The 72,089-nt window shown below is 41.1% G+C and overlaps 1 protein-coding gene and 1 long non-coding RNA gene across 2 annotated transcripts; both read left to right on the top strand.

The window, feature by feature from the left end:
• Positions 1-49,314: 49,314 nt before the first annotated feature.
• On the top strand, positions 49,315-65,800 carry LOC129633063 (uncharacterized). Its single transcript, XR_008704846.1, has 2 exons — positions 49,315-49,424; positions 64,910-65,800. It is a non-coding gene; the product is annotated as an uncharacterized LOC129633063 (long non-coding RNA).
• Positions 52,621-56,875, top strand: LOC129633062 (transcription initiation factor TFIID subunit 11-like). The gene is made up of 3 exons (XM_055554841.1): positions 52,621-53,787; positions 54,252-54,319; positions 55,964-56,875. Exon 1 carries the CDS (start codon positions 52,734-52,736, stop codon positions 53,358-53,360), a length of 627 nt encoding a protein of 208 aa, XP_055410816.1. The 5' UTR covers positions 52,621-52,733; the 3' UTR covers positions 53,361-53,787; positions 54,252-54,319; positions 55,964-56,875.
• Positions 65,801-72,089: the final 6,289 nt, after the last annotated feature.

Genomic DNA, 72,089 nt, shown 5'->3' with positions numbered 1-72,089 from the left:
TCCCCACCAAATCTCTCCAGTATCTAATTTCCTCTTCAGGTCTGTGTCTTGGAGATCTTGATATCCATGAAAAAAAGGATCTGATAAATAAATAAGACCCAAGAAGGGAGGAAGGGGATGGTCTGTCTATTTCAGACTCCAGTCACCAGGTGTTCTCTTTGACTGAGGACCTGATGGAGTTATTAGAACTGTCAGGTGAGAGATGACTCAGACTGGCCTGCCTTCTTGGGCAGTGGGCAGGAAAGACAGATGACCCACCCTGTGCACCCAACCAAGGATTTTGGCTCCATGTTGGAATATTAGCTAATGTGGGGTGAAAAGGAATAGACTGAGAGTCACACAACCTCCAGCCTCCCCTAGTTTCTCAACTGACAGCAAGGTGAGAAGCCAGCTTAGTGGATAGAGTTTGTGTGCCCAGTTCTACCCTGAGGGTCCTTCCCCCTGCCCAGTGGATTCTAGGAGTCCTTCTGAGACCTCTCCTTTCCCTCGAAACTGCTTTGAATGTTCATTGGCCAGAATCCCCTAGATAGAAATGCTAGGAGATTTTCCAGGTGTCACACCTCTCACATACACAGACTAGAGCTTCAAATATCTCCCTTGGTTGTAGCTGAAAGAGTCTCAGTTTGAAGAGCAGAGATGGGAGGGGGCAGAGGGGTCATGGGCATTGCCCCAGGGGAAGTCACAGTGATGTTCTCAGGCTTATAGCTGTCACCTGGAAATCTCAGAAACTAATGGTTAAATCATACTGACTTTTCTGCCTGAGGGACTATGGAGGCAGGCTCTAGCGGGAATCTTACTTTGCCCCCAGGTCAGCCCATTCTTCTCTCAATGAAAGAGCTGGCTGAGTAGGTGACTCAGAGTTAGTTTACACAGACATACACTTACGAGTGACCTTTCCTTGGAAATGGGGAAATGCTTTCATAATTCAGAAAGGCACGCTGAGTTAGGAGGCAGAAGCTCTGGTTATTACACAAGCCCTCTGGGTAGCTCTCTCCAGCGTCTGTCTCCCTGCGTCCTCTGCTGTCAGATGAGCGGATCTGTGACACAGTGTGCGTTTTACCTCAGCCATTGTCAGGAGGCCACATGGTCCAAATTAAAAAAAAAAAAGAAACAAAAAAGGGCACCCAAAATATAGTGGGAAGAAAGCATACTTAAAAGTGGGCTGTCCTCATTTATCTGGTTAGCTGTTTTTACTGGTTCTTTCAAAAGGAAGCTATTTTCACAAATATTTCCTTTGAAAATCCTTGCTTATCTTGAAGACTTAAGAGAGCATCTTTTGTAGACATGGAAGCACCATATTCTCTGCTTAATTTTAAGTTTATTTACTAGGCATGTTCCTCTTTAAAAAAAATATTACTTAAGCTTTTCATAGAAGATAGAGGGTCTATAAAAGAAATAAATTATTGTAATATGCCTCATTATTGTTCCAGGCTTAGGGTAAACATATTCTTTTTTGTTTTACTCCCCCAAAACATTAGTTAACAAACAAAATGCTAGATTACAATTTTTAAATTGAAATATAGTTGATTTTCAATGTTGTGTTAATTTCTGCTATCCTGCAAAGTGATTCAGTTTTGCATATGTATACATTCTTTTTTGCTTTTTGTATTCTTTTCCGCTACAATTTATCATAGGATAGTGAATATAGTTCTCTAAGCTATACAGTAGGACCTTGTGGGTTTATCTGTTCCATATTTTAGATAGCTATTTTTTAATTGAAAAATTATTTCAATTAAAAAAAATAACACACATCTCAAATCTCGAATAGCTCATATTCACTTCTTTCCTGAACTCTGAACACTAAACTTTTTTAAAAGCAACACAGGGCAGATGAAGGACAAGCATAGGAAGGACAGCTACTTGTAAATGCGTCGTAAATATGGCAGGCTCACTGTTCAAGTTAAATGTGTGTAATTGTCTGATATCTATTTGTAGTTCTCATAAAATACCTTTTTTTTTTTTTCTGTGTATTCATTGCTGCGAGGATTGAAAAGGGAGGTCTAATATTTTCTCCTTTTCATCTCTTTGCCAACTATCAGTAACTGGTTGGAAAGAAAAAAAAAAAGAAGAAAGGCAAAGAATCACGCAGATTTGGCCTTCATGTTACCCTATTACCCCGTCTGCAAATTGCCTGGAGATCAGACAGATGGAAGGCCAGCTGCAGCCGCACAGGACTGGGGGCCCGAGGGACCGCACACAAAGCAGCCTGCACTGCTAGGACCCTAAGCCAGCTTCTTCTGCCTCTGATCACCTCCCCACCCCCGCTACGTGGCTCTGTCTGGGCCAGCATCACTCACATCCACCAGCAGGGACCTGAATGGTTTGTCTCAAAGCAGGAATGTTAATAGAAGCTGATTGTCTGCAGCCAGCTAAGAACCTTTTTGCCATTGTTTGCTTCTAACGTGTGCTCTGTTCGCAGCCTCTCTGCGACAGGCCACCTCAGCAATAGGAGACGGGGAGGGTGCCGCCATAGACGCCTTCCTACACTCAAGGGAGGTGATGTACACAAAGGACTTGGTAAATTGTAACATCCTTTCTGAAAGGATACCCTTTTAAGCGTATGGAGAGGCCTCTCTTTACAAATGGGTACCAACAATAATGTCCCTTTTTCTTCACACCTCAAAACAATTATTTCTGTTTTGCAAATTAATTGAATGCAGAACCATTTATTCCAGTAGTTCTCAAAGTGTGGTCCCTGGACCAGTGGCATCAGCATCACCTGGGAGCTTGTTAGAAATGTGGTTCTCTAAGGACTTTCCTGGTGGTCCAGTGGCCAAGATGATGAGTTTCCCAATGAAGGGGGCCTGGGTCCAATCCCTGGTCGGGGAACTAGATTCCACATGCAGCAACTCAATACCCTGCATGCCAAAATGAAGATCAAAGATCCCGAGACCCTCAACTAAAACTCAGCGCAGCCAAATAAATAAATATTAAAAAAAAAAAAGAAAAAGAAAAATGTGGTTCTTGGCTGTCCCCTAGGTCCACTGAATCAGAGGCTGAGGGTGGGGCAGAGAAATTGGCATTTTAGCCAGCCCTGCCAGATATTGATGCATGCTCAACTGTAAGGACTATTATTTATGCCTTTTGTTCATGTTTCTATAATAATATTGATATTTTCAAATTTATATTGCCAATATGTATATTTTTAATCTCATATCTGTAAAACGTCTCATCTTACAAGTGGCTTTGGGGCCCTGTGTTCTATTTGTTATGTTATGGGCTTTAAAACTTTAAGGTGTAGGTTTCTTTGGTCCTGGAACCCATATTTCTGGCTCCATGTGACATATACATTGCCTAATTCATTTTTTTTTTTTACAGAAATCTTCAGATTCCATCCAGTTTGGTCACTTGATAGATGTTTCCATCTCTTTGGGTCACAAGATCTGTAAGTATACTTCCACTTGGTTTCTTAAGGCCATTGTATTTGATGAAACCTCAAGATAGTAAGTATTTTCTATTAAATGATTTTTACAATCTTGATTTGAGTCTGCATTCTTTCACGGTATTAAAACCTTATGACTTGAGTAATTATTTTACATACTATCCAGTTGAATTTTGAATATTTCACTCAGCTTCCCCTAACTTGTCACAATTTATTAGCCGTTCCAGCATATGCTTACATAAGGATACTTTCATGTGAAGCTGAAAAATTTCAAGTTGCCATGTTTTAGGGGCCTACTTTCCATTTTGTCGTTTCCAAAAGTATGACTTTTAGTTGCAGTAGAAGGAGAAGGACTGAAAATTCTTTCCTTCCTTTGGGGATTTTCTTGGAGGAGTGAATCCCTATTAAGAACTGCAAGTAAGAAAAACATTCATAATGGGTTGCATTGTAACTGTTTCTAAATTGGGAAATGTTTGAAAATGTATAGTGCTTAAAGAGAAAATTCTAGCTTCCATAGTCAACTGATATTTTTTAAAAAAACTTTTGCTGAAGTATAGTTGGTTTACAATGTTGTGCTGGTTTCGAGTGTACCAAAAACCAACTGGTCTTTCATTCAATATTTATTAATCAAATATTTGACTTCCTACCATGGGTGAAGCATGGCTCCAGGTGATTTGAAATAGATGGGTGAACCAAATAAAGACATAGCATGAACAGTAAACTATATATTAATAATTTATATAATTTTCCAGAAGAGACTAAATGCAACAGAATAAAAAAACAGTAGAGTAGGATGATGGGGGCTTCCTAGGGATGCCAGTGGTAAAGGATCTATCTGCCAAAGCAGGAGATGCAATAGAGGCAGTTTTGATCCTTGGGTAAGGAAGATCCCTGGAATAGGAAAAGGCAACCCGGTCTAGTATTCTTGTCTGGAAAATTCCAGGGACAGAAGAGCCTGGCAGGTTACAGTCCATTGTGTCTCCAAAGAATCAGACAGGACTGGGGGACTGAGCACACCTGCACGCACACAAAGGATGATGAGAGAGTGAAGGGGACATGGTTACAATTTGCAATAGGATGATCTGGGGAGCCATACTGAAACTGAACAATTTGAGCAAAGACATGAAGAAGGTGAGGGAGTTAGCTGTGCAGATAACTGAAGGAGAAACTTTCAGAGAAGGGAGGAGCTAGAACAAAGGTGTGACTGAGGACACCTGCTATGCTGGATTAGAGTAATAGAGGGGAGCTCAAATTGGGATCAACTCAAGTAGGGCATGGTAGCCATTTATATGGGCTTTGGTTTTCCTTGGCAGGAACTAGGGAGTCATTGCATGGCATTGGACAGAGGAGTAACATGATCACTCCTGTTTTCAGAGGATCATGTATTTCGAATAGACATTAGAGGATTCTGTCAGATTCATTCAGCTCAGTTCAGTTCAGTTGCTCAGTTGTGTCTTACTCTTTGCAACCCCATGGACTGCAGCAGGCCAGGCTTCCCTGTCCATCACCAGCTCCCAGAGTTTACTCAAACTCATGTCCATTGAGTCAGTGATGCGATTCAACCATCTCACCCTCTGTTGTCCCTTTCTTTTCCTGCCTTCAATCTTTCCCAGTATCAGGGTCTTTTCCAATAAGCCAGTTCTTTGCATCAGGTGGCCAAAGTATTGGAACTTCAGCTTCAACATCAGTCCTTCCAATGAGTATTCAGGACTGATTTCCTTTAGGATTGACTGGTTGGATCTCCTTGCAGTCCAAGGGACTCTCAAGAGTCTTCTCCAACACCACAGTTCAAAAGTATCAGTTCTTCGGCACTCATCTTTCTTTATGGTCCAACTCTCACATCCATACATGACTACTGGAAAAACTATAGCTTTGACTGCTGCTGCTGCTAAGTTGCTTCAGTTGTGTCTGACTCTGTGCTACTCCATAGATGGCAGCTCACCAGGCTCCCCAGTCCCTGGGATTCTCCAGGCAAGAATACTTGAGTGGGTTGCCATTTCCTTCTCCAATACATGAAAGTGAAAAGTGAAAGTGAAGTCGCTCAGTTGTGTCTGTCTCGTAGCAACCCCATGGACTGCAGCCCACCAGGCTCTTCCGTCCATGGGATTTTCCAGGCAAGAGTACTGGAGTGGGGTGCCATTGCCTTTTCCATAGCTTTGACTAGACGGACCTTTGTTGTTGAAGTAATGTCTCTGCTTTTTAATATGCTGTCTAGGTTGGCTATGGCTTTTCTTCCAAGGATCCATTAAAAGCCTATAATCTAAGTGAGAGACATTGACTTGGGCTAATGTGGTAGTAATGGAAGTGATAAGTAGTAGTTAAGGTACTGGCTAGTCTTTGAAGGTAGACCCAAGAGCATTTTTGACAAATGAGATGTGGCACATTTATTAATTAAATAAATTTTATTTAGTGGAATTTTTCCAACTCACTTTCAAGAATTAACTTATAATTTTCAATTTTTCTAATGACAGGGCCAAAATGCAGTGTATATACATTAGTTAGCTGGTGTTGCCATAACAAATACCAGAAACTGAGGGGTTTAAACAACAGAAAGTGCCCGACAATCCCAATACTGGGCATATACCCTGCTGCTGCTGCTGCTGCTAAGTTGCTTCAGTCGTGTCTGACTCTGCGCGACCCCATAGACAGCAGCCCACCAGGCTCCCCCGTCCCTGGGATTCTCCAGGCAAGAACACTGGAGTGGGTTGCCATTTCCTTCTCCAAAGCATGAAAGTGAAAAGTGAAAGTGAAGTCGCTCAGTCGTGTCCGACTCTGTGCAACCCCATGGACTGCAGCCTATCAGGCTCTTCCGTCCATGGAATTTTCCAGGCAAGAGTACTGGAGTGGGGTGCCATATACCCTGAGAAGACCATAATTCAAAAGGACATATGGACCCCGATGCTCAATGCCAGGACATGGAAACAACCAAGATGTCCATCAACAGATGAATGGATAAAGAGGTGTGTTACATATATACAAAGGAATATTACTCAGCCACAGAAGGGAATGAATTTGAGTCAGTTGAACTGAGGTGGATGAACCTAGAGCCAGTTATACAGAGTTCAGTTCAGTTCAGTTGCTCAGTTGTATCCAACTCTTTTGCAACTCCATGGACTGCAGCACGCCAGGCTTCCCTGTCCATCACCAACTCCCAGAGCTTGCTCAGACTCATGTCCGTTGAGTCAGTGATGCCATCCAACCATCTCATCTTCTGTTGTCCCCTTCTCCTGCCTTCAATCTTTCCCAGCATCAGGATCTTTTCCAATGAGTCAGTTCTTCGCATCAGGTAGCCAAAGAATTGGAGTTTCAGCTTCAGCATCAGTTCTTCCAATGAATCTTCAGGACTGATTTCCTTTAAGATGGACTGGCTGAATCTCCTTGCAGTCCATATACTGCATATACTCCTTGCAGTTATGCAGAATAAAATAAGTCAAAAAGAGAAAAACAGATATTGTATATTAACATATATGAAATCTGGAAAAATAGTACTGATGCACCTATATGTAGAGCAGGAATGGAAATGCAGATGCAGATGCAGAGAACAGACACAGTGGGGGAAGGGGAGGGTGGAACAGATTGAGAGAGGAGCATTAACATATATACCTGACCATGTGTAAAATAGATAACTAGTGGGAAGTTGCTGTTTAACACAGGGAGCTCACCCAGTGCTCTGAGGGGGTGAGATGGGGTAGAGGGGTGGGAGGGAGGTGCAAGAGGGAGGGGGCATAAGGGTCCTAATGGCTGATTCATGTTGTTGTACAGCAGAAACCAATGCAATACTGTAGAGCAATTATCCTTCAATTAAAAATAAATTTTTAAAAATTAAAAAATAAACAACAGAAAGGGATTTTCTCACAGGTCTGAGGACCAGAAGTCCCAGGTCAAGTATCTGCAGGATTGTTTCTTCTGAGGCCTCTCTTCTTGGCTTGTGGATGGTTTTCTCTCTCTGTTTTCACATGTTTTTTCCTCCTTGTATGTCTGTGTCCTGATCTCCTCCTTGGATGAAGGACACAAATCAGATTGGATTAGGGCCCACCCATATCACCTCCTTTTACTGTAATTCTTTAAAAGCTCTATCTCCAAAACCGGCCACATTCTGAGGTGCTGGGGTTATGACTTCAACACATGACTTTTAGGAAACAGTGCAATTTCTAACAGCGTGCTACTCACACACTGTCATTGTACACATGGTTGTGAATGACACAGCGTTTGGGATATGCAGCCCGGAAACAGATCCCAAAGCCCTAACAGACAGTACTCAGAGTTTGTAAGGAGATGTTTCTTTAAAATGAACTCGAGTTCATTCTTAACAGTAGTTGGAAGAATCTCAGTCCTGATTTTCTGTGACTCAATTTAATCAGAGGAGAGATATTAATCATTTGTATGTGGTATTTAAAGTATAGCAATTACTAATATTTAAAATGAATAACCAACAAGATCTTACTGTACAGCACAGGGAACTCTGCTCAATGTTAAGTGGCAGCCTGGATGGGAAGGGAGTTTGGGAGAGAATGGATATAGATATATGTATGCCTGAGTCCCTTTGCTGACCTCTCGAAACCATCACAACATTTTTAATCAACCATATTCCAATATATGGATGGATGTGCGAGTTGGACTATAAAGAAAGCTGAGCGCCGAAGAACTGGTGCTTTTGAACTGTGGTATTGGAGAAGACTCTTGAGAGTTCCTTGGACTTCAAGGAGATCCAACCAGTCCATCTTAAAGGAAATCAGTCCTGAATATTCATTGGAAGGACTGATGTTGAAGCTGAAACTCCAATACATTGGCCACCTGATGCGAAGAGTGGACTCATTTGAAAAGACCCTGATGCTGGGAAAGATTGAAGGTGGGAGGAGAAGGGGATGACAGATGATGAGATGGTTGGATGGCATCACCGACTCAATGGATATGAGTTTGAGTGGGCTCTGGGAGTTGGTGATGGACAGGGAGGCCTGGAGTGCTGCAGTCCATGGGGTTGCAAAGAGCTGGACATGACTAAATGACTGAACTGAACTGAACTGAACTCCAATATAAAATAAAAAGTTTTTAGAAAATAAAGTATAACCATTTCTAGAAAAAGTGTTGAGTTAGGAGTCATTTTTAAACATCTAATATTTTTTTGTCTCTGATAAGAAGTATATCTGCTTATTATTTTAGAAGACTCACTTGTTTTAGAAATGAATGCTACAGAAAGAGAGAAGCTCCTGAATTCTTGCCTGAGAGTGTGTTGAAGGTACCTAGGTGCTGTAGGAAGGATGCAGCAGCTGAAATGTTTCTACCTACAGATATTTCAGTACATCCTTGAGGTTTAACCAAGGAGGTATTTTAGAGATTGCTCTCACCGCCCACAGGCTGTGATTAGTTTCGGTTTTGGCCATGATTTGTTGGCCCAAGTTGATGGATTTCTGAGTATCCAGTCTAAGCGCACCATCTCAAGCTCTATCAGGTAAGTGAGTAAAGCCACACAAGCCTCAGGAAAGTTCCATTCCATCTGGTGGGTCAGTTCAGGGAGACTTGATGTGCTTGCTGCTGGCTGTCCTCTGACCCACAGCCTGTCTGCTCCTGGATGGGGAGAATTCAATGCCCTTCAAAATATAGAGTATATTGATCTGTTTTTGAGGCCACAAATGCCAAAGCCCCGTCAGCTAATGGGCCTTCAGAAGGTTAAATATGGATTTGGAATGAATTGCCAGCTGCCCACCAGCATTTTCTAGGTGGTCTGACATGCAGAGACAGAGAAGGAAGATGCTCAGGGGTGGGTTTCTGTGCATACCGATGCATCTTTTTGGGCAAACATTACTTACTTTGTATTTGACCTGGCTCTGCAGTACCCTGTGTCTTCATTAGTCAATGTCATCCCTGGAAAATTAGTAAAAATGGGAGGAAAATAGAAAATGTCAAAGTTTGGAAAACAGTTCCCTTTACTTTTCTGAATTGTTGTTCAGTCACCAAATCGTGTCCGACTCTTTGCAAGCCCATAGACTGCAACATGCCAGGCTTCCCTGTCCCTCACCATCTCCTGTAGTTTGCCCAAATTCATGTCCACTTAGTCAGTGATGCCATCCAATCATCTCATCCTCTGTCTTCCTCTTCTCCTGCCTACAGTCTTTCCCAGCATCAGGGTCTTTTCCAGTGTGTCGGCTTTTGGCATCAGGTGACCAAAGTATTGGAGCTTCAGCTTCAGCATCCATCCTTCCAATGAATATTCAGAGTTGATTTCCTTTAGAACTGACTGGTTTGATAGCCTTGCTGTCCAGGGGACTCTCAAGAGGCTTCTTCAAGCATCACAATTCAAAAGCATCAATTCTGTGGTGCTCTGCCTTCTTTATGGTCCACCTCTCACATCCGAGCATGACTATTGTATGGACTAGAGGTCTGTATGGTCAAGGCTGTGGTCTTTCCAGTAGTCATGTATTTTTCTGAATTATACATGCATTAATTGGTGAGCCTGTCACTCTCAAGTTGTGCTGCAGAAGGTGGTTTAGAGTGGTGAGGGGAGGAGAGAGAAGAAATAAAGGAGAGAGAAGGGGAGACAGTATATGAATGGTTACGAACCCTTTGATAGCAGGACGCAGAGTTTAAACTTCCTGGGGTAAAAACACCAAGAATTAACAGTATGTTACTAAGTGACAGGTTTAGAAAATTCTTTGTCATTTGATCTTTCAGCTTTTCCCTTCTGTTTCCTTTTATACAGCAAGGCCAGTTAAAATAGCTCTGTTGGTTTTCATTTTGAGTTTGGTTTTCTCTTTTGTCTTTATGTGGTGGTAAGCTGTACTAGGCTTGAATTTATAGGAAATACCTCAGGGAAACACAATCTATCCTTGGAATATTTTCTTAATTTCTGTGTGATAAAATTTGCATAAATATGGACTGATGCATACTCAAGTGGATTTTTGCTGACCATGTCAGCCTCAGAAGACCTAGGTTTGAATCTTAACTGTATATCCTAGTCACATGATCAGAAATCATGCTATATCACCTCTCTCAGTTTGAAATTTTATGTGTGTAAAATGTTGGAGATCACATGGCCTGACCTTTCACAGCATTGCTCGGAGTGTAATAAGAATAATATATGAATTAACAAACTTAAAAAGCCCACCACATGTTGATTATTGATATTAAATATTTCTGTGTTTATTTGAATATTACCATTAAGAGAGTTTTTATTGACAAAAGGTTCTAAAACTGAATTTGGAACACTCGTTAGAAAAAATGGAAATAATGGGATTTTGTTTTGTTTTCGATTTAAACTGTTAGCCCCAGATACAAACTCAAAAGAAATTTTTCTAAACAGCTACTTATGTGCCTTTGATTGTTCAGGCCACTGTAACTGATTTACGCCCACTTTACTGCCTGTGTGAAGTTTGTGTGCAAATGTGATATTATCTGATAATTACAGTGTATAAAAACGTGAATGACATGGGTAATGAGAGGTTGTGAGACTGAAAGGTGATGCTGTCCTGGATGTGCAGTTTTGTAGGATCAGATTGCCACTAGGTGTGTTAGTTCTCAGAATTAAATAAGAGCATCCCACCCTTCACCAGTCCCACTCTTAAAGTTGTGTGCGGGCACTTGGTTTAAGGAGCTTTATTCAGCTGGCTTTCATTTTGGGGAAGAAAATTTTAAAATGACATGTATACATTATTTCCTGGTAACTCAGCTGGTTAAGAGTCTGCCTGCAATGCAGGAGACCCTGGTTTGATCTCTGGGTCGGGAAGATACCCTGGAGAAGGGAATGGCTACCCACTCCAGTATTTTGGCCTGGAAAATTACATGGACTGTATAGTCCATGGGGTCACAAACTGTCGGACATGACTGAGTGACTTTCACTAAAAACTATCATGTGTAAAACAGATAGCCAGCAGGAAGCTGCTATATAACACTGGGGGCTCAGCTCGGTGCCATGTGATGACCTAGAGAGGTGGGATGGGAGGTGGGTGGGAGACCCAAGAGGGAGGGGGTATATGTATAGATATGGGTTATTCATTTTGTTGTACAGCAGAAACTAGCAGAACATTGTAAGACAACTGTGTGTGCTTAGTCACTCAGTCATGTCTGACTCTTTGCAACCCCATGGACTGCAGCCCACCAGGCTCCTCTGTCCATTGGGATTCACCAGGCAAGAATACTGGAGTGGGTTGCCATGCCCTTCTCCAGGGGATCTTCCCAACCCAGGGATCGAACTCAGGTCTCTCAAATTGCAAGTGGATTCTTTACCATCTGAGCTACCAGGGAAGCCTTTACCACAACTTCAAAAAAAAAAAAAAAAAAAAAAAAGAAAGAATAAATTATGTCTAGGTATAAATAAGTCAGTCATTTCTCTGGAGTTTGGAAAAAAAAAAAAAATGAAACATGCCAGACTCCTCTGTCCTTCATTATTGCCTGGAGTTTGCTCAAATTCCTGTCCATCGAGTCAGTGATGCTATTTAACCATCTCATCCTCTTCCACCCTCTTCTTCTTTTGTCTTCAGTTTTTCCCAGCATCAGAGTCTTTTCCAATGAGTCAGCTCTTTGAATCAGGTGGCCAAAGTATTGGATCATCAGCTTCAGCACCAGTCCTTCCAGTGAATATTCCGTAAAGAATTCGTATACACGTTAGCACTTCCGAGTATACAGATTCCTGTGAGTGAGGAGCAAACATACTGTGTTTGCCTGAGCTTTCTCAGTACAGAGCAGTGGTCTCAGTGTCCTGGGGAATATGGTGTCTATGCAGGTACAAAAGGAGTGGAAAGAGAAGGAGGCAGTTGCCAGAGAACATGGGACTCAACTGGTCTTTAAAACAGCTCAACTTCTTTGCCAAGGTTTGTTTTAATGGTGAAGAAAACCACAGTGACTTCTGGATACTACCACGGAAACTTCTTGTTACAAAGAATTGTCCTTCTCTTTAGTTTGCAGTAATGTTATTATATAAGTACTTCATTCCCTAGTTGTCCTGGCAGCCTAGTCCTCATATGCTATTTCTTCAATTTCTACAGCTGCAAAACTGTATTGTCTTTTTGCTTTTCTTGGTCAAAGGGTGTTTATTTGGCCCTGGTGACTTCACCCTATTGGGATGAAGTCAGAATTTCTCCTACATTGGCCTCAAGTTTCAACCGGCATTTCAGCCTGTTATGGAACAGAAGACAAATTCTCCAGTTGTAATTTTTCTACTTTCTATGATTCTTAAAATGAATGGAGAAGACTTTCCTCGTGGTCCAGGGCTAAGGCTCTGAGCTCCCAATGCAGGGGGCCTGGGTTAAATCCCTGGTCAGGAAGCTAGACCGCGTATGCGGCAACTAAGATCTGGTGCAGCCAAATTAATAAATAAGAAAAAAAGTGGGAGTTGATCAAAATGTCAGAAAAAGCCAGTCATCTTTGTGATTTTCTCATCCATTGTGATGCAGCTTTTATAACTGGGACATGGTAGATAGCTACACCCCACCCCTTTCTTCAAGCCACCCCTAGATTGTGTCTGGCCCAGGGTAATATTTGTGTGTGTGTGTGTCACTTGTTTATATAATCAATTTTATTTTTTATAATCAATTTCATTTAAGGAGACTTTGCAAAATTCATGAACATATGAGGCATAGTGATTTATCACTAAAAATTTAGACTGATGGGTAGAAGAGAGATACTAATGTGTTTGCTTGTTGTCCAATTGGAGCACTTGATTCCCCATAGTGCCCAGGCATCATCTCAGTTTAGATCCAGGAATCATCTTTTCATATTCTTTATTGTCAAATGTGCTGTTACTGGGTAATTTCATATCTTCCACTGTGAGAAAAAGATAACAACACTGCTATTACGCAAGTCCTATAGCTCTAAGGACCTGTCTGAATTGAAACTTAAATATAGATCTGCTTGACTCTAAGTGTCTTATGCCGTTTGTTTCATGTTGGTTACGCCGTGATTCATGATGCTGCACCATCCATCCTGCTCCCGTGAATACTGGCTTCCGATGGCTCTTTCAAAGGTTGTTCCGGTGCTTCTTTGAAGATGACCACAAATGCACACAGTACTCAGGAAAATGTGAACAGTGATTTATTTTATGGTTGTGTTAAATTTGTCATTTGGAATTTTACAGCATGTATATATAGAATAATACCCTTTCCAACCATGTCTTCTCTGGAACTCTTGAGGCTGTAATCACAGCATTCCTAAAATGTGATCTCTTTCCATGTTGATTGCACCCTTGGTTTCTATTCACAAGTACCAGTGGGGCAGATGGGCAAGCCCTATAGGTAGAACAAGATGAGTTATCCAATTCATGCATGGAATCCCTGACCCTCATCTGCTTAACCTAGAAGAGCCAAAAATCACTATAGCAATTGGAGGCAAGAGAAGACTGGGATTAGAAGGGACCATTGATGTGGTAAAACAACAATCTCCAAAGCCCTTCAAGGGGATGGATGGGGCAATCCCTGAGGATTGTATTACATGTGGTGTAGAGCCTGTGGAGGGGTGAAGGGACTTCCCTGAGTGCCACTAGCCAGAGGGTGCACAGGGGAAAAGACGATTGCCATTTTGGATGCTGGAAACCAGAGGCAGCACCATGGTGGAAGTACGATGGGTGACTGAGTATGCAAGAGACCAGTTTAAACTCAAGGTTAGGCAAGCCCAGAGTGCCGAACTCATCCTGAGTCCAAGTGAGAGGGAATCATTCAAAATCTGAGTGTCAGCACCATTCCAGCAGCCCAAGCTCATCCATCCCAGGAGAGCAATTCTATGTCAGCTCTTTCTGAACATCCCTCACCAGCTGGCTTTTCTGGAAAGGCAGCCCAGCTCCAGGGCCCCAGGGCAACCTCACAGGACAAGTTTTGGAGCAACTCAGAGTGCTGAGTCCATTCTGCACACAACATGGAAGGTTGGAGAGAACCCTAAAGGATAGAAATGGGGATTGGATGCCTTCCAACCTCCACCCAGCCATAGGGAGCCCATCCAGACAGCCCACTACCAGCTCCAGCCAGGCCTTGGTACTAGAGTGGTGGGGGGAGGGAGTCTTACCAAATGTCTTGAAAGGACAGAGGAGTGTGGGGCCCTGGAGATCAGGGACCCAGGAAAGAGCTCAGCTTACCTGTGTCTAAAGTTGGTATTACCTTCTGTTTGCTTCTTGTGACACAAAGGAGTGAAAAGAATAAAACAGTAGGATGAATATGGGAGATATGTAAAGTGTGAAGCGTCCATGCAAGTCTGAGTCCTGAGAAGGGATGTTCCTGAGTTGACTTTTATTTAACGGACTGAAAAGTATTTCACCAAAGTATTTAATTAATAAACAACAATAACAATAACAAAAAGAGCTCTTACAGTTAAGCGTTGACTGTTCTACATTGGAGGACTTTATAGGTCAATTGACCAAATTAGAACATGTCTTGTAGACTAGATAAAATTACTGTGTCCATTTAATTGTACAGCATTGGTAACTGTACACTGGTTATATAAGAGAATATTTCTTTACTTAGGAAGCACACTATAAAGAATTTAGAGGTAAAGAACCATGTTCAGAAAAAAAAAATCTATTATCAATCAATCATCTGCTTTAGTTCCATAAGTTGCTGTAAAAAGTTACCAGCTAGCTTAAGTAACAGAGATTTAGATCTCACAGTTCTGGAGGCTGGAAGTCAGTGATGAGGATGCCAGCATGGCTGGGTTTTTGGTGAGGTCTCTTTCCCTGGCTTATAAATGCCCTTCTTCTTGCTGCATTCTCACATGGCAGAAAGAGAGCCAGCTAATTTTCTGGCCTCTTTTTATTAGGGCACTAATCCCATTCATGAGGGCTCCACCATCATGACCTAATTACTTTCCAAAGATCCTACCTTCAAGTATCATCACATTGGGATTATGATTTTGAATATATGGGTTTGGGGGTGGGGGACACAAACATTCATCCATTTCCCTATCTATTTATCATCAATCATCTATCAAACAGGGGCCCCCAGCTTCCAGGATCTAATGCCTGATGATCTGAGGTGGCGCTGATGTAGTAATAATAGAAATAAAATAGATAATAAATATAATGCACTTGAATCACCCCCAAACCATCTCCCCCACCCCTGTGTCTTCCACAAAACCAATCTCTGGTGCCAGAAAAGTTGGGGACCACTGATTTGTAGCAAATGGAGGAAAATTTTAACAACAGTATAATCTGTGAAGATTAAATAAGTGATCTTTGTACTATTTATATTCTTTCTGCAACTTTTGGTAACTTTGAGACTATTTTCAAATAAAAAGCTTAAAAAGTAGCCACAACATCTTGTATCAATTTTGGTGAAGTTAGATATTATAGTGCTTCCTTTCCATTTATTCTTTCTTTTCCTTCCCCCTTCTTGCGCCCCCCCCTTCCCTCTCCTTTCTCATTCTCTGTCTCTCTGTCTTTTTTGGTCTCTCTCTTTCCTCTTCCCCTCTCCCTCTTTCCTGTTTCCCTGTTTTCATGGCATAGAGATTAATACAGGTAGGGAACTTGCAGCTTACTGGCATGTTCTACAGATTAAAATAATTTTAGATTGAAGAATTAAAGGAAAATGTTGACTAAATCCAGGATAGGTGCTTTGTCTGGGAGAAATGGCAACAGGGATGACAGGTGAGATGAGATGATCCAGAACTTATGTTGGGAATCTGTAGCTGATGACAAAAGTGTGTAAGAGAGCTTGAGTAAATAATTGTGCTAATGCCTACACTTTAAAAAAACTTTACAGGAATGGAATCTAGAAAAATGGCACAGATGAACCAATGCATGGCAGGAATAGAGACAGATGTAGAGGGCCGTCTTGAGGACACAGCGGGAAAAAGAGAGGGTAGGATGAATTGAGCGAGTAGCATGCCATTTACACACTGCTGCTGCTGCTGCTAAGTCGCTTTAGTCATATCCGACTCTGTGCGACCCCATAAATGGCAGCCTACCAGGCTCCCCCGCCCTGGGATTTTCCAGGCAAGAACACTGGAGTGGGTTGCCATTTCCTTCTCCAATGCATGAAAGTGAAAAGTGAAAGTGAAGTCTCTCAGTCGTGTCCGACTCTTAGCGACCCCATGGACTGCAGCCTACCACGCTCCTCCACCCATGGGATTTTCCAGGCAAGAGTACTGGAGTGGGGTGCCATTGCCTTCTCCGCATTTATACACTACCATGTATAAAATAGATAGCTGGATTCATGTTGATATATGGCAAAACCAATACAATATTGTAAAGTTAAAAAATAAAATTAAAAAAAATAGATAGCTGGTGGGAAGCTGATAGGAAGCTCTAACCTAGAGTGGTGGGAGAGAGACTCAAGAGGGAGGGAATACACACACACACGCACACACACACACACACTCATGGCTAATTTGAGTTGTTGTATGGCAGAAACCAACACAGCCCTGTAAAGCAATTATTTAAAAGAATGCAGGAAAACCCATGCTTTATTGTGGTTTAAAAATCATCACACTTCTAAACTAATTGTTGTCTGGAGGATCACAGCATGTCATAGTGGTTAGTAACAGGCTCTGGGGAAAGAGAGCCTGGATTTGAACACAGCCTTTTCCATTTACCACCTGGCTGATCTTAAACTGTTTAACTTTTTTGTTTCTCAGATTCCTCATCTCTTTATAAATTTTTAATGAAATCATAAAATTTTAGAAAAAGTTATAAGAAGTACTATTCTCAATTCCAATAATATTTATAGTAGGTGTAGTACTTTTACCTATATGTTATAAGATGTCATCAGTTTGCGGAATAATTTTGAGCAAGCCTGTGGAAGTGGGGGTAAAGGAAGAAGTCAACAATCCCCCCCTTGCCCCCTCCCCCCTCCCCCCCTCCCCCCGCCCCAGATCCCCTTTGATCCATCTCTTTGTAGGCCAGGTGGAATGTGGGACAGGCTACTATTGAGATGGACTTTGCAGATTTCAAAGGGAACAATAGGATCCTAAAATAGCAGAGGTCAGGTGGCAGCCCTTATTCGCTTATTTTTATCACATTAATACATGCTGGATGGCCAGTTTTCCCATTTTTATTTTCCATGCTGATGGGCTGTGTTCATTTTGTTGGGATGGGCGCAAACGTCACACAACAGTCTTTGCCACGTTAATTTCAGTGGTCAGTGTTGTCGCTCTTGCCCATCCAGAAGTGGAGATGGTTTGTCTGTCCAGTGCGGCTCCGTATACACAAGTACAACTAGATTTTATTGGTGGATCTTTTCCAGGTTGCTAGCTTGGTACTTTTCAAAATGCGCTGAGTAGCTGTTTGCAATTTGTCTCTGCTGACTCCACTGGGCTCAGTTTCAAATCTCTCCTAATCCACTAATGAACCTTTATTAAAGTGGGAGAGAGGTTGAATAAGTCTTTGGACACATTATTAAAATAAAGTTGGAAAAATGAACAATAAAGGAACACTTTGTCTCCCCTCCACATATTTTTTTAAAGGTGATTATTTTTTTGAGAGATGTTAATATTTAAAGGTTAATTTTCATTAGTCTTTACTTTTGTTTTATCTTAATTTTGTTTTACTATGTATGAAGAGACTCTCGTTCCAAACTTTCCTCTTTTTTCTTTTTGATTTAAAGTTCAGGTTGAATAGGCTGAATACCCATGAGATTTTAAATATTAGCCTTTTATGATTCTGAAAATGAATCTGCTGGATCAAACAGTAATTATGAAGCAGCCTGATGGCTATTACTGCCCTCCTCCCTACTCCTCTGCCACCCACTCATGATTCCCTGTGTCTAGGACACCCTGAGTCAACAACGGCTTATGCTGAACCGCAAAGGAACCATCATGTACCTTTTCAGAAATGTCCACTCATCCTTAAAGTCACAAATCAAGGAAGAGATGGCTTGCAGCTATGCAATTCAACTTGTGACACCAGCCAACCTTTATTCTGAAATGTTCCTGTTTTTCTACTACTTTCGTTGTTCACTGCTTCTGCTGGTTATGTATTCACTCAACTGTTGGGTAAACGACGTTCTGTTAGACCAGGAAGATATACTGATGAGTATTTTAAGGAACTTGCATTTTGTCACGTAATTTATTTCATAAGAAGAAGCAATAATAATTTTTAGTCATTAAAGTAAAAGAGAGAAACTTAGGTATAATATTGTGCTTAGTACTTGTTTTTGTCAGCTCTGTTTCTTCATCAACTTCTTAATTGGGAAAAAAACGGTCATCACAAAAATCTAATCTCAAATTTAGCTGTGAGTGTTGGATTTTTCCTTTTCTATCTAACTACATATCTCCACCTCTTCTTCTCTCTATATGTCTATATCTTTATATATTTATCCTTAGATCTATATCCGTATAGATAAATAAACGTTTTCTATGTTTATATATCTATCTCCTTTTATCTATGTATATTAATACATGGAATTTCTTTTGAATGAGCTATATCTTTCACCTATGAGAAGTTGCTAATTAAGTCAGTAATTTTTCTAGTCATAATTTAAAATTATATGGGATTTGATACTTTTTAGAATGCCTTTATAATACATTATCTCATATAGCAATACGTGAACTGTGAACTTCCAGATGTTCAAGCTGGTTTTAGAAAAGGCAGAGGAACCAGAGATCAAATTGCCAACATCCGCTGGATCATCGAAAAAGCAAGAGAGTTCCAGAAAAACATCTATTTCTGCTTTATTGACTATGCCAAAGCCTTTGACTGTGTGGATCACAATAAACTGTGGAAAATTCTGAAAGAGATGGGAATAGCAGACCATTTGACCTGCCTCTTGAGAAATCTGTATGCAGGTCAGGAAGCAACAGTTAGAACTGGACATGGAACAGCAGACTGGTTCCAAATAGGAAAAGGAGTACGTCAAAGCTGTATATTGTCACCCTGTTTATTTAACTTCTATGCAGAGTACATCATGAGAAACACTGGACTGGAAGAAGCACAAGCTGGAATCAAGATTGCCAGGAGAAATATCAATAACCTCAGATATGCAGATGACACCACCCTTATGGCAGAAAGTGAAGAGGAACTAAAAAGCCTCTTGATGAAAGTGAAAGTGGAGAGTGAAAAAGTTGGCTTAAAGCTCAACATTCAGAAAACAAAGATCATGGCATCCAATCCCATCACTTCATGGGAAATAGATGGGGAAACAGTGGAAACAGTGTCAGACTTTATTTTTTTGGGCTCCAAAATCACTGCAGATGGTGACTGCAGCCATGAAATTAAAAGACACTTACTCCTTGGAAGGAAAGTTATGACCAACCTAGATAGCATATTCAAAAGCAGAGACATTACTTTGCCAACAAAGGTCTGTCTAGTCAAGGCTATGGTTTTTCCAGTGGTCATGTATGGATGTGAGAGTTGGACTGTGAAGAAAGCTGAGTGCCGAAGATTTGATGCTTCTGAACTGTGGTGTTGGAGAAGACTCTTGAGAGTCCCTTGAACTGCAAGGAGATCCAACCAGTCCATTTTGAAGGAGATCAGCCCTGGGATTTCTTTGGAAGGAATGATGCTAAGGCTGAAACTCCAGTACTTTGGCCACCTCATGTGAAGAGTTGACTCATTGGAAAAGACTCTGATGCTGGGAGGGATTGGGGGGAGGAGGAGAAGGGGATGACAGAGGATGAGATGGCTGGATGGCATCACTGACTTGATGGACATGAGTCTGAGTGAACTCCGGGAGTTGGTGATGGACAGGGAGGCCTGGAGTGCTGTGATTCATGGGGTCACAAAGAGTCAGACACGACTGAGTGACTGATCTCATCTGATCTGAAAGGTCTTACTAGGATGGAGATATTTGGACAAGTGATTTAAAGGAGGCAGAGAACAAGTCATAGTGGTATCTGAAGAACAGTAGAAGGAATGAACAATGCAGTGGCAAGGAAGCAACATGTAGTTGGAACAGACTGAAAAAGGGTTTCTTCAGGAGGTAAGGTCTGAGAAGTCAAGCGTTGAGTGGGAAGGGACAGATGGAGGTGATGATGGTGGCCCTGGGGGTTATCATCAGAACTTTAACTTTTCTCTGGGTCATGTTGAGGTCCATGGGGTAGTTTAAGCAGAGGAGTAAACATGCTTTATTGTCTGGCTTATTTTTAAAAAAGATCATTCTGGTAGATGCCTTGAGAGAAACCAGTGGATGGCATGGGTGGGCACAGGGGAACCTAGTTCTGAGGGTTTTGTAAATGGGGCATATGTTCAATGAGCAGAGGACCTGTGGGATCAGGTTTTATATTCTAGTTGAGACTTTTCCTTCCATCAACTGTTGAGGCATCTTGGGACAATCACTTAGTGTTTCACTAGAAAGGGAAATGGGACCAAGTAGTTAGTATGCATTTGAGCCAGTTTCCTGTCACTCTCTATGATTGGTAGCCTACTAGGACCCTGAGTTTGGTTTTCTTTTCATGTCCTAATTCCAGAGCGTGTGCCTCTGCTCACCCCACCTCTATCCTTTTTATTTTTTGAATGTGGACCATTTTAAAAGTTTTTATTGAATTTTTTTTACAATATTGCTTCTGTTTTATGTTTTGGTTTTTTGGCTGAGAGGCACGTGGGATCCTAGATCCCCGAACAGGGATCGAACCCATACTCTTGGCATTGGAAGGCGAAGTCTTAATCAGTGGACAGCCAGGGAAGTCCCCTGCCTCTGTCCTTACAGTCTCTTTACTATCCGTTCTCCTTTCCTGACTTTCCTCAGCACATGCAGAAGACCGGAGGCAAGGGACAACAGTTTTGCTGGGTCTTGAGCTGTTCTGGAATTGTAGGTTGTAATACACAACCTATGTCTTTCATTAAAGAAATCAAAACTTAGTGTTGCTGCTGTTGTTGTTGTTCAGTTGCTCAGTTGTGTCTGACTTTGTGACCCCATGGACTGCAGCACGCCAGATTTCCCTGTCTTTCACTATCTCCCTGAGTTTGCTCAAAATCATATCCATTGAGTTGATGATGCCATCCAACCATCTCATCGCCTTCTCCTCCTACCCTCAATCTTTCCCAGCATCAGGGTCTTTTCCAATGAGTCCACACTTCACATCAGATGGCCAAAGTATTGGAGCTTCAGCTTCAGCATCAGTCCTTCCAATGAATATTTAGGGTTGATTTCCTTTAGAATTGACTGTCTAAGGGACTCTCAGGACTCTTCTCCAGCACCATAGTTCGAAAGCATCTATTCTTCTTGTAGAGATATTTTAAAAGTTTAAAATAAAAAAAGTCAACTTGAACAGCCTACCTAATCAGTGAACTATTTAATATTACAAAATTTATGATATACTGTATTAGTAGGCGATAGACCACAGTGTCAGCAGGTCTGGGACTGAGGTAGGCTATGTGCATACACATATCAGGTCTGTTTTGGTTTCATTTCATTTTAGCTATTTGCTTTGGTGTCTGCAAAACCCTGTGTGCACATTTTTATGAGCCTGGACAATTTACTGCCAAGCTTACTTGAATTCTAAAATGTTTCCAGTTTCTGAAAACCACAAATTATTTACCAAATAGGCAAGGAAATAGAGGTCATGAGTTCATTTCTTACATAATTTTAAACTTCCTTTCTGAGTCCTGACATCTTCCAGCAGGCAGAGTGATGTGTTTTTAAGCAGATTCAATAAGGGAGAGGAAAGAATGGGAAGTGATGAAAGTTGTTAACTGCTGTACTGCTCTATTTGTTTCTCTTGATGCTAAATGCCAAGAATCCAAGTTAGAATAGTGGAAGGGACATATAAAATAGCCCCCCCCTTTCCAATTTTATTTTGTTCAGAAAGAGTTAAGCAGAAAAAGCTGAAAAAACTTTTGGGATGTAAAATTATTAGTACTCTTTAAAATATTCATTTATTTATTTGGCTGCATCACGCCTTAGTTGCTGCAAGAGGGATTTTCATTGCATCATGTGGACCTTCTGTTGTGGTGCAAGGGCTCTCTAGTTGTGGTGTGCAGGCTCTGGAATGCACGGGCTCAGTAGCTGTGGCATGAGCTTAATTGCCTTGAGGTGTGTGGGATCTAAATTCCCAGAACCAGGGATTCAACCCACGCCCCCTGCAGTGCAAGATGGACTCTTAACCACTGGGCCACCAGGGAAGTCCTGGGATGTAAAATTATTTAAGATAAAAAGACAAATGTTCCCCCCAAACAATAGGCTAACAATCATTAAAATGAAATTGAAGAGCAGTATAGAAAGTAAATCTTTCAAGCATCAGTTGCTTTCAGTTTCTTCCAAGCTATTTCAAGCGTGACTATACAGAGCTCCTTGTGTGCTTGTGCTCGGTTGTGTCCCACTCTGTGACCCCGGGGACTGTAGCCTGCCAGGCTCCTCTGTCCACGGGGTTTTTCAGGCAAGAGTACTGGAGCGGGTTGCCATTTCCTTCTCCAAGGAGTCTTCCCGACCCAGGGATAGAACCCGAGTCTCCTGTGTCTCCTGCATTGGCCAGCAGATTCTGTATGACTGAACCACCCATGCATAAGTAGCAAATACATTCAGCAGGAAAAAGAGTAATGATGAAAGAGTGATTCTATGAAATATAAGAGGAATAACTAATAACCTTAGGTCAAATGAGCAGGATTAAAAAGGAGGGACTGATAACTCCTGGGTGTCTAGTTTGGAAAGAAAATGGACTCAGTTGAATGAAGATACATATACTTGGTTTGAACGTTGAGAATTTCTTTATTTATGATAGATGGTACATGGGTCCATCCACAGGAACTAAGACAAAATGTCACTCTTCTGATTTTGAGAACCTTTCTCTTCCAAATTTTTATCTGTTTTTTTTTTTTTTTTTCCTCTCAGGGGGAAAGGGAATGAGAGGGACTCAGGGATGATCGACATTTACCTTGGAGATTTCCATGTTTTTGGGGAAATAGCTTATAGACTGAGAGCAGAGACCTCTCCCAGGGATTCTACAAGTTGTGAATTGAGTGCCAGGAACTGAGAGACCAGATGTCTTCATGACACCAGCAGGATATAATTTAACCAAGGGATAGGACCCAGAAGGAAATTCAGTGACTGATACTGGGAAGCAAGATCCCAACTGAGCTTAGTTACAATTTCAGATGCCAAGAGTGCTCCAGAAAGCACTGAACCAAGGATATTATGAGTTTTAAAATTTCTTTATGTTTATGATTTTAATTATCCCTGTTTCCCAAAGTGATCAGCAGAAACAATTTAGGAGGAAATGGATGTATCTGCTGGAAGGGAAGAGGACATTCTGGAGACTATATACCATTTCACAGCCAAGCTTGTGGTTAGGAAGTGGATGATGATGGAGTATAAAGAAGGGAGAGGGGCTGGCAGTTTCTAAATGAAAGAGAGGAGAACAGGCTTGGTCCAGGAAAAAAAAGATTCAGTGGGAATCCAGGCTGATCCCATTGGGATCTACAAATGCCATACAAAATTGAGAAATCAACAGCTAAGAATAAATGTTTATCTCTAAATAGAAAAATGGACCTAAAGATGTTGCACTGTCTGAAATGATTTACATAATAGAGGTTCAGGTGATGAATACATTCATTTTCATATACACATATGATCTATGTAAAGCTCATTTCGCATCCATGATGATCTCTGTAAATACTTTAATAATTCCAGGCACCTATTAAGAGCTCAATGAATGCTGATTCTTTACCTCTGAATCCACCTACAATTTGTGCCTGATTGTCTATTATTCTGGAATTGTGAATAATTTTTAACCAAGCTCTCTTAAAGTGTAAATGTGCTTTCTGAAGCTGATGCTTGAAGTACAAGTTGAGACTCTGTATTCTTAACTCTACATCTTTGGAATTACTTTCTGAATGTTCCAATATACTCATGTTAGTCAGGGATGGAGACTTTTTTTGGCCATGCGGTGTGGCATGTGAAATCTTAATTCTCTGACCAGGGATTGAACCTATGTTCCCTTTAGTGGAAATGTGGAGTCTTAACTACTGGACTACCAGAGAAGTCTGAAGACTTTTCTTGTAAATGGTCTTTTTTATCTTTATCATAGGGAAACGTCAAACAAATGGTTTCTATTATTTGTGTGTGTGTGTGTTCAACTCCTCAGTTGTGTCCGATTCTCTGTGACTCCATGGACTGCAGCCGGCCAGCTTCCTCTATCCATGGAATTTTCCAGACAAGAATACTTGAGCAGGTCTATTATTTTTGAAAAGCAGCTAAAATCTTCAGACAGTAAACACAATTTATGCATCTTTCATTTGCTCTTGTTTTAAAATTATGGAAGTTAATTTCCCTTTTAAAATTAACAGATCAAAAAATAATTTGCAGCACACTTCATTAAAATAAGGTCTGTGGCACAGTGGCCATCCAGCTTATTGGAATCAGGGAGAATTTATTATCTTCAGCAGTTTGATTGTGATGTGCCTAGTTATGGCTTTCTTTATATTTATTTTGTTTGGGGTTAGCTGAGATTCTTGACGGAGAAGGCAAGGCAACCCACTCCAGTACTCTTGCCCGGAAAATCCCATGGACGGAGGAGCCTGGTAGGCTGTAGTCCATGGGGTCACTACGAGTCGGACACGACTGAGTGGCTCCACTTTCACTTTCATGCATTGGAGAAGGAAATGGCAACCCACTCCAGTGTTCTTGCTTGGAGAATCCCAGGGACAGCAGAGCCTGGTGGGCTGCCATCTATGTGGTCGCACAGAGTCGGACACGACTGAAGTGACTTAGCAGCAGAGATTCTTGAATGTGAGGGTTCTTCTCTTTAAGAACTCTGGAAAATTCTTGACCATGTTTTCTTCATACATATTGCTTTTCCTGCTTTATTCTCTCTTTATTCTTCTTCAGTGACCAACAATAAGCAAGTATGGTTTTGCACTATGACCTACATATGACCCTTATGTGTATTTTTTGTTTTGTCTGTGCTTTAACCGAGTGTTTTATACTGCTCTGTCTTTGGAATCATTTAATAAACCTCCTGCTGTGCTGTTGAATTCATCCAATGAGGTCTTACTTTCAGATACTGTCTTTTTCAATCTTAAAATGATGATATTTTTATGGATTCTAATTCTTTGATGGAATTCCACAGTCTTTCATCACTTTGGCCATCTTTTCTTCCAATTTCTTTGTATATTAACGATTGTATTAAAGTCTTTGGATGCTTACTACAGTATCTATTTTTTTTTTATTTGCGTTTGCTTATGTTGTCTGTTCCCCTTGGTTATTGGTTGTATTTTCCTGTCTCTTTTCAAGTTTGTTAGTGATTAGCAGATACTAAAACCAAACACAAGTGTCGAAGCTTTGTATGATGCTACTTCTGGCAGACAAAGTTGGGAGCTAATCCCCTCAACCCACAGGGACTAAGCTGGGTCAGTGATGCGAGTTTTCGTAAGACTCATTCCACTTCCAGTTCTCCTTTCCCCCTTAAGCCCATCTCTCTTGCACTTTTGGTTGAGAGCGCTGAGAGACTGTAGAGAACTCTAGCATCTTGCTACACACTACTTCCAAATTTGTTCCCTGTTGTGGGGAGACTTGTCATGGATCTGAGCCAGGCCCCTTTTCTCAAGTGAGACTTTTTCTCCTAGTTATTATGGGAATACTGGAGAGTTAGTCTACCTTACAGAAGCTTTGTAACCTTATGCTCAGCTCCAGAATTCAGCAAATGTACTATGGGCAAAACTGGCCAGGTACTTAGGGATATTTTAGTTTCTGAATCACGGTGGTCCCTAATTTGCATGCCCAAATCTTTACTGGTCTCTTTTTGTCATCCTACAGTTCTGCATGCCAAGTTCTGGTCTTCAGACTGTAGTCAGAATTGCTAAATGACTCAAGGAAAAAAGCAACCTGTGAAAGACAGCTCACCCTGGAAAAGCTCTTTGCTCTGCAGAATTTTTGTTTACTTAACTCCATTTCCACAGTCTGCTGTCTTTAAAGATGACTTTTTGAAAACAGTCTATATATTTCAGTTGGTATAGCAAGAATGTGTTTTGCTGCAGCCAACTGCAGGCTTCCCAGGTGGCGCTAGTGATAAAGAACCTGCCTGCCAATGCAGGAGACATAAGAGATGTGGGTTTGATCCCTGGGTTGGGAAGATTCCCTGGAGGAGGGCTTGGCAACCCACTCAATATTCTTGCTCGGAGAATCCCAGGGACAGAGGAGCCCGGTGGGCTACAATCCATAAGGTTGTGCAGAGTTGGACACAACTGAAATGACTTAGCATGCACGCACAACTGCATTCTGAGTCTGGAAGTCCTCTTGGCATCAACTTGTAACAATCTGGGGCAGCTATTTTGCTCTCATGTTATAGACTGTAAGAAGATCTTCATACGCTTTTCTAGGAGCTTCAGGTGAGACTATAACAACAAAAAAAAGTGTGAATGTATGTGACAGAGTTTAAAAATTAAATTTTATGCTAGAAGTTCACACAGAAGTCTATTTTCTGGCAATATACACTTCTGTAATCCAATAGCCACATTTATCATTCATTTTCCTTAAAATATGGAAAATATTTAAGGTGAATACTGTATTTGTTAAGGAAATACTGTTTAATACTTGAGTCTTGCAGGTAATAGTGGGACCTTAAAGGTCTTGGCATGAGACCTACTTACATAAATGTTTGACTCTCATTTTTTTTTTTTTTTTTCCTGTATCGAGTAGAGGGAGAACAGGGAGGACTGAGAGATATTTGGCTGTCCACGGAGCCTGTCCTGTAAGCTTCAGTTCAAGCATATGAGTGTGCTCAATCTTGTCTGACTCTTTGCAGTCCCATGGACTGTAGCCGGCCAGGCTCCTCTGTCCATGGAATTTTCCAGGCAAGAATACTGGAATCAGTTGCCATTTCCTTCTCCAATAAGAGCTATCAATCTGGATGTGAATGCAGGAAGGTTTTGGGTCTGGGGAATGTCCACTGAGTCAGCAGACCAGTGTCTAAGGAAGTGGCTGGTCTTAGCTATGATGGCTGTGTTTATTACTTCAGTAGGCACTTTGGCACATCCTAAAGAAACATTCTTTTTGGAATTGAACTTCTGGAATCTTTTACTGAGCCACTCTGGCTTTCTTTCTGGTTTCTCTACCACCATGATATTCCAGCTCTGTTCTCTATGTAAATTTCCCCAGGCACATGGTTGCACCGTGACATTTTAAAACACTTACCAGATTTTATTTTATTTAATCCTTGCAATAAACTTATGTGGAGAGGCCTGGCTAAGTTCTACTTTATAGACAAGGAAATCATAACTTGAGAAATTAGGCACAATCAGTAACAGCAGAGATAAGATTTCAAATCAGGTCATTTTACTTCTTATTTATTTATTTTTTCTTTCTTCTATATCATTGTGTGAATTGATCTCAGTTCTGAGATGACAGATGGCACAAGAGCAACACAGTTCTTTACATCTGGTATATAGTTGAAAAGTGACGATTCTGCACAAATAAATATGAAGGGAATTTTTACCCTCTCTGATAACTTCCTTCCCAAGACCTGGCACTCTCCAAGCTTAGAAAATAGAAAGGGGGTTTATATAACTTAGCTCAAAGCAGAGACATTTATAGACTCACAGTGTCACGTAGCATGAGGTGAACATCGTTGAACGTCTGGAAGTTCTGATGGTCTCGGAGATGGCTTGACCTTGAATTGCATTAATGAGGTGTGAATTTTTCCTGTCTCTCCTTCAATTTCAGCTTCACTTGTGGACCGGATAACTTTTCTTCCTGCCTTGGTCCATATAGAGGCAACAATGTCTGGATATCTAGGCTGAGGAAAGGATAAGAGGAACTCAGAGCAGTGAAAATTCTTTCTGGCCTGATAAACCAAAAGAAAGACAATTAAGTGGGGGAGTTGAGAAGTGAGTGAAGAACTTCTAAGCTCACTGAGGAAAAGAATCATCTGCAAAGGGAACTCACTGGACACAATGCTGTCATTTGGTAATTTTGTCTTAAAAAATTATAAAAATATTACCAGTTTTTATGATTTGATCCAATATTTTATAACTGCTTTTGCATTCTGCAATGATATTTTTTTACAATGTAAAAATGTACACATACAGAGTTTAAAAACACAATGCCCAGTTCCTGATATATATAAATACTTCCATCAGTAAATTTTTAGTCATGTCTCTATCTTCACTTGACAATGTGATATAAGCCAGAAGCTTGCTGCTGTGTGAAGATTACCCTGGGTGCCGCAGCTATAATGCAGATGTCATTATGGAGATTGCAATGATGAATTAAATAACACTAGGGTTTTGCCATACATAGAGCTTCCACTGGGCCAGCTCACATATTTCCTCATTCCACTTTCACTCTTTTCCTTATTTCTAACAACTGAAGTTCCTTTCTCTTTTGGGAGCACAGTTATTATTTTTAAAAAAATACATGTACTTAAGTTTTAAACATGTCTTCTAGCAAAGGTGCTCTTTATTGGAAAAGCTTCCATGTTGTTGGAAGGAGGGGACATGCCAATTTGAAGTGAATAAAGTAGAGAAATTTCATAGATTAAAGATAAGCAATGCAATGGCTTTCCCATAGGTAAGCTTTTCAAAATGTTTGTGTAGAAAGGAAAGAAAAGAATGAAATGCAAATAAGTTATTTTAAACTATTATTTTCAGGACTAAAGAAGAAGTCTTTAAAAAACATCATAAGCTGTTTGTCGGTGTTTTTAGTGGAAGTAATTTAGAGATGATTGGATATTGTTATTTTTAATTTGATTTTTTAGAACAAGAGTTTACCAAAATAGAAAGCTTTGTCTTTTCTTTTGCCCACAACTTTAAAAAGTAAACTGTGAGTCTTGGGTCAGCATCATTTTTCCTTTTTAGGCTCTTTTGCTTGTGAATCCATCCACCATCAAATTACATTGTGTCCTTCCTCTTTTGCCTACCTGTGGCTGAGCGTTTTATAAATAAATCCAAATCCCTGTCTTCCTTTTGCCTGTTGCTCTGAGTAAACAGTAGGAAATCAGATGCCTGGGCCCAGTGATGTGATTTTATACAAGTGGATCTTGTTAGAACATTTCTTTATGCTTAGGATATCAGGAGATTTATTTGTAACTTTCCTCGCCAAGAGAACAATGGTGGTATTTACTGTTTCTACCGTCTGTTGGTCTGTTGTCATTTCAAAGAATTTATCTGAATCTTGCCAAAATGACTGAATTAAGAAATGCTTAATTGACTGATCAAAAGAAAACAACTTGTTTAAATCATTCAGCTGTCTGGCCTGCACCAGTCCATACTTTCTATAATTATGCATTTTTTATTTGTTTTGTTCAATTTCTTGGCAATGCATAGACCCAGCTATTTTTTAATTTCTTTGCTAATTATATGATCCTTTGAACTCCAGTTAATCTATCTGTAAACTTAGATAAAAATTTATCATGTCTTCTTTAAAAAAAAAACAAAACACTCTATGTAAACAGAGGGTACTTCAAGACCACTTGAGAAGTGGGGCAGAGATCTCAAAGTAACAGGCTCAACTGCCTCTAGAGAGACTGGATCCAACAATTTGTAGGGCTTCTGAGTAGGACACACAGCTTTGGAAGCAAAGCTGAAATGCTCAGGGCAGTCGTCATGCAGCAGAGCATCTTGCATGTCATTTTCTGCCCCTCTCTTACTTCTTCCTGGGCCCACCCCATGCAGTTCTCAGCCTCACCTCTAAATAAGTGTTGAAGACACCTTTTCATTGCTCTGTGTGTGTGTGTTAGTCACTCAGTTGTATCCGACTCTGTGCGACCCTAGGGAAGGTAGTCTGCCAGGCTCCTCTGTCCATGGAATTCTCCAGCCAAGAATACTGGAATGGGTAGCCATTCCCTTTTCCATGGGATCTTCCCAACCCAGGGGATGAACCTGGGTCTCCTGCACTGCAGGCGGATTCTTTACCGTCTGAGCCACCAGGGGAGCCCTGTTCACAGTCGAGGTATGCCAAAGTACACAGCTACTCAGGTTGTTCACATGTCTTGGCTTAGGCTTGGTCTCAGTTCTAGCCAACCTTGGTGTTAGTTATAGAAGGAAAGCTCCTTGGAAGGAAAGCTTCCTAGACAGTGTATTAAAAAGCAGAGACATCACGTTGCCAATAAAGGTCCATAAAGTCAAAGTTGTGGTTTTTCCAGGAGTCATGTACTGATGTGACTCTGCATCAGGTGGCCAGTTGAAGGAGTAATGCTGAATGAAGCTCATTGATATTGTGATTTCTGTCATTTAGTTCTCCATGTGTCTTGGTGTTAATTTTTTTTTTTTTTTTTTTGGTTGCAAAATACTTTGGAACAATCCTTCTTTCCTCCTCTTTCCTCTTTCTCTTCTTTCAGAATTAGATGAGTTAGATGATGATAACTATTAAAAATGCCATGAACGTATTTGTAGTCTTTTACCTGACATGGGGTCGACTTCCTTGGGGAATCAAGGATTGGGTTAGAGATATAGTTGGAAGAGTGCGGAAGCAAGATTCCTCCATTTTCCCAGTCTAGAGAAATTATGCTGCAGTCGCATACCCTGAATGAAAAAGAAGTTTTTGCATTTCTATCATCTTTGAGATCTGACTACTAATGTAGTCATCTTTAAAGAATTCTGCTATTTACAATAAAACTATAATCTCCCTCCTCTCTCTTGTGTTACACAGCTTCTGATTGCAAGTTTCTTCTTGGCATCTTTGAATTGTGCAGGGACAATTGCACTTTCCTTCTGCCCCATATATGCTTTATTCCTGACGATTCTCTTTACACTTTCTGCTACAGAAATGCTGAGCCTCTTGGTAGGGCACTTCTCTCAGTCAGTGAACATTTAGTAAAGAATGAAGACCTTCTAGCCTACAGATCAGAAAGATGCTCTTTATAAAGCCACTGTATTTTTCAAAAAGCAGCTACAATTAGCTTTGGTGTTTGGCAGCAAAAAATGTCCCCAAGTGATTTAACATTGCTTACATTATATAGATAATCATTTACTGAAAGAAGACTTTGTGTAAGAGTGTGTGTTTGTTACTTCATACATACTGCTTGAGTACCTTCTGTGATGCCAGGTATGATGCTAGTTGACATACAATTGAGAATAAGGCAACCTTGTTTCCTTCCCTCAACCAAGGATAAAATAGAATAAAATAGGCTTCACATTTTTCAAATCTATAGTGATATGATTACCATATGATACTTACTGTATTTGATGAAAAGCAATAGAAAGTACATAGAACTTATAGTTTAACAGGGGAACTTTAGCTTAGGAATTAAGATACTTTTTTCTAAGAAAGTCAAGATGAGAGCTTAAGGATTGATAGGAACAGAAGAGATGAAATATGAAGCTGGGAGCTGGGAGGAGAAGTGAAGGAGAGGTGAGGTGTATCATGAAGGTTGATAATGGAGAGAAAGGTCTTGATGCAGGGAGAATTGTTACCCTGAGGGGCAACAACAAGGCAACCAGAAAAAGAAGAGGTTAAGGGTGGTATGTGTGTGATGGTGTATGTATATATGTGTGCATGTGTTATTGTGGAAGTATCTCAAGTGTAGTTTCTGTTGTGTTGCTGTTCAGTCTCTAGGCCACGTCCACCTATTTGTGACCCCACTGACTGCTGCACGCTAGGCTTCTCTGCCCTTCAGTATCTCCCAGAGTTTGCTCAAATATATGTTCATTGAGTTGGTAATGCTATCTCTCCATCTCATCCTCTGCCACCCCCTTCTCCTTTTGCCTTCAATCTTTCCTAGCATCAGGGTGTTTTCCAATGAGTTAGCGCCTCTCATCAAGTGGGCAAAGTATTGGAGCTTCAGCTTCTGCACCAATCCTTCCAATAAATATTCAGGACTGATTTCCTTTAGGATTGACTTGTTCGATCTCTTTCCAGTCCAAGAGACTCTCAAGAGTCTTCTCCAGCACCCCACTTCAAAAGCATCAGTTCTTCAGTGCTCAGATTCTTTATGGTCCAACTCTCACATCCGTATATAACTACTGGAAAACCATAGCTTTAACTATATGGACCTTTGTCGGCAAAGTGATGTTTCTGCTTTTTAATATGCTGTTTAGGTTTGTCATAGCTTTCCTTCCAAGTAGCTTTCCTTCTAGAACTAACACCAGAAAGGGATGTCTTTTTCATCATAGGGTATTGGAATGCAAAAGTAGGAAGTCAAGAGATACCTGGAGTAACAGACATATTTGGCCTTGGAGTACAAAATGAAATAGGGCAAAGCCTACAGAGTATTTTCAAGAGAACACACTGGTCATAGCAAACATCCTCTTCCAACAACACAAAAGATGACACTACACATGGATATTACCAAGTGTTTAATATTGAAATCAGTTTGATTATATTCTTTGTAGCCAAAGATAGAGAAGCTCTATATAGTCAGCAAAAACAAGACCTGGACTTGACCATGGAGCACTTTCTAGGTAAATGTGTAGGAAAAAGTGCTGTGGGTAGGGAGGTAGACTGGAAGGCTATTTTATTTAAATTTTTGAGAATGAGAATTTGTTTGTGTAATACTTCAGTTCAGTTCAGTTGCTCAGTCATGTCCAACTCTTTGCAACCCCATGGACTGAAGCATGCCAGGCCTCCAGTCCATCATCAGCTCCCAGAGTTTACTCAAACTCATGTCCATTGAGTAGGTGATGCCATCCAACTACCTCATCCTCTGTCATCCGCTTCTCTTCTCGCCTTCAATCTTTCCCAGCATCAGGGTCTTTTCAAATGAGTCAGCTATTCACTTCAGGTGGTCAAAGTATTGGAGTTTCAGCTTTAACATCAGTCCTTCCAATGAATATTCAGGACTGATTTCCTTTAGGATGGACTGGTTGGATCTCCTTGCAGTCCAAGGGACTCTCAAGAGTCTTCTCCAACACCACAGTTCAAAAGCATCAATTCTTCGGCACTCAGCTTTCTTTATAGTCCAACTCTCACATCCGTACATGACTACTGGAAAAACCATAGGCTTGACTAGACAGACCTTTGTTGGTAAAGTAATGTCTCTACTTTTTAATATGCTGTCTAGGTTGGTCATAACTTTTCTTCCAAGGAGCAAACATCTTTTAATTTCATGGCTGTAATCACCATCTGCAGTGATTTTGGAGCCCCCCAAAATAAAGTTTGCCACTGTTTCCACTGTTTCCCCATCTATTTCCCATGAAGTGATGGGACTGCATGCCATGAATAGTTTTCTGAATGTTGAGCTTTAAGCCAACTTTTTCACTCTCCACTTTCACTTTCATCAAGAGGCTCTTTAGTTCTTCACTTTCTGCCATAAGGGTGGTGTCATCTGCATATCTGAGGTTATTGATATTTCTCCAGGCAATCTTGATTCCAGCTTGTGCTTCTTCCAGCCCAGCGTTTCTCATGATATACTCTGCATAGAAGTTAAATAAGCAGGGTGACAATATACAGCCTTGACGAACTCCTTTTCCTATTTGGAACCAGTCTGTTGTTCCCTGTCCAGTTCTAACTGTTACTTCCTGACCTGAATACAGATTTCTCTGGAGGCAGATTATTGTGATCCACACAGTCAAAGGCTTTGGCATAGTCAATAAAGCAGAAACAAATGTTTTTCTGGAACTCTCTTGCTTTTTTAATGATCCAGAGGATGTTGGCAATTTGATCTCTGGTTCCTCTGCCTTTTCTAAAACCAGCTTGAACATCTGGAAGTTCATGGTTCACAAATTGCTGAAGCCTGGCTTGGAGAATTTTGAGCATTACTTTTCTAAGGTATGAGATGAGTGCAGTTGTGTGGTAGTTTGAGCATTCTTTGGCATTGCCTTTCTTTGGGATGGGAATGAAAACTGACTTTTTCCAGTCATGTGGCCACTCCTAACTTAAAGTATAAACACCAAATTTATATTTTTAAAAATTGCAAAAAAAGTGAAAAATTAATTTCAAAGCACTGTATGGTGTGTACTGTGGACTGAACTGTGTCCTTTCAAAATTTATAGGTTGAAGCTGTTGAGTAAAAAAATATATTCACCACCTAAAAGTTCAGAGCTATGTTTTCCTCACTGGGAATTTTTGGGGCTTCAAGCCCAAGAGGCAGCATCTTAAGTAACTCTGAGAAAATTGCTCCAAGAAGGTAGGGGGAGGGGTTGGATATACAGGAATTTTGCAACAAAGATCAGGTAGTAAGAATAAAAGATTCAGTTCAGTTCAGTTCAGTTCAGTCACTCAGTCATGTCTGACTCTGTGCGACCCCAGAGTCGCAGCACGCCAGTCCTCCCTGTCCATCACCAACTCCTGGAGTTCACCCAAACTCAGGTCCATCGAGTCGATGATGCCATCCAGTCATCTCATCCTCTGTTATCCCCTTCTCCTCCTGCCCCCAAATCCCTCCAAGCATCAGAGTCTTTTCCAGTGAGTCAACTCTTTGCATGAGGTGGCCAAGGTATTGGAGTTTCAGCTTTAGCATCAGTCCTTCCAAAGAACACCTAGGATTGATCTCCTTTAAAATGGGCTGGTTGGATCTCCTTGCAGTCCAAGGGACTCTCAAGAGTCTTCTCCAACACCACAGTTCAAAAGCATCAATTCTTCAGCGCTCAGCTTTCTTCACAGTCCAACTCTCACATCCATACATGACCACTGGAAAAACCATAGCCTTGACTAGACGGACCTTTGTTGGCAAAGTAATGTCTCTGCTTTTCAATATGCCATCTAGGTTGGTCATAACTTTTCTTCCAAGGAGTAGGCATCTTTTAATTTCATGGCTGCAATCACCATCTGCAGTGATTTTGGAGCCCCCCAAAATAAAGTCTGACACTGTTTCCCCATCTATTTCCCATGAAGTGATGGGACCAGATGCCATGATCTTCGTTTTCTGAAAGTTGAGTTTTTAGCCAACTTTTTCAGTGTCCTCTTTCACTTTCATCAAGAGGCTTTTTAGTTCCTCTTCACTTTCTGCCATAAGGGTGGTGTCATCTGCATATCTGAGGTTATTGATATTTCTCCCAGCAATCTTGATTCCAGCTTGTGCTTCTTCCAGCCCAGTTTCTCATGATGTACTCTGCATATAAGTTAAATAATCAGGGTGAGATTACTATTAATTAAACAGATATCACAGATTAAGGAATTTAGTGCTTTTCTATGTATGGAATGATGCAAGAGCCTGAACTCACTGAAATGATACCTTTGATATGCATCTCAGGTATCTGGGGCTAGTATCCTGAGTTTCCTCAGGGCTTACTGTAGGGAGGGCTGCTGTCTGATGGCAGATAGATGAGATAGATGGAAGGTTTTTTTTTTTTTTTCCTTCCTGAGCTACCTCAGGGCTCACCAGATCACTATCCATTGTTACTGCTTCTCAGTGCTAAGTCACATCTGACTCTTTTCAACCCCATGGACTGCAGCATTCCAGGTTCCTCTGTCCTTCACTATCTCTCAGAGTTTTCTCAGACTCATGTCCTTTGAGCTGGTGATGCCAGCAGTCCAGGGGAATCTCAAGAGTCTTCTCCAGAACCACAATTCAAAAGCATCAATTTTTTGGTGCTCAGGCTTCTTTATGGTGCAAATCTCATATCTATACATGACTACTGGAAAAACCATAGTTTTGGATATGTGGATCTTTGTTGGCAAAGTGAGGTCTCTGCCTTTTAATATGCTGTCTAGGTTGGTCATAGCTTTTCTTCACCATCTGTGATGGTTGTAATTGCTGATGACTGTGACATCCTTTGTTTAGTGTATGGAAGACAGTATTCCATTTATTAAAGCCCTAATCCATAATGTGACAGAATTTTGAAACAGGTTTTTGGAAGTAAATAAGATTAAATAAGGGCTTCCTTGGTCTCACATGCTAGTAAAGTAATGCTCAAAATTCTCCAAGCCAGGCTTCAGCAATATATGAACTGTGAACTTTTAGGTGTTTAAGCTGGTTTTAGAAAAGGCAGAGGAACCAGAGATCAAATTGCCAACATCCGCTGGATCACGGAAAAAGCAAGAGAGGTCCACAAAAACATCTATTTCTGCTTTATTGACTATGCCAAAGCCTTTGATTGTGTGGATCACAATCAACTGTGGAAAATTCTGAAAAAGATGGGAATACCAGACCACCTGACCTGCCTCTTGAGAAACCTATATGCAGGTCAGGAAGCAACAGTTAGAACTGGACAGGGAACAACAGACTGGTTCCAAATAGGAAAAGGAGTACATCAAGGCTGTATATTGTCACCCTGCTTATTTAACTTCTATGCAGAGTACATCATGAGAAATGCTGGACTGGAAGAAGCACAAGCTGGAATCAAGATTGCCTGGAGAAATATCAATAACCTCAGATATGCAGATGACACCACCCTTATGGCAGAAAATGAAGAGGAACTAAAAAGCCTCTTGATGAAAGTGGAAGATGACAGTGAAAAAGTTGGCTTAAAGCTCAACATTCAGAAAACTGAGATCATGGCATCTGGTCCCATCACTTCATGGGAAATAGATGGGGAAACAGTGTCAGACTTTATTTTGGGGGGCTCCAAAATCACTGCAGATGGTGATTGCAGCCATAAAATTAAAAGATGCCTACTCCTTGGAAGAAAAGTTATGACCAACCTAGATGGCATATTGAAAAGCAGAGACATTACTTTGCCAACAAAGGTCCGTCTAGTCAAGGCTATGGTTTTTCCAGTGGTCATGTATGGATGTGAGAGTTGGACTGTGAAGAAAACTGAGAGCCGAAGAATTGATGCTTTTGAACTGTGGTGTTGGAGAAGACTCTTGAGAGTCCCTTAGACTGCAAGGAGATCCAACCAGTCCATTCTAAAGGAGATCAGCCCTGGGTGTTCTTTGGAAGGAATGATGCTAAAGCTGAAACTCCAGTACTTTGGCCACCTCATGCAAAGAGTTGACTCACTGGAAAAGACTCTGGTGCTGGGAGGGATTGAGGGCAGGAGGAAAAGGGGACGACAGAGGATGAGATGGCTGGATGGCATCACTGACTCTATGGACCTGAGTTTGAGTGAACTCCAGCAGTTGGTAATGGACAGGGAGGCATGGTGTGCTGTGATTCATGGGGTTGCAAAGAGTCGAACACGACTGAGAGACTGAACTGAACTGGTGGCTCAGAGGTTAAAGCATCTGCCTGGAATGCCGGAGACCTGGGTTCTATCCCTGGGTCAGAAAGATCCCCTGGAGAAGGAAATGGCAACCCACTCCAGTACTCTTGCCTGGAGAATCCCATGGAGGGAGGAGCCTGGTAGGCTACAGTCCATGGGGTCCCGAGGAGTCGGACACGACTGAGAGACTTCACTCACTCAAGATAATTAAAGCACAAAATTGGGGCCCTAATCCTATACCAAAACAGGAATCTGAGTTCTTGTTCATGGAGTTAAAGAATGGAATCCACAAAAACGCAAAAACACTCACGGTAGCAAGGAATAGGATTTATTAGAGAGAAGGAAAGGACAAAGCTCTCAGCATAGACACTGAGAGCAGGTAAAGATTCCCTCAAATGTCGAGGATTACAGCAATTGTATATCTTTACCAGTATTAATCTGAATTAATGAATCTTTTGTTAGCTCCTGTTCTTAAACCATGTTATTTCTAACTAATCAGTTTAAAGGTCAGGATGCTTAACTTAACATCTTTATGGGTTTTCTTGATCAGATTAAGTCACCACTCTTTTTCATGCCCCCTGGCCATTTTGCAAGGTACCAGATGTAGGGATTTAAGATTAATAATCACCAGTTGTTTTTCTCTAAGGCATATGGAACAGAAACTAATTACTGCCCTTCCCTGGGTCTGAGTGCTGATAATCTATCAGACTAAGGACACATCCCAGGAATTTGGAACAAAGGATATAGTTTTAGGTTAATGGAGCAAGATGTTTACAGAAAATAAGACTGAGGTCTCAGAGTTCTACACTGACTTCCTAGCAATTTCTACCTCAATATGATTGGTGTCCCTATAAGATGAGATACCAGAGTGTTCTCTCAATCTCTCTCCCTCTTTCTCTCTCTTCCCCATTATGTGAGGGAACAGCAAAAAATCAGGCATTTGCAGGCCAGGAAGAAGGCTCTTATTAGATATCAAATCACCCAGCACCTTGGTCTTCCCAACTTCCAGAAATCTGAGAAATTTCTCCTGTTTAGCTTACCCAGACTATGGTATTTTGTTATGGCATCTTGAGGAGACTAATACAGTATGGATGTAATTATGAACATAATTGTTTTTTTGAATGAGTAATTTCTGATAGTAACCAGTTCTAATTGTGCTTCATATTTTTATTTGAATTGTGAGGATTTTACAATTAACACTTGACAGAAATGAACAACAGTAGCACTCAAGAAGCAGATGGAGTAGAACAATTTATAGACATTTTAAATTAATTTAAAATATACTTTAATTAAATGATTATTTTTCTTGTATTGACTTTTTTTTGGAGCCAAACTGTGTAGCTTGTTGAATCTTGGTTCCCTGACCAGGGACTGAACCTTAGCCCTTGGCAGTGAGAGTGTGGGGTCTCAACCTCAGGACCACCAGGAAATTCCCTTAATATTTTTTGGATGGGGTCTTGAAAACACTGTTGGTGTTTTTCCTGCCCTAGATTACGTTTTGAGTCCAGAGGATAGTGCAAATGCTTACTCAGTGGACTCTGTTATACCTAAGGTTAATTCTGTACCAGACTGAAAGTGTTTGTCACTCAGTCATATCCAACTGTGACCCCATGGACTGTAGCCTGCCAGGCTCCTCCGTCCATGGGATTCTCCAGGCAAGAATACTGGCGTGGGTTGCCATTTCCTTCTCCAGGGGAACTTCTTGACCCAGGGATCAAACTCGGGTCTCTTGTATTACAGGCAGATTCTTTACTGTCCGAGCCAACAGAGAAGCCCAATTATGTACCAGGCAGTTACTAAAAGCTCTTCTAGAGATGTTTTCCTTAGTCATCACCTCACTGGATAGCAAACACTACTGCATCTACATTTAAGAAAACTAGTATACCTGTGGTGGATTCATTTTGATATATGGCAAAACCAATACAATATTGTAAAGTTAACAAATAAAATAAAAAAAATAAAAAAAAAGAAAACTATTATATCATACAAAATTTTTAAAATTTTCATAACATGCTGGGATATTATTTTTCACTAAAGTATTTTTATCACTATTTTTAACAGGGAGAACTTGCTCCTAAGATTTTTTTCCAAGAGAACCAGAGACTAGTTCCTTTGATTTTTCCTTCTTGTATCCTCCCTTACAGAAGCTGTATATTTTGAGAATAGCCACTGAGTTACAACCAAAATAGCCCTAAATAAATACAAATACTTTCTAATGAGTGGGCATTTCTGATATGATCTTAGATTTTATCATCAAATTGGATCAAATTGATTGGGCCAAGAATGCTATCAGGGTCCTGTAACTAAATCTCAGATTTTATTCATGGATGCAAGTGTCCTGTAGTTATAGTGCCGTCTTCTTCTAAAATCTAAACCAACACATGCAGACAGTGGTTAGACCAAGGGCCAGAGAAGAAATTTTGTCATTTTTTAATGGGTTTTGTGGTTACCATTAAATACAACATACACTTGTGTTGGGTATCCCAGGTGGCACAGTGATAAAGAATCTTCCTGCCAATACAGGAGATGTAAGAGATGTGGGTTTGCTCCCTGGGTTGGGAAGATCCCCTGGAGAAGGATATAACTGCCCACTCCAGTGTTCTTGCCTGGAAAATCCCATGGACAGAGGAAGCTGGTAGGCTGCTGTCCCATGGAACTGCAAAGAGTTGGACACAACTGAGGCACTGAGCACTCACGTACTTGTGTTATTAATTGTGTTAAAATGCCTGCTGTTGCTGCTGCTAAGTCACTTCAGTTGTGTCTGACTCTGTGTGACCCCATAGACGGCAGCCCACCAGGCTCCCCCGTCCCTGGGATTCTCCAGGAAAGAACACTGGAGTAGGTTGCCATTTCCTTCTCCAATGCATGAAAGTGAAAAGTGAAAGTGAAGTCGCTCAGTCGTGTCTGACTCTTAGCGACCCCATGGACTGCAGTCTACCAGGCTCCTCTGTCCATGGGATTTTCCAGGCAAGAGTACTGGAGTGGGCTGCCATTGCCTTCTCTGTTGTGCAAGATGAGGGTGTCCTAATGACTTGAAATCCTGCTCATGGCCAGACTGAGCTGTTTGTTTCCACAGCTATTTAATAGCTATAATTCATATTTGCTAAGAAAATAATATTTTTTCTATGTCTCTTTGTGCATTTTTTTTGATATTGATAAAGAGGTAGCTCTATTCATTTCACAAACTTTCACTGTGTACTTACTATGTGACTGACCTAATGGAAAATGCTGTTGATATTCAGATATAAGGCACAGTCCCTGTTCTCAAACAGATAATGATAACTATTTATTAAATAAAAGTGGCAAGGGTGGGCAAATAACCACAAGTGAAGAGAGTAAAGAGGGATTGGAGTCTAGAATGTTGTACAGATCTCTGACTTTAGTTATTGAGCTGATAAGGGATATAATTGCTTTGAAAAAAAACTATGTTGTCACCTATACAAAGAAAGCTGAGCGCCAAATAATTGATGCTTTTGAACTGTGGTGTTGGATAAGACTCTTGAGAATCCCTTGTACTGCAAGGAAATCCAACCAGTCCATCCTCAAGGAAATCAGTCCTGAATGTTCACTGGAAGGACTGATGTTGAAGCTGAAACTCCAATACTTTGGCCACCTGATGCGAACACCTGACTCATTGGAAAAGACCCTGATGATGGGAAAGATTGAAGGCGAGAGGAGAAGGGGACGACAGAGGATAAGATGGTTGGATGGCATCACTGACTCAGTGCATGAGTCTGAGTGAGCTCCAGGAGTTGGTGATGGACAGGGAGGCCTGGCGTGCTGCAGTCCATGGGGTCGCAAAGAGTCGGACACGACTGAGTGACTGAACTGAACTGAACTGATGTTGTCACCTTGTTTCTAAATAATGTCAGACTGGAAACCAGATAAAATGCCCTCAATTTTGGCTCCTTCAACATATTAATAAAATTATTAATGAGCGTATTAATTACATATTAACGTATTAATGAAATGTTCTTTGTGATTCTGAGCAGGTGATTTGAGGACTGGATTCACTCTATGCATTTTTACTGTTGTGATTAATAAGCTGTCTTCTGTCTCTGACTCAGGATTCTCGTGTCCATGAAAATTCTGACAGGCTAACTTGACTGTTTGCAAGTAGGGTGAATTCTCAGATGTTTCATAGTTCTTGATGGTTATCATATTTCAGATTTTTATCTTCTCATCCATAGACTCTACATTCTACTATCATCTATAAAACATTTCATTTTTTCAGCATTAATAGGGTATAACTCTAAGTTGTAGATCAAATAAGAAAAAAATTATTTACCTTTTTTTGTGATTTTTATTGCGATTGCAAATGAATGCTATGTCAGTGATACTTCACATTTATTATATATCATAATTTAAATTTTTATTGGGAAATATTGGAGTGTAAGAGTACATCCCAAAGCAATAGCTTTTGTGAAAACGTGAGCATTAACAGTTGTTTACAGACCATTTATTTTCAGCACACTTAATTCTCATGTAAGCACCATAAATTAGTGTTTTGCTTTCTTTTTGTTTTTATAATCAACTTTATGGAGGTATAATTTATATGTAATACAGACCACATCAATTTAAAGTGTACAATATGAGTGTTGCCAGTTGAATATGCCTGTAAGACCACCAACATTCAGAATGTAAGATATTTTTTATCACCCCAAAGGATTCCTGGTACCCCTTTTAATCCCTTTGAAATGAAGTTGGTACCAGGAGAAAGCCCTTTATAATGGGACTCTCCAGGAATAATTTCTACTGAGGAATTTTTGCCATCTTTTATCTCATGTTGCAATCATTTCAAAAACTAATATTTGACTTTTTAAAGATATTTTCTCTGACTTTTAGTTTTTCTTTTAGCAGTTCCTCCTTCTAGTGTTTTCCTCCCTTTCATATGTGCCTTGAAGTAGAAGAGTTGAGTAATATTCTCATGAACTCATATAAATGGAATAGTTAGCATGCATTTGAAACAAATAAAGATTAAATGGCCTTGCAGAAAAAAAAAATCACATTCAGGAAAAAGAAGATGGGTATTGGTTCACTAGAGTGTGGCAACTTACTTTGGAAGCAGTGAAAAATGGTAATTGTGTCATTAAGTGATGAAGTATATATAAACTATACTTTGTTCACGTTCAGCACGATGCTTGATTTTAGGATTTTTTTCCTTCTCTCAATAATTGATATGTTTATTTATTAATTTTTGTTGTGCTGAATCTAGTTTGTTGTGTGTGCACAGGCCTTTCTCTGGTTGTGTTAAGCAGCAGCTACTCTGTAGTTGAAATGTGTGGGCTTGCTTCAGCTTGTTGCAGAGCAAATGGAAGTCAGATAATAGGGATCAGAAACTCAGAGAAGAAATCTGGAGAACCAAGAGCCTGGAACCTCTGGGTTTGCAAAGAAAAGATCAATAATCCTGGCCAAAAGGAAAAACAATCAGTCTGTCAGCACAGGGTTTGAGCTATGTGGTACCAGGTTATTTAATCAAAACTAAAGCTTGATTTCAAGGTATAAGCGCCACAGCATCATCTCTTTCCTGTGTGTGTGCAGAACTGATGTGTAATTTCAAGAAAGCCTGAGCGTACATTTTGTGGAAAGTTAAGCTTTCTCTGATGAGAGTGTGTGAGAAAAAGGAAGAAGCTATTTTCTGATACATAGTTCAAAACTGGAATATATCTGCAATTGTTTTTTAAAAACAGAGAGACTTTTAAAGTAGATGATAATGCTCAGGAATGAAAACAGTGAAATCTCTTCAAGCCATCAATCTTTTAGTTGAAGTTTAGAAATATCTGCCAGTTCATTTACTCATTAGTTCATGAACTTATTCACAAATATTTATGAAATATCTACTATATAGAATGTCTTATAAAATCTTAAAACTCTAATGACTAACCTCTATTATTTGTATGGTTAGATTTTTAGTAGTGAAGAGTCAATTATTAATAATAGCAATTAATAGTGGAATGACAGTTTAGGCAAGTTCAAGTCATAGGGAATTATGAAACTTATCAGAAAACACTGATGACAATGGAGGGAAATAAAATAAGATCATGAAAACCTGAAGTGGTGAAATATTGATTTGAGAACGTATTATCTGAACCATTTAGCTATGATAGTGGCAGTTGGACATATGCCTGGAAACTGTGATTGATTGTGTAATGATAAAGAAATTAGTCAAAGCCCCTACACTGAGTGAAAAATTGATTTGGTAGCTTCCTCTACATTTGCTATTTGAGATAATTTTAGCAGGGGATGCCAGAATAAAACATTTATTTATATTTATTATATGAGATAATTTTAGTATGGAATACCAAGAGTAAAGGCTTTCTGGGTAGCTCAAATGGTAGTCTGCCTGCAATGTGGGAGACCTGGGTTCGATCCCTGGGTCAGGAAGATCCCCTGGAGAAGGGAATGGCAACCCATTCCAGTATTCTTGCCTGGAGAATCCCATGGACAGAGGAGCCTGGCGGGCTACAGTCTATGGGGTTGCAAAGAGCTGGACACGACTGAGTGGCTAACACTTTCATGTTCACCAGAGTAAAGGCATCATTTGGGATACTGGCTCAAGTCATCAGCCAGAAATAAAGTCTAAAATGTTCTCCTCACTTCCAGTTTGCGACTTGTGGTTTGTTGAGCCAATCATTGTATTTTCCTGAAAGAATGATTATTTTTATTTAGTTCTGTTTTAAACACAGTAAAAGTATGTGTCTTTTACTGTGTGCATGGAAATACAGCATGAGATGCATTGGGGTGGAAGGGAATAAACAAAGGACTCAGGAATCCTCCTCTATAAATTCAGCAAAACTATTTTCGGTCGACAATGATTTTAAACTACAAATTATTCCCAGGACGTTTTGTGTTTTTCTCCTTGATCAAACTCTAGCTATAAATTACTTTAATCAGATTAAGGGTCTTGAAAGGAGTCAAGGTAGGGGTTTAGAAGGAGAAATTGTATTTGTGTTGGTAAAGATGAGGGATTTGGGGCAGCTAGTGGCAAGATGATGATATTGGCAACAGGAAGAAGCCATAATTAAGAAGCAAGACAAGGAGAAGGTTTCAGAAAGGGAAGTGAGAGGAGGATTGCTGAGTTTGCTTTGGCATTGACTGTACCAACATTGCCTCTTCTTCCTAAGTTAATTATCATGTCTGTTTTATAAATTTCAGCATCCTTCAATTTGACCCTGTATACCTGAAGTAGGTAATTCAGTACAGTTTGAATTGATGAGTTGGTGAGGGTTGCATCTTCTTTTCTATTGTTTTCTATTCACAATAGCAGCTGCTAAGGTATTTTATTTTTTCCTTGCTTGCTGTAGGTATAACAAGATATACCTTTAACTTATCAAATACTACTTTAAATTAACATTTACTACCATATGTGTAAGATTAGAATATTATATTTGTATAATTCCATTTACTATTCTTTCTAGGTATTTTTCACATTACCAATATTTTATTTTGCTCTATATTTTAGCATTCACAACACAGCAAAAGTTTTTTCTTACTTCTAAATGATCAGTTGACTTTTAAAGAAATTAAAAAAATCATTTTTCTCATTTATTGGAATGTTTACCTTTTCTTATGTGTTTTATTTCTTTCTGTTGAACTGCTTTCCCACTTAATGATACTTTGTTCAGTCTATAGAATTTCCTTTAGCATTTCTTGGAGAGAAACTTTCCCTATAATAAATTTTCTCAGCTTCATCTGAAAATAACTTTGGTTTGCTTTCTTTTGTTGAAGGGTATAGTTATTGGTGAAAATTGAGAGATTTTTCATTTAGAATTTTAAAGATATTGTTCTATTATCTTCTATCTTCCATCATTTCTTGTGAGAAGTCAGTCATAATTCTTATTGAAGTTCCCCTGAATGTGATGTGTTATTTTTTCCCTCCAGTTCCTTTTAATATATATATACTTTTATTTTTTTATTTTATTTTATTTTTATACTGGATGCTTGGGGCTGGTGCACTGAGATGACCCAGAGGGATGGTACGGGGAGGGAGGAGGGAGCGGGGTTCAGGATGGGGAACACGTGTATACCTGTGGTGGATTCATGTTGATGTATGGCAAAACCAAGACAATATTGTAAAGTAATTAACCTCCAATTAAAATAAATACATTTATTAAAAAAATAATATATATTTTAAAATCATTGGTTTTCACTAGCTTGAAAATGAGGTGCCTAGATGTGTTTATCTTTGTGTTTGTCCTGCTTGAGGTTCATATTTATGGGAAGGGTTTGTTGATACCTTTTTTTAAAAATCAGTTTGAAAATGTTTTAGGTATTTTACTTTTAAATATTTCTTCTGCCTTGCTCTCATCTCTTTCTGGGACTTCAGTTATACATATGTCAGATCATAAAATATGGTACTACAATATCATATACTATATTATTGTGTATTTCCTTTCCTTAATTTTTATCTTTGAGTTAATTAACTGTCTCTTTCTCCTGTAGGTCTAGCCTGAAGTTGTCACTTTAATGAATATTTTATTTCCAGTACTGTATTTTTAATGCAATTTCCATTTGGTTCTTTTTAAATTTTTTTCTTTTTTTGTTTCAACTGTGCTGCGATTTCACATCTGTCCTTCTATTTTCTCCACCTTTTCCTCTAAATTCTAGCAGAATTTTATTAGCTGCTTCAAAATATTTGTTAAGTTCAACAACTAAGTTATATGCAGATCTGATTCTTTTGATTAATTTTTTTGTTTTTGGTCATATTTATATATTTTTGTATGCCTATTAATTTTTGACTAGATACTGAATATTTTGGATAATAAACCTGGATTATGCTATCTTTTTCTAAAAAGTATTAAATTTTATCTGAAAAGCTATTAATTTCCTAGCTTAATCCCTTGATTTTTTGGAGTCTTGATTCTAGGGTTTGTGTGTAGGTTCTTGTTTTGGTTTTTGCCCTTATTCTCATGCCATAGGTTTTAGTTATGATATGTGTTTCTTAATCCTAAACTGTTGCCCTTCTAGAGTTTCAATGAAAAGCAAAAGTATCTGTCAAGTTCTGCCAGGTCAGACTTGAATTACAAATTCTCTCCACTACTAAGCAGCTGCTGATATAGGTTCTGTTTATTTATTTATTTTTTCAGGTCTTAATCCTTTCACAGGTCTTAATCTTTTCAGCTGCTGCTTTCAGCTGGGTTCCTCAGATTCTCACCAAAACCATACACAGTTTAGGTATAAGCCAAAGATATGAGGAAAATTTCTATGCAGGTTTTAGAGTATTTCCTCTGTGTCTCCCTCCTTTCTGAAACTTTTCTTCCAATTTACTCTCCACCAGCAGCCCTAAACTCCAAAATTTGTGTTCTCTTCCCAATAGGGTATTTTTTATTGGTTGGTTTCTATTCTCTCCCCAGAATTTCTCTGAGAAGCAGCAATTTGAGTGATCCAGTTACAAGACAAGGAGTGTAAAAAAAAGTGGTCTCCTCAGGTGGTGCTACTGGTAAGGAACCCGCCTGTCAATTCAGGAGACAGAAGACACCTGGGTTCAATCCCCGAGTTGGGAAGATCCCCTGGAGGAAGGCATGGGTAACCCATTCTGACATTCTTGCTTGGAGAATCCCATGGACAGAGGAGCCTGGCAGGCTATGGTCCATAGGGTCGCACAGAGTTGGATATGACTAAAACAGCGACTTAGCACACATGAACTAAAAGCTAGGAGACAGACATGGAACAGATTCTGCCTCCAGAAGGAACCAACCCTGCTGACCTCCTGATTTTGGGCTTTTGCCTTCCTGAACCATGAAAGAATAAATCTCTGTCATTTTAATTAAAAAATAAAACAAAAACCCACACAAAAGACACTGGGCTGTGCCATGGTTCCTGCGATACTGACTAAACCTTAAAAACAAGCCAGTTCCTATTATGTTTTCTTTATAAACAATTATAGAATGGAAAGATGTTACATGCCTTTAATATTTTGATATCTTGGTATTTAATAGTGAAATAAATTATTCTTAATTATTTAAAATTAGTTTTTCAGAAGCCAATCTATTACTAAGGGTTTAGTTGTAGTTAGCTATATGATCATACTATTTATGAATATACTTAAAGTGAGGTAAAGTGTTAGTTGATCAGTCACGTCCGACTCTTTTCAACCCCATGGAATAAAGCCTGCCTCTGTCCGTGGAATTTCCCAGGCAAGCATACTGGAGAGGATTGCCATTCCCTTTTCCAGGGAATCTTCCAGGCCCAAGGATCAAATTTGGGTCTCCTGTACCGTAAGCGGATTCTTTACCGTCTGAGCCACCAAAAAAGTTTCATGAATATACCTAATATTTTTCTTTAGCCTCTAGTAAGAATTTTCTATTTGTTCACTTGTTTTGCATTTGAGAACAGATACATTTCCAAGATCTATCGGGGTATTTTTTATTTTTGCTAATCAATGTAAAGGAAATAGACAATAATTAGAATAAAAGCTAACTTTCCCATCTGCAATAACTTGCTGATGTTTTCTGACCTATTGTATTTGGTGACTACATGATGAGCAGCACATTGTGAAAGATAATAGGTTGAAATGGAGAGTCTGGGGACTTCAGTTTCAGATATTAACCTGGTATATGTGACTTGATAGAGCCTCTTAACTTCTTTGGCCCTCAGTTTTCTACTCTATAAAATTTATAACTAAGGCTCTTTTGGCCCCAAAGAGTGATTCAATTTAGTAAATATCTAAAGAGTCACATCTAACCCTTTGTGTCAGGAGGGAACCAAACATGTCTTTGTTGGGAAATCTCATGACACCCACCATGTTTTCACCTGGCAAGTAATTCTGGCACAGTTATCACCCACACCCAAACCTTTCTTTCCAGAATGGTAACATTGTGATTTGCTTTAGTCAGGGTTGTTATTCTTACTGGGGGAGCTATGACTGGGATAGAAAAGGTAATTAAGCCTACCAAGAAAGGCTGATTTTGTTGGCTGGCTATAAGCCTAGGATTTAGGAACAATAGATGGGACAATGATGTGGTGTTTGGGAGCTGTTTTGCTTTGATCTGGGTATCATTCATAGGTTGAGCACAAAGCTATTTTCACTGATAGTTAAACATTTGGCAGTTGCTGATCAGTAACAATGAACTAGATGTCCTGCTGAAATACCATGGCTCAGTAGGCAGAACATCGATTGAATTAGACTGTAAAAATATTTGTAACTAAATGTGTCTATTTTGCTATTGATTGGCCTTGTGAATTTATTTTTTTATCCTTCAGTATCTTGGTATATGTGTGTATGTGTACCTGTATTGGTTTGCTCAGGGATGTAGATGCAGGAGATAGCATAGCTTTGAAAAGATGAGTTTGAAATATGATAACTTATAATATGTAGAGGATTAACCTAAAGAGGTGGTCAAAATTTTTTTTTAAAATTCAGAAAACAGAAATGATAAAGAATATGAGAAAGCTGAATCACAGTATATATATATATATGTAGAGATAGTTGTGAAAAATTATTTGATATGTTTGAGAGCCCTATCTTAAGAAAAACAATATAACAAAAGATAATGTGAAAATGTAATGAAGGATAGTTAATGCATAGATTTGCTAGTATATTATATATTGCTTTAATTTTATAATCTTTGGATAATTTTAGTTACACAAGTTCAGTTCTCTGGTTTTTTAATCCATGTTGCCAGTTTCTAAGCTAAATTCAAGGCCATATTCTTAACATGTTTTCCAACATATAAGAATTTTGCACAGTCCACTTCTATTTTTCTAACTCCATTTGGGATAAGTGCATGTACTCTGGTAGGAATCTGTTTTCATTTTGTGTGTGTGTGAGAGAGGGAAGATAATTTGATCATTAATTATTAGGCAACTATTTTCATGTACCTTCATTTAAGAACAAATATACAGGTTAAATGTAAATTAGCTGATACTGGGAATAAGATGGCTAGACAGTGATAATTCCTGAATCCTTCTAATCAGGCATATTTAAGGGTATTATGAGGAATAATCCTGTTTATAGTTTTTCATGAAATAGGAGAATCTGTTTTAGCAATAAGCTAAACTAATATTCTCTTTTCTTGCTTACTTGCTATAAGGGCTCAAGTTTAAACCCCCTGTTCTAGAATGCTTTCCTCTGATTGTCATCAATACGCCTAGTTCCAGTTTTATTTATTTCCTGTCACCACCTCTATTTGGGAGATGTTATGGTTCATTGCCTCTCATTCTGCTCTCAGTGCCTGAGTATTCTGCCCTGGGTCTCTGCCATACCCACTTGACTTCACATTCCAGGATGTCTGGCTCTAGGTGAGTGATTACACCATCGTGATTATCTGGGTCGTGAAGATCTTTTTTGTACAGTTCTTCTGTGTATTCTTGCCACCTCTTCTTAATATCTTCTGCTTCTGTTAGGTCCATACCATTTCTGTCCTTTATCGAGCCCGTCTTTGCATGAAATGTCCCCTTGGTATCTCTAATTTTCTTGAGGTCTCTAGTCTTTCCCATTCTGTTGTTTTCCTCTATTTCTTTGCACTGATTGCTGATGAAGGCTTTCTTATCTCTTCTTGCTATTCTTTGGAACTCTGCATTCAGATGCTTATATCTTTCCTTTTCTCCTTTCCTTTTCACTTCTCTTCTTTTCACAGCTATTTGTAAGGCCTCCCCAGACAGCCATTTTGCTTTTTTGCATTTCTTTTCCATGGGGATGGTCTTGATCCCTGTCTCCTGTACAATGTCATGAACCTCCGTCCATACTTCACCAGGCACTCTATCAGATCTAGTCCCTTAAATCTATTTCTCACTTCCATTGTATAATCATAAGGGATTTTTTGTCAATAGGTGTACTAATTTACTTCAATTTTAATACTATGTCAGATAGTGGACTAGCTTTAATAGAAATCTCTTAGGAAAATGAAAAACATGCATCATATTTTAGTTTTAAAAGACTGCTGGAAGAAATCATAATATACTGAATAGTGGTATTAGAGTTATTTGAAGAAACAGAACCAAAGGATACATATACATATATTAAAAATTTATTATAGGAAATAGCTCACATGATTATAAAGGCTTAGAATTTCCTGAAATGCTATCTGCAAGTTGGAGAACCAAGAAAGTGTGCTGTATAAGAAAACTAAGTCAAAAAGCTAAAAGTAGGGAAAGCAAAGGTATAACCAAGAATCTGAGGTCAAAAGATTAAAAACCTCCTAAGACACCACTGATGTGAGTACTGGAGTCTGTAGACCTAACACAATCTATCTTTGATGTTTCAAAGAAAGAGAATATGGAAGTTCTAGCTCAAGAGAAGAGAGTAATTTAGTCATCCTATTTTTGGTCTAGTAGGGCCATGAACAGATTGAATGATGCTCACTAAAGTAATGAAGGTTGATCTACTGTCTTCAGTCTATAGACAAAAATACTTTCCAAAAACAAAACTACAGACAAACTCATAAATACTATATACCACCTGACTGACAATTCTTTAATTAAGTCAAGTTGACAAAACAAAAAGTTAATAAAAACAGTGCTTAAAACATCAATAACTTAGAAAATTTTAGATGAAAAGAGGTCTAGATCAAGGTATCACAGAGGTTGCAGTCTCAGAATCTCAAACAAATGACTAAGAACAAAGGCATCCATTGCAGAGGGACATGACTCCAATAGCTAGGGTGTTCTGCATAGAAGACATAGAGGTGTCTGGGATTCATCATTGGACAGAGCCAAGGTCACGCCAGGACATGGGGAGAAGTTGGTCAGGTGCATCAAAGAAAAGAGCCACAAACCCTGCTCCAACCTTGATCTGGGATGTTCCAGACTCCAGAAGTGTGAGAAAATACGCTGGCATGGGTGATGCCATCCATGATGTGGGGTCTTGCAGAAGAAAGGCAAGTATAGTGAGGAAGTTGACTGTAGAAAGAAGGTGGTTATATGATCCTAAGGGGCAAGTGTTCTTGTCCTGATTTTTAAGGTCTTGACTTTGGCCCAAAAGAGGCGACAGTGAGGGGCCCACAGGACAACCTGCTCGCAGAGGAATTTGCATTTGAAACTGATGGAAGTAAGCAACCACAATTCCCGACATGGTATTGGGAAGAAAGGTCAATGAATCATGCTTGATACCTCCAGACACAAGATAAGGAAGTCAGTCATCAGATCAAGATCCGAACAGCAAACAGAATTTCAGAGGCATGACTACAAAGGGAAAGGAACCAACCGTGAAATGGTCAGAGATCTCAGCCAATCTTTGCTCCAACGAGCTGGTGGGCCTACCATGCCCCAGGTCAGGCCAAGAGGCCAGTCTCTTAACGCTCAGGCTTTCTTTCACCCTGTTCCTTATACCTACGTGAGCAGGACTAACGGTGTCTACACTCGAAGGAAGTGAGTCATCAGGCCAGGTCCGGAAGGGTGGGTTGAACTCCAAAGGCATACTTACCACTGGAAAGGAACCAATGGGGAAATGGCCACAGATCTCAGCCGTCCCAGGATAGGGACACCGGGAAGAGACTTAAGCCCTGGCGACCCTGAAAACCTCTACCGAGGCCAGGGATGTGGGCAGAAGATTGGACCAGGCGGAGCAGAGAGAAGGTGGAGGTCAGAAACAGATCATTCCTTCCCGGCGTGGCTGTACTGGCGGATGCATACCTCGACTCGGGAGGCTTTGTGAATCTCCATGAAATAGCGCTCAGGGAGGGTGATTCTTCATGGAAGTGATGGACCTTGCAGGAAGAGGATGTGTAGAGGTGGCTTCTTCCCGAAGTGAACGTCTGTACCTCACCCACCCCCACCACAGCCACCCTACTTCTGGGTTGGATGACTTGATGAGGATGATAGGGGAAGGCTCGCCTGGGCAGGGAGTGGATTTGTGTGGCTGGCGTTGGGGAATACGAGGGAGAGAAGCAGGAGGGTGTTGACAGGGGAAGGGAGTGGGAGGGGGTCTGATTGCTTTTGCCCCTAGGCAAATTGAAGAGCATTTCCAAACCAAGGTGGAAGCCTCTCCCATAGGCTGGCCGACCTATTTTCATGTCTGTGCCTTGGGGGAGAGAATGGTCTGGGGCCACCCTAAAATTGCAAGAAAGTCTCCCAGAGTAGTGAACTCTTTGGGCTTTCTGGATTAGCCATCACCCCACAAGCCAGCCAGCCTGTTCTGAGGAGCAGCGGAGAGAGGACTTGGGCTCTTGGGCTGGCTCCTGAAGGCTTTCAAAAGGCAGCTTTGAGAGAACAGGTCTTCTGAGGACATGTCTACATTTCCATCGTGGCTCAAGATGAACCGTTCAGAAACTGAGGCAGAAGAATCCTGCTAGACTGCCAGCAGTCCGCCCCCTCATGCGGCCCTGGGAGGTAGACCCTGGCCCCGCCCCTTGCCTGGGAAAGTAGGAGGAGCCCAGCCCCCATCCCCCACCCCCCGCCACTGTGCGGGGGAAACTGAGTCTTCATCTGACTTCCGGGTGGGCGTGGCTTCAGCCCTAGCCTTATATAAAGGGGCTGGTCCCAGGCCAGTTTCAGGCGGATCCTGCCTCTGAGGGGATTGCAGCTGAGTGCGTTCCTCTGCCTCGGACTCTTGCATCAGGAAGGGCACAGGGCTCTAGCTTTCTGAGCTAAGGTCTTTGACCCAGCGCCGGGATGGACAAGGTCAGGGCATGGCTCCCGGACCAAGGTCCGAACTTGGGTGTGTCGCGGGAGGCACCAGGCGTGCCATTGGGACCGGAACCCAGCAACCCAGGCCGAATCTTGCCGCGGGACCCAACCCAGAAAGCCAGGGAAGCCTCTGACCAGGAAGGCGGTGAGCCCGTGCGTCAGGACTGCCCACAGCCAAGGGCGGGTGAAGAGGCGGACGCCTCCTCACGTCCCCCTGTGGCCAAGAGATGGAAAGTGGACACCGAGGGCAAGAGAGGCAGGCAACGGGAAGTGGATGAAGAGGAGGCCCAGAAGATGAGAACCCTCGTGGCTGCTATGAGCGAGGAGCAGCTGAACCGTTACGAAGTGTTTCGCCGCTCAGCCTTCCCCAAATCCACCATCAAATGTCTGATCCAGGCCGTGGCCGGCACGCCGGTATCCCAGAACGTGGTCATTGCCATGTCTGGAATGGCCAAGGTCTTAGTCGGGGAGGTGGTAGAAGAGGCCTTAGACGTGTGTGAGAAGTGGGGTGAGAAGCCCCCACTCCAGCCCAAGCATCTGAGGGAGGCCGTTCGCAGGCTACGCGAAAAGGGGCAGATGCCCAGCACTAAGCACAAGATCCTCTTCTTCTAGACCTGAGCCCAGAAGGGCCTGTTCCTGAGCAACCTGGCCCTCCAGCCGACCAGCCTCTTAACCCTCAGGCTTTCTTTCACTGCGTTCCCCATACGGCACCCCTGCCCCATCCCCGAGGCAGCTCCTGCATCCCGTGGACATTGCCACCAGGATGGGACTTCACCAGGATGGATCAACTACCTCAAAGGGGAGAGAAGGCATCCAGCACAACTTGAGCTATTCCTTTGAAAAGACCAGTAACACGCAGAAGCGTTTCTCACCCAGAGGCATACTGGGGAGAGACCCGAGACCCAAAGTCTAATTCTTTGAGACACGACCTGCCAGAACTCACCTGTGAGAACAGACCCCTGAAATGGCGCCTGCCTGTCTACTGGAGAAGCCGAATCCATACACTGTAACCACGCCTGACCGGGAACACCAGGCTCTGGTGGGTTCACTCAGGGAATTCTAGCAAAGCCATCCAGCTGACATATGAGCACCTCTGTGATATGCTGTCCAGGAGCCGGAAGCCCAGGGAATTCTTTCAAAGTCACTACGGGAGTGAAGCCTTGGTGTTCCTCTGCAGAGGCAAGGCCTTCCCAGAGGACACCAGATGACAATCTCTCATGCGGAGATACGCCAGTGCGCTTCAGTGCCTTTCAGCCAACCACGTCTGGCCGTGGGCAAGAGGAAGCCTAGGCCTCTGGAAGTAATGGGTTGTTTCCCAGGCGCCTGGGGCTGGCTCGGCCTTCAAAGGCCAGGGGATGGGATCCCCGAGCCATCCGCGGTCCCAAAAGGAAACCTCACAGAATCCTTCCATGGGTGGGGTGAGGGTGGGGGTGAGGGTGGTGGGTGAGATCCCAGCCTTTGACCAAGTCACCCATTCACCAACTCCTGATCACATTTGGGCAGGTGGGGCCAGGCGACTGGATCAGGACCCTCTTGCAAAGAACCAGAGCTAAGAGCCTTGTACCAGAAAGGTGAGGAAACAGTGAAGTGCTCCCAGGTAGATCCAGGAAGAGGCAAGCCTCTGTCCTGTCCACACGCGGTTGCTCCATTGGGCCGGCGGGCCTACCTCATGCCCCAGGTCATTTCAAGTCAAGAGATGGAGTCCAGGAGTTCAGATCTGGAAGAAAGCCTCCTGTCTTTGGGGGATGGCTGATCAGAAAGTCAGGGCCCCATGGGCCTTCATTTCCCTGGCGTCTTCATTCCCATGGGGACCCTTCTACCCTGAGTTTCTCTCAAATGGGGGTACAGTGTGTGGGCCCACAGGACATGCTGTGCATACAGGACTCCTACCTTGAATCTGCCTTCCAAAGTGCTGGAAGTCAGCAGCAACCAAATGCCCCTTGAAGTCTGGGGATGAAAGGTGAATGGATCGTGTGTGGCAACTGCTTAAGCAGGACTAGTACCGTCTGCCCTCAAAGGAAGTGAGTCATCAGGTCAAGGCTGGAAGGGCAGGTTGAACTCCAAAGGCATACTTACCACGGGAAAGGAACCAACGGGGAAATGGCCACAGATCTCAGCTGTCCCAGGATAGGGACACTGGGGAGAGACTTAAGCCCTGGTGACCCTGAAAACCTCTACTGAGGCCAGGGATTCAGACGGAGGAAGGGTGGACCACGCAGAGCAGAGAGCAGGTGGAGGTCAGAGACAGACCATTCCTTCCCGGCCTGGCTCTACTGGGAGATGCGTGCCTCGACTAAGGAGGCTTTGTGAAAACTCCAGGCAATTGAGCTCAGGGAGCGCGATTCCTCATGGAAGTGATGGACCTTGCAGGAAGAGGATGTGTAGAGGTGGCTTCTTCCCGAGGTGAATGCCTGTACCCCCACCTCCCCCCGCCCCCGCCCCCACCACAGCCACCCTACATCTGGGTTGGATGACTTGATGAGGATGGTAGGGGAAGGCTTGCCTGGGCAGGGAGTGGATTTGTGTGGCTGGCCTTGGGGAATACGAGGGAGAGAAGCAGGAGGGTGTTGAGAGGGGAAGGGAGTGGGAAGGGGTCTGATTGCTTTTGCCCCTAGGCAAATTGAAGAGCATTTCCAAACCAAGGTGGAAGCCTCCCCCATAGGCTCCCCGACCTATTTTCATGTCTGTGCCTTGGGGGAGAGGATGGTCTGGGGCCACCCTTAAATGGCAAGAAAGTCTCCCAGAGTAGTGAACTCTTTGGGCTTTCTGGATTAGCCATCACCCCACAAGCCAGCCAGCCTGTTCTGAGGAGCAGCAGAGAGAGGATTTGGGCTTTTGGGCTGCCTGCTGGAAAGCTTTCAAAGGCAGCTTTGAGAGACATGTCTTCTGAGGACACGTCTAGATTTCCATCGTGGCCTATGATGAAGGGTTCAGAAACTCGGAGGCAGGAGGAATCCTAGGAGACTGCTGGGGCTGGCCCCCTGCCGCCCAGGGCCTCACACCCCGGCCCTGCCCCTTGCCTGGGGCAGTGGGAGGGGCCCATTCCCCCGCTGTGCAGGGTTGGCTGAGGAGATTATCCGACTTTCGGGTGGGCGTGGCTTCAGGGCCCCCCAGACCCTTACATACAGGGGCTGGGCCCAGGCATGTCTCAGGCGAATCCTTCCTTTGCGGATGCTGAGGATGAGAGTGTTTCTTTCCCGCTGATTTTGCCTCAGGGAGGACCCAGAGCCCGAGCTTTCTGAGCTAGGGGACTTGGTACCAGTGCTGGGATGGAAAAGGCCAGCGCGTCTGGGAAGCACCAGGCATACCCCCAGGCTCGGACCCCAGCTACCCAGACCGTATGCTGCTGCAGGACCCATCCCAGGAAGCCAGGGAGTCTTCTGACGAAGAAGGTGGGGAGCTCAGGCGTCAGGACTACCCGCAGCCAAGGGCAGGTGAAAAGGCGGACTCCTCCTCATGTCCCCTGCGGCCAAGAGACGAAAAGTGGACACCGAGGGCAAGAAAGCCAGGCAACGGGAAGTGGATGAAGAGGAGGCCCAGAAGATGAGAACTGTCGTGGCTGTTATGAGGGAGCAGCTGAACTGTTAGGAAGTGTTTCGCCGCTCAGCCTTCCCCAAGGCCACTATCCAACATCTGAACCAGGCAGTGGCTGGCACGCTGGTGTCCCGATTCTAATCATAGCCATGTCCTGAATGGCCAAGGTCTTCTTCGAGGAGGTGGTGGAAGAGGCCCTGTTCCTGTTTGAGAAGTGAAGCAAGACGCCCCCACTCCAACCCAAGCATCTGAGGGAGCCTGCATTCGCAGGCTAGGCAAAAAGATGCAGATGCCCAGCACCAAGCACAAGAAGGTCCTCTTCTTTTAGGCCTGAGTCAGGAAGGGCCTGTTCCCGAGGAACCAGCCTCTTAACCCTCAGGCTTTCATTCCACCCATGTCTCCCACTTCTCATCCATCCCTGAGGCAATTTCCATACCCAGTAACCTTCAGTTTGCCCAATGAATGAAACAGTGTGTGTGCTCACAGGAGAAACCATAAGCACACCTAGGTTCGGTGCTAGAATGTTCCAAATTTTGGAATCATTTGTTACCTGATGCATCCTGGGGCATCAGGAATAAAGATCATTAAACCAGGGAGTGGTATGTCCTGACCGGGTTTTAGGAGACAAGTAGTGTGGGCCCTCGGAGGAAATGAGTCGTCTGGTCAAGGTGAGATCTGCCTGTTAGGCTCCAAAGGCAAACGTTCGAAGGTAACTAAACCAGTCTGTGGTTGCAGACACCCCATTGCTGTCCCTGGCAAACTTGCCTGTTAGTCATGTTCACAGCCTGAACAATCCTTTTTCATGGTTGCCTGCATGACCATTTCATCAGACTTATTGTGCTCTCCTGTTTTTCTGAATTGCATGGAAAATGACCTATGTAGAGAGTCTTGTTTTGGATGGTGAAGACACTTTGTAGCTCTATCTTTCCCCATGGAAGTACAATATAATATAGAACAATAGAAAGTCCTCTAATGTTAGTGCTTAGTTGGAACTGAATGGTGCTGAGAACCATGGCTTTTCACATAGTTTGCCTTGGATGGAGGAGGCAGTTGAACTGAACTGGGCTTTGCTTTTTTTCTCTGAAACATTTGTGCTACCACATTAGTTCTACCTATTTGCTGAATATAATCCAAATAATAAAGAGATGTGAATGAGTATATGATATAGGGAATAGAAAGCAGACTCAATGGGAGCAAGGAAAGACCTTTATATTGGTGTTTCAAAGACTGAGACTGGCATGAAGAGTTACTATCTTCCTTAATATAGTGGCCAAGAAAAAGTACATATTTCTTTTAGCTCTGGAAATGCAAATTACCAAATTCCTTATGTGCAGATTTTAAAACATGAAGTTGATTATTATTATTATTTTCTGATGTAATCCATATAGCTTGCATCTACTCAAACAAATGTTTTAGACCATTAATATTTATCTCGTGCCTACAAATCTGTCCTTATTTGAAGAAACATTTGTTGATTATTTGCCAAGACTACTAACTTCAGATATGCAGATGACACCACCCTTATGGCAGAAAGTGAAGAGGAACTAAAAAGCCTCTTGATGAAAGTGAAAGTGGAGAGTGAAAAAGTTGGCTTAAAGCTCAACATTCAGAAGAGGAAGATCATGGCATCCGGTCCCATCACTTCATGGGAAATAGATAGAGAAACAGTGGAAACAGTGTCAGACTTTATTTTTTGGGCTCCAAAATCACTGCAGATGGTGACTGCAGCCATGAAATTAAAAGACACTTACTCCTTGGAAAAAAAGTTATGACCAACCTAGATAGCATATTGAAAACCAGAGACATTACTTTGCCAACAAAGGTCCGTCTATTCAAGGCTATGGTTTTTCCAGTGGTCATGTATGGATGTGAGAGTTGGACTGGGAAGAAGGCTGAGCGCTGAAGAATTGATGCTTTTGAACTGTGGTGTTGGAGAAGACTCTTGAGAGTCCCTTGGACTGCCAGGAGATCCAACCAGTCCATTCTGAAGGAGATCAGCCCTGGGATTTCTTTGGAAGGAATGATGCTAAAGCTGAAACTCCAGTAGTTTGGCCACCTCATGTGAAGAGTTGACTCATTGGAAAAGACTCTGATGCTGGGAGGGATTGGGGGCAGGAGGAGAAAGGGACGACAGAGGATGAGATGGCTGGATGGCATCACTGACTTGATGGACATGAGTCTGAGTGAACTCCGGGAGTTGGTGATGGACAGGGAGGCCTGGCCTGCTGTGATTCATGGTGTGGCAAAGAGTCGGACACGACTGAGCAACTGAACTGAACTGAAGCACTGAGAATACAATATAAATAAGATATGGTTAAATAATGATTTACTATATTCAAGTAGCATGTAAAAGATAAATTGCATACATATTGTAGCAAGCTATTTGATTTTGTGGGTGAAGTCAGAAGAGTCAAAGACTGAAAGGTAGAGAAAGGGGAGATAATACAAAAGAATGTTCCAGTAAAGAGAGAGCATGTATAGTCATAGCATAGTGTGTGGGAGTGGTCAAACCAGTCAATTTTAAGGGAAACCAACCCTGAATACTCATTGGGGGAACTGCTGCTGAAGCTCCAGTATTTTCATCACCTGATGGAAACAACCCACTCATTGGAAAAGACCCTGATGCTAGGAAAGATTGAAGGCAGAAGGAGAAGAGGTCATCAGAGGATGAGAAGGCTGGATGGCATCACTGATGCAATGGACGTTAACTTGGGAAAGCTTCAGGAGATGGTGAGAGACAGGAGGGCCTGGTGTGCTGCAGTCCATGGGGTTGCAAAGAAACATGGCTGGGCAATTGAACAACAACAAGAGGTGATTAGCTTGGATGACCCTCATTATTTCAGCCTTGCCAACCTCTCCAACCTCTGTCATCTGCTACAGTTTCCTTCAAATGCAGGAAGTTTTTCAGTCTCAGGAGTCTTCTCACTTTGAAGCATTCATATATGCTGCATTTCTGTCTGAAAAGTGTATTTCACCTGACTCTTCTTTCTTGCCTTTGTCCACACATAAACATGCTCGGAAATCTGCTTCCTCTCATTTCCCAGACTAAGTTCAATTCAGAAAGACCTTCCTTACACCTCTGACCTACTTAAAAATTGTGGGCTTCCACTTGTTATCCTCATTTTAATTTTTTTGCATGATATTTGTCACAATTTAGAAGTATATAAATGATTTATAATGCACATAATCTATCATTATTTTTGTTATCTTGGTTTTTGCTTTCCTCGTTGACTTAAAATTCCCAACCAAGTTCCTAGAATATTTTTAGTCTCCTCAATGTATTTCAGAATTCTATTAGTATTACTCTCTTCAGATTCTGGTGCCCAGAGGAGAAATCAGGTTTAAGTGTGAAATTTAGGATTATGTTTATAAAGAAAAATTTTAAATCCAGGAGAAGGGGCAAAATCACCTAGGAAGAAAATAAAAGGGTCAAGAGAACTCATGACATAGCTTGAGGATCATGTAGGCTCTAGTGGGAGATGGGTGAGGTCCAGCTTGGATATTAACTGGCTAACAAGCTGGGATGTCTTAAGGACATCTGATTTGATTTCTTCTCTGTGATCTAGACTAGAACACCAAAAACTCTTATCTAATAATCACATCTGCTTGTCAAAAAGGTACCTCAATATCCATGTGTCCAAAGCTCAATTCCTGGTCCTTCTCCCCAAATAAATTTTTTTCTCCCTATGTGTCCTTCTTACCACTCAGTCACTATGCCAGTCAGAAATGTGGGTTATTTTTGACTCCTCTTTTTCTGTCATCTCTATTCATACATTCAGTTCAGTTCAGTTCAGTTCAGTCGCTCAGTCGTGTCCAACTCTGCGACCCCATGAATTGCAGCACTCCAGGCCTCCTGTCCATCACCAACTCCCAGAGTTCATGCAAACTCACATCCGTTGAATCGGTGATGCCATCCAGTCATCTCATCCGCTGTCATCCCCTTCTCCTCCTGCCCCCAATCCCTCCCAGCATCAGAGTCTTTTCCAATGAACCAAATGTGATAGCATTTTGAAGCCTGTATAAAAAGTATCTGACAGAGAAATTATTTAGTTTGGAGAACCAGGTCTGTCTTTCCTGAAGAAATAGTTTTTGACCTGAAGTTGAAAGCATTATTTTCCTCATTTGAGTGGAAGAATGGGGAAGAAGGAAAGTGTCTCTAGAGAACTGAACAGTAGCCTTGAGTAACATGCATAGTTGAGAGAAGGGGACCTCAACATGACTATAACAGAAGGAACAAGAGAAAGTGTAACATGGGAGGAGGTGGAGAAATTCTGATTGTAAAAATTTTGATTTTTAAATGCAATAGGGAACAAGTTAAGCATTCTAAGCTGAGGGATGACTAGATTCAGTTAAAAATGTGCAGTATCATGTTGGCTACTCTGTGGACTAGGATGCAGGTGGCATATAAAAAGAGCTGTGGGAAAGCTACCTGGAAACTGAATGCACCCCTGTGATAAATGATTGTGGTTGGACTGAGGTCCTCACTATGGCAACAGAGACAAGTGGATAGATTCAGATGTGAGTGGTTAAGTTGACCAGCAATTCAACATTTTGCTTTATCTGACACGTTTGCTTGGGCTTCCCACTACTTTCATTGTCTCCTGCTGCTTCTAGTTGGCCAGAGTTCATCCTATTGCACTTGCACACTGAATGTCTTTTCTCCCCCTCCATTGCATATTTTATTTTTTAAACTCTTTTTATTTTATATTTGTGTATAGCCAATTAGCAATGTTGTGATGGTTTCAGGTGAACAGGGAAGGGGCTTTTCCATACACATACATGTATCCATTCTCCCCCAAACTCCCCTCCCATCCAGGCTGCCACATGACATTGAGCAGAGTTCCATGTGCTCTACAGTAGGTACTTGTTTGTTATCCATTTGTACTCTGAATGTCTTTAACATATTTACCTTGGTCTATACTTTGAACCTTTCCTTGGTGTAATCTCAATCTCTTTACTCAGTCTCAAGCTTCAAATATTTCTCAATATTTCTACCAACTGTTTAATTATTTTCAGATATATTTTTTTCTTGAACTCTGTAACTTGATTATTCTCTTACTTTCTTACTGCATCTTCCCCTATTCTTTCCACATTTACAAGATGCTATTTAAGACCTACATCAAAGTTCATCATTACTGTAAAATTATACTGAATTTTTTTTTTACACCAAATGACCTTTTCTTCCCCTAAAATCACCAATAAGATTGGGTGAATTATTACCTGTTCACTCTCAGTACCATATACTACCCTTTCTTGGTTGTGTTCTGTATCTCAGAGCTGGTCCTTTCCAGTGTGTTTGCCAATCTGCCTTGGCAAATGGCTTCCCTCCATGTGAGGCTAATGGAAGGCAATGGAGGAAGACTGTAAAATGAGAGAAAATAGAAAGTCAGTTATAGATCCTAATATGCTTGCTGAGTTGCTAACATTGGAGAAGACCTTACTGCTTCTAAAAGAGCTATAGGAGAACCATCATCTTGAATCTGGTATCTCACATTCACAGAGAAGACAAATGGGGCACTAGAACATAATCTTGAGTATACAGCAAAGACCACTATCTGGAAAGATGATTGTGGTCAGCCCAAAGTTGACCCAATGCCCAATCAATTAGCCTAGACAGCACCATCTAGCCCATAGCACATAGGTATTTCAATTTGTTAATATGGACAGAAGTTGTTTGCTTTTTTCCAAAAGTATGAAAAATATTACTATTTTTATTAAAACTCAGTCCCTAAAATGTTATGTTTGTTGTATCAGGTTCACCACCTGGAAACAGACTTACTGAATACTTGTTCTTTGGCTCCAGTGTCTTACTTTCTTTTTATTCCCTCGGCATTCTCTCCCACATGCTTCAGGTGATGACTTCTTTGGGGTTCTAACTTCCTCTTGGAAGCCCATCCTTTATGGTCTTGGACCTACTAGGCATCTTTTACATAGGACTAGTTCTCTTCAGGCAAAAGGGCCACTGGGCCATGGCGATATCATCATAGCATCTCAGTGTCCTTCATGACCTAGAGAGAGTAGTGGCCAATGTTAACCTCTGACATGGCTCACCTTTCCATGTAACATGTAGTTTGACCTATCAGTTTAGTTCAGTTGCTCAGTCGTGTCCAACTCTTTGCCACCCCATGAATCGCAGCACACCAGGCCTCCCTGTCCATCACCAACTTCTGGAGTTTACTCAAACTCATGTCCATTGAATCAGTGACGCCATCCAGCCATCTCATCCTCTGTCATCCCCTTCTCCTCCTTCCTCCAATCCCTCCCAGCATCAGAGTCTTTTCCAGTGAGTCAACTCTTTGCATGATGTGGCCAAACTACTGGAGTTTCAGCTTTAGCATCATTCCTTCCAAAGAAATCCCAGGGCTGATCTCCTTCAGAATGGACTGGTTGGATCTCCTGGCAGTCCAAGGGACTCTCAAGAGTCTTCTCCAACACCACAGTTCAAAAGCATCAGTTCTTCGGCACTCAGCCTTCTTCACAGTCCAACTCTCACATTCATACATGACCACAGGGAAAACCATAGCCTTGACTAGACGAACCTTTGTTGGCAAAGTAATGTCTCTGCTTTTGAATATGCTATCTAGGTTGGTCATAACTTTCCTTCCAAGGAGTAAGTGTCTTTTAATTTCATGGCTGCAGTCACCATCTGCAGTGATTTTGGAGTCCCAAAAAATAAAGTCTGACACTGTTTCCACTGTTTTCCCATCTATTTCCCAGGAAGTGATGGGACTGGATGCCATGATCTTCGTTTTATGAATGTTGAGTTTTAAGCCAACTTTTTCACTCTCCACTTTCACTTTCATCAAGAGGCTTTTTAGTTCCTCTTCACTTTCTGCCATAAGGGTGGTGTCATCTGCATATCTGAGGTTATTGATATTTCTCCGGCAAACTTGATTCCAGCTTGTGATTCTTCCAGTCCAGCGTTTCTCATGATGTACTCTGCATAGAAGTTAAATAAACAGGGTGACAATATACAGCCTTGATGTACTCCTTTTCCTATTTGGAACCAGTCTGTTGTTCCCTGCCCAGTTCTAACTGTTCCTTCCTGACCTGCATACAGAATTCTCAAGAGGCAGGTCAGGTGGTCTGGTATTCCCATCTCTTTCAGAATTTTCCACAGTTTATTGTGATCCACACAGTCAAAGGCTTTGGCATAGTCAATAAAGTAGAAACAGATGTTTTTCTGGAACTCTCTTGCTTTTTCCATGATCCAGTGGATGTTGGCAATTTGATCCCTGGTTCCTCTGCCTTTTGTAAAACCAGCTTGAACATCTGGAAGTTCACAGTTCACATATTGCTGAAGCCTGGCTTGGATAATTTTAAACATTACTTTACTAGCGTGTGAGATGAGTGCAATTGTGTGGTAGTTTGAGCATTCTTTGACATCGCCTTTCTTTGGGATTGGAATGAAAACTGACCTTTTCCAGTCCTGTGGCCACTGCTGAGTTTTCCAAATTTGCTGGCATATTGAGTGCAGCACTTTCACAGCATCATTTTTCAGGATTTGGAATAGTTCAACTGGAATTCTATCACCTCCAGTACCTTTGTTCGTAGTGATGCTTTCTAAGGCCCACTTGACTTCACATTCCAGGATGTCTGGCCCTAGGAGAGTGATCACACCATCATGATTATCTTGGTCATGAAGATCTTTTTTGTACAGTTCTTCTGTGTATTCTTGCCACCTCTTCTTAGCATCTTCTGCTTCTGTTAGGTCCATGCCATTTCTGTCCTTTATCGAGCCCATCTTTGCATGAAATGTTCCCTTGGTATCTCTAATTTTGTTGAAGAGATCTCTAGTCTTTCCCATTCTGTTGTTTTCTTCTATTTCTTTACACTGATCTCTGAGGAAGGCTTTCTTATCTCTCCTTGCTATTTTTTGGAACTCTGCATTCAGAGGCTTATATCTTTCCTTTTCTCCTTTGCTTTACACTTTTCTTCTTTTCACAGCTATTTGTGAGGCCTCCCCAGACAGCCATTTTGCTTTTTTGCATTTCTTTTCCATAGAGATGGTCTTGATCCCTGTCTCCTGTACAATGTCATGAACCTCTGTCCATAGTTCATTGTGTTGCAAGAGGGCATCAGAGGGCAGACACACTGAAACCATAATCACAGAAAACTAATCAATCTAATCACACTAGGACCACAGCCTTTTCTAACTCAATGAAACTAAGCCATGCCGTGTGGGGCCGCCAAAGACGGGTGGGTCATGGTGGAGATGTCTGACAGAAGGGAATGGCAAACCACTTCAGTATTCTTGCCTTGAGAACTCCATGAACAGTATGAAAAGGCAAAATGATAGGATACTGAAAGAGGAACTCCCCAGGTCAGTAGATGTCCAATATGCTACTGGAGATCAGTGGAGAAATAACTCCAGAAAGAATGAAGGGATGGAGCCAAAGCAAAAACAATACCCAGCTGTGGATGTGACTGGTGATAGAAGCAAGGTCTGATGCTGTAAAGAGCAATATTGCATAGGAACCTTGAATGTTAGGTCCATGAATCAAGGCAAATTGGAAGTGGTCAAACAGGAGATGGCAAGAGTGAACGTTGACATTCTAGGAATCAGTGAACTAAAATGGACTGGAATGGGTGAATTTAACTCAGATGATCATTATATCTACCTGCAGGCAGGAATCCCTTAGAAGAAATGAAGTAGCCATCATGGTCAACAGGAGTCCAAAATGCAGTACTTGGATGCAACCTCAAAAACTACAGAATGATCTCTGTTGCTTTCCAAGGCAAACCATTCAATATCACAGTAATCCAAGTCTATGCGCCAACCAGTAACACTGAAGTAGCTGAAGTTGAACGGTTCTATGAAGACCTACAAGACGTTGTAGAACTAACACCCAAAAAAGATGTCCTTTTCATTACAGGGGACTGGAATGCAAAAGTAGGAAGTCAAGAAACACCTGGAGTAACAGGCAAATTTGGCATTGGAATACCCAATGAAGCAGGGCAAAGGCTAACAGAGTTTTGCCAAGAGAAGGCACTGGTCATAGCAAACACCCTCTTCCAACAACACAAGAGAAGACTCTAAACATGGACATCACCAGATGGTCAATACTGAAATCAGACTGATTATATTTTTTGCAGCCAAAGATGGAGAAGCTCTATACAGTCAGCAAAAACAAGACCGGGAGCTGACTGTGGCTCAGATCATGAACTCCTTATTGCCAAATTCAGACTTAAATTGAAGAAAGTAGGGATAACCACTAGACCACTGTATAACAGTTTCTTGATAGATAAATATTGGTAATCTGTCTAGAGCGTATAGCAATTTTTTTTTTTTAACAAATACAGTTCTTACTTTCAAAAAAATCCCCAGAAGCCATGTTGACATATGATCTGTACATGTGAATTTGAAAGTTTGAAGCAACATCCTAAAGAATAGGTTTTACTTCAGGCACTTCTGTAATGTGAGATAGGGCACAATAAGAGAATAAAAATTTTTTGCCCTTTATAAAGATATTTTTAGGTTACCCTTGAAAGATATTATTTTTTTCCGATTTTGAAGTTTTGAAAAGAATTTCTCCATCAAAAGTGATAACAGAAGGCATTAACAAGACACATTCACAAAACACATTTCTTCTGAGAAAGTTACTCAGGAGTGTCATGCCTCCTGGGGTTCTAGCTTTGTATAGATTTCCTATTTGTTGTAATTAAAAACAGAAAAAGGCAGTATCAAAAGAAACTGAAATAAAAGCAAGAGCTATTGATGGTTGAGGCAGAATTCATATACTTTAAGAATTGGACTTTGAGCAAATTCAGACAAATAGAATAGCATGCAATCAGTATACTGGTTTAATACAGGGAAGTACTTCGTTTGGTGTGAAGAAGCAAAGGATTTTGAAATAAGCAACAATAGGCAGGCCTATCTCTTGGAAAGGAGAGATTCACACTGAGATGATAACTCTCTTTCTATGTGGAGACTCTGACTTTTGGCTTTTTGGCAAGAAGTCATTAACACTGCAATCACACGGTGATTATTCTTACTTATTATAATTCAAAATAGCATATCTAAAATTATGTGTACACAATACACTAAATACTTTTCATTTAGTTCTCAATCATCTTACTGTGTCCATATGGGGGTTGTTTTGACTAGGATCTTGGCATGATAGATCCAACTAAGGTTACAAGAATTGTTCTCCAGACACTGCTTACAGAAACACTGTTAAAGTTTATATTTTTGGCCATTTCAATTGTGTGTGACTTCTTTAAATTCTGGAGCATGTATCTTAGTGCCCATTTATATGGTTTTTGTTTGTCTACGTGTGAATGCATATATATCCTTAGAAACTTTCTGCAAACTCTTCCTGAATTAATGGCATTTGTGCATTTGCTGGTTGTTAAGTCATGCTTTTAGGAGATGTGTGTTCCTCCCTTAATTATTATTTTTCACTTCTAACCAGAGAAATTCCAGTGGGGATGAAGTGATTTTAAAATAAAATTAGTGGTATTTTGCAATTTTCTAGTTTAATCTATGGTTAAGATCAACATATATTCCTGGAATTTGAGGGAAAATGAGTAGAATTTTGGCTTTGTTGTCTTTACCACCAATGATTCAATAAAACCATTTTTCTCTTATAGACAGAAGAAACCAATATTTATACCTCAGAAGAGCTGACATAGCAACTAGATTTATTTCTAGATTTATCACAAGCATAAAGGACTATGATTACTGTTAAAAATAAGTTGGTCGAGGCTTGAAGTGTAACTAATTGAATGAAAAAATAATTTTCCACAACCTTATGACTAAATATATCTTACTGGATATTATTAAGACTTGCAAAACTGAAGTGCTTTCTGGTTCCTAAAGGCTTCCCTGATGGCTCAGAAGGTAAAGAATCCATCTGCAATGCTGGAGACCCAGGAGAGTTGGGTTCAATCCCTGGGTCTGGAAGATCACCTGGAGGAGGTCATGGCAACACACAACAGTATTCTTACCTGAAAAGTCCTGTGGACAGAGGAACCTGGTGGGCTACAGTCCAAAGGGTCACAGAGTCAGATAGGACTGAGCAACTAACCACATATCCGGTTACTGAAGAGTTTTCATAAGTTTTTCAGGCTTCTGTTTCTTTTTTGATAAACTATATTTGCTTAATCTTTATTTCCTATCTAAAGATTTTTTCCCCCATTAGTTTCAAAAACCATTACTTTAGCCTTGTGAGAAGGGAATTCTTCTTTTAAACATATTACAAAAGCAACCATATTAACATCTATATAATAAGAATATATTAAAATATCATTTGAAACCATTAGAATATAAACATTTAACTTAATTATACATGGCACCCCACTCCAGTGCTCTTGCCTGGAAAACCCCATGGACGGAGGAGCCTGGTGGGCTGCAGTCCACGGGGTCGCTAGGAGTAGGACATGACTGAACGACTTCACTTTCACTTTCCTGCATTGGAGAAGGAAATGGCAACCCACTCCAGTGTTCTTGCCTGGAGAATCCCAGGGACGGGGAGCCTGGTGGGCTGCTGTCTATGGGGTCGCACGGAGTCAGACACGACTGAAGTAACTTAGCAGCAGCATGCTAGTTAAAGCAGGAATTTTGAGGTAAAATTTATTTTGGATTTGGCTATATTTTTAATACCATGAGCTTGAAGAGACTCTAACCCTGATTTCCAGTTGAAAATAAAATTAAAAAACCCCCAAATAACAAAAAATTTATAGTACAAGTTGCTTCACTTACTAGGTGTTGATTCATTTTATTATACATAAATAACTTTTTAATCATGCCGATTCAAAATACAGTTTTTAGTATAGTATAGGAACAGCCTCTTTCTCTGTTTATCCTACTTCAAAAATGCACATATGTTATTTATCTTCTAATGACCAAATGGTACAATTTAAGAGGATTAAATATTTTTCTTAATATTCTTTCTGCCGAAGCTTCTAAAATGATTAGGGGATGATCATTCTTGTTGGCTACGAGTCAATTTGAACCAATCAATACACATCAGTGCTCATATTATTCTTCTGCTTTAGAATCGAGAGATGATTTGTTGATCTCTGAAAATTTCATAGGGAGGGACTGTTTGCCAAATTTAAGGCAGCTCTGATCCTGATGTTATCTTGCTCCAGAATCTTTAAAGGTTTCATGTTGCTCTGGAAATGAAACATGCATTTCTCAGTCAGGAATGCATAACCCTGGTCTGAAAGGCAGACCTCATTCAGTTTGTTGCCCTATCTTCCCATCTTTCCCATGCTGCAGGCCAATGAGAGGATTCCACTTTTCCCAAACACACTTTCTCCTCTCTTAACACAACTCTTTTAAAGTAGTTTTACTTGTTTCATGGCTCATCCTCAAGTTCAAATTCTTATTTTTTTTTAATTGAAGGATAATTGCTTTACAGAATTTTCTTGTTTTCTGTCAAACCTCAACATGAAACAGCCATAGGTATACATATGTCCCCTCCCTCCTAAACTTCCCTCCTATCTTCCTCCCCTTCCCACCCCTCTAGGTTAATACAGAGCCCCTGTTTGAGTTCCCTGAGACATACAGCAAATTCCCATTGTCTATCTATTTGACATATGATAATGTAAGTTTCCATGTTACTCTCTCCATACATCTCACCTTCTCCCTTCTCCCTGTGTTCATAAGTCTGTTCTCTATGTCTCTTTCTCCACTGCTGCCCTGCAAATAAATTCTCCCGTACCATCTTTCTAGATTCTGTATATGTGCATTAGTATACAATTTTTATCTTTCTGACTTACTTCACTCTGTATAATATGCTCTAGGTTCATTTTGGATCTCTGAAATGAGATGTAGTTATAGTAACCTTTGAACTCCAATAATATGTTGATTATATTGTTGGGGATTCTTATGTCTGAAATTAAGAGCTATTTATGCACTTACATTTTAGGATCTTGAGGATGTTTCTTTCTCATTTTGGCATTCCTTTTGTATCTACCACAGTGCTTTACATAAAACAAATGGGAAGATCTTAAACCCTGAATGTCAGGGTATGTGGGGGGCCAGTTTCACTATGTAACTATGCTATAGATAGATATTGTGTACAAAGAGGGCAGGATAACTATTTTTGCTTACAATAGTTGTGCAGGCCACACAAAAGATAAGAACTTTGATCAGTGACATGAACTAGGATCATGTGTTTTGCCACAAGGAGCATAGAAGGTTATTTTCCTGGTAGAGATAAAAAAAAGTACACAAATGAAGTAATACATAGAAAGGGAGGGTCATTTTACCTGAAGCCCAGATTTTGTGAGAAGATGTGAATTATAAGAGGTAAGATCAAAATGGCAATATGGGGACAAGTGTGAAGGCCTGTATATAGTGTATAAAATTTGGAATTCAACCTCAAAGCAACTAGAAGGAGATGAAGGTGTGAAAAGTGGGTATGTGATGGCATAAGATTTGTTTCTTGGTGAGTTGGGAATTCTGGCAGCAGTGAGGCAGGGAAACCAGTGACTGTGGCATGGGTCTTCAACCAGTTGACAATTTCCATTCAATCTACATTTTTTGGTAACACACAATAGCAAAGCAACTAATTAAATTAGCACCCGTAATCACCTGGAAGGACACATCCATTGACTATTAGACTTTAGAAGAGTTCAAACAAGGGCAAAACATATTATCTGAGTGTGGTGTATATTGTTTGAAACACTGCACTTAGTATATAATTTCACATTTCTAAAAGAAAGAAGTACCTATAGTTGTACACAGCTCAGTGTTTTAAAAAGAAAATGAAATTCTAATGGCCATAAAAGGGGAGATGCACCTTCTGAAAGTCTGGAAAGGCAATTTTAGGTGAAGAGGCCTTCTCAGATCACGTACAGAGCTTCTAGGCTGCAAGCAGAAGCAGGGTCTCTATTTCTTAATTCACTTCCTCATCACCAGGCTAGTTCAATGTGCTGTTGATCTAGATAATGTGAATTTTGGGTCACATTCTCTGACTCTGCTGCCTGACTCTGCCATCAACCTCTGATACCACTTCTCCTTTCTTCTGTCAACACTCATCCTTTTATTCAGCTTTCTAGTTCTTAAAATATGTGTATCACACACATTTCCTGTTAAAAAGACTATTTTTGAAGAGTGGTATCCTTATTCATTTTTTATGATTCATAACTTCCTTCGGCCAAGGATGCCCCTTAGAACTGTTTGACAGATCAGTTATCTAAACCAGTTTTTATCCCAATAAAAATGGGTCTAAACGATTGCTGCCGTGAGGGAGATTGCACTGGTATTAGAAAACAGAACAGGGCAGCTGTCTTAGGCTGTGAGCTAGATGGACCCTGGGGCAATAGAAGGAGACTTTATTATGCCAAGTCCTTCATTATGCCAACTACTAGCTGAACTGCCTTGAAGTTCCTCTGACTACTTATAAATGACAAGTTCAGGTTAATAGTGAAGGATTTTGTTCCAAGTTGTAACCAGGACTTTTAAATGTCTCTCATCCAAAGATGAAGGCATCCAACTTAAGACTGATTAACACAGAGGAGGAAAGAATCCAACTCAATGGTGGGCTCAGTTAGAAAGTGATGCCATTTTGTTGCCGTCTCTTTGGGAATGTTTTTATTTTTAGCCATACCTTCCAGTAAAAGTCTGTCCTGTCTGAACATCAACATCAATGCCAAGCAAATGAAATTTGGATACAGCTCCAAGCCTTTAGTTTCTATTTTTATAACAAAATCTGCCCATAGCTGCCTGTTTACATTACTTTCATCCTATCTGGGCTTGACAAATGCTATATAGTAGGATAAAAAAGAGAGAGAGATAAGGGGTAGGAATAGGAAAAATGAAGTATGTGTACAAATTCGATGTCTCTGAAAAATTTCTGAAGATGTAAATTTAAAAGACCAGAAAAGTTTTCAGAACTGCAGGCTTGTGTTCTCAAGTGAATTTCTTTTCATATACTTTTAAAGTCTACTTTTTTTCTAAAGAATGCTCATTTTTCATTAAAATGTAAATCAATCAGTTCAGTTCAGTTCATTTCAGCCACTCAGTTGTGTCTGACTCTTTGTGACCCCATGAATCGCAGCACACCAAGCCTCCCAGTCCATCAACAACTCCAGGAGTCCACCCAAAACCATGTTCATTGTGTCAGTGATGCCATCCAACCATCTCATCCTCTGTCGTCCCCTTCTCCTCCTGCCCTCAATCTTTCCCAGCATCAGGGTCTTTTCAAATGAGTCAGCTCTTTGCATCAGGTGGCCGAAGTATTGGAGTTTCAGCTTCAGCATCAGTCCTTCCAATGAACGCCCAGGACTGATCTCCTTTAGGATGGACTGGTTGGATCTCCTTGTAGTCCAAGGGACTCTCAAGAGTCTTCTCCAACACCACAGTTCAAAAACATCAATTCTTCAGAGCTCAGCTTTCTTTATAGTCCAAATCTCACATCCATACATGACTACTGGAAAAACCATAGCCTTGACTAGATGGACCTTTGATGACAAAATGATGTCTCTGCTTTTTAATATGCTGTCTAGCTTGGTCATAACTTTTCTTCCAAGGAGCAAGCGTCTTTTAATTTCATGGCTGCAATCACCATCTGCAGTGATTTTGGAGCCCAGAAAAATAAAGTCAGCCATTGTTTCCACTGTTTCCCCATCTATTTCCCATGAAGTAATGGGACCGGATGCCATGATCTTCATTTTCTGAATGTTGAGCTTTAAGCCAACTTTTTCACTCTCCTCTTTCACTTTCATCAGGAGGCTTTTTAGTTCTTTCTTACTTTCTGGCATAATGGTGGTGTCATCTGCATATCTGAGGTTATTGACATTTCTCCTGCAATCTTGATTCCAGCTTGTGCTTCTTTCAGCCCAGCATTTCTT

This window comes from Bubalus kerabau, chromosome 18 (genome assembly GCF_029407905.1).
Source record: "Bubalus kerabau isolate K-KA32 ecotype Philippines breed swamp buffalo chromosome 18, PCC_UOA_SB_1v2, whole genome shotgun sequence".
In the NCBI taxonomy this organism is placed as follows: Eukaryota; Metazoa; Chordata; class Mammalia; order Artiodactyla; family Bovidae; genus Bubalus; species Bubalus kerabau.
The sequence above is the reverse complement of the archived record's forward strand: the minus strand, read 5'-3'. Positions and strand labels throughout refer to the sequence as shown.

Excerpts from the sequence above, each read along its gene's own strand:
- LOC129633062 (XM_055554841.1), top strand. The coding sequence starts at position 52,734 with ATGGACAAGGTCAGGGCATGGCTCCCGGACCAAGGTCCGAACTTGGGT.